Below are 72,089 nucleotides of genomic sequence, written 5' to 3'. Positions count from 1 at the left end.
AAGGCTTACAGAAAAGGTAGAACCCTAGATAGATTTAAACACAGAGATTATAATATCCTTGAGATGATAATATCCAAATTTAGCTTTCATAGATAGGGAAATTTGAAGTACTTCAGACTACAAGGTGGCATTTTGTGCAACTAGTTAAAACTATGTTTGAAAGAGAGCAATTGCATTTTCATTACTGAATAATATTAAGCAACAATGAAAATAAATAGAAATAACCAAGAAATTGTTATATTTAAATCCTCCCTCCTTTTTTGGAAAGAGAAGTATTGATATTTTTAGATTCTAATCAAAACTTCTCCTTTAAAAAAATTGATGATTCTGTGGAGATAGGGAGGGAATAACCTGTGTTTGTTGAACACCTAATATTCCACTTACCCAAATGTCATTTATTCTATATTCTAGTTTTTTTGTTGAGACAGGGTCTTTCTTGCTCTGTTACCCATCCTAGAGTGCAGTGGGGTTGTCACAGCTCACAGATGTATACCACCATGCCTGGCTTATTATTTTATTTTATTTCATTTTATTTTATTTATTTTATTTTATTTTATTTTATTTTGTTTATTTTATTTTATTTTATTTTATTTATTTTATTATTTTATTTTATTTTATTTTATTTTATTTTATTTTATTTTATTTTATTTTATTTTATTTTTGCAGAGACTATGTCTCCCTATATTTCCCAGGCTTGACTTGAACTTCTGGGCTCAAGCGATCCTCCTGCCTTGGCATCCCAAAATGCTGGGATTATAGGCATAAGCCACTGTACTCAGGCAATATTAAAGTCTTGATATTAGAAGTGTCTCAGTGTACTGGAAAGCTTTGTCTAAATTTTGAAAAAATATTAAAAAACACATTGGTTTTATTTGGCCAATACTGATTTCTTTGCTCCATCATTATTTATTGGCATTATTAGCCTGTTGACTTTCAATTTCTTTACATCCCTTTCACTCCATTTCTTTTATTTTGTCCCCCAAATAGAAATTCTTTTTTTTTTTTTTAGATGGATTCTCGCTCTTGGCTCTTGTGACCCAGGCTGGAGTGCAGTGGTGCAGTCTCATCACTGTAATCTTCATCTTCCAGGTTCAGGCAATTCTCCTGCCTCAGCCTCCACAGTAGCCTAGATTACAGGCATGCGCCACTACACCCCGCTAATTTTTTGTATTCTTTCTTTTTTTTTTCTTTGAGATGCAGTTTCGCTCTTGTTGCCCAGGCTGGAGTACAATGGCATGAACTCTGCTCACTGCAAATTCTACCTCCCAGGTTCAAGCGATTCTCCTGCTTCAACCTCCCAAGTAGCTGGGATTAGAGAGTGATCCACCACACCCGACTAATTTTTGTATTTTTAGTAGAGACAGGGATTTGCCATGTTGGACAGGCTGGTCTGGAACACCTGATCTCAAGTCATCTGACTGTCTTGGCCTCCCAAAGTGCTGGGATTACAGGCATGAGCCACTGTGCCCGGCTTTTTTGTATTTTTATATTTATTTATATTTTGATAGAGAGTCTCACTCTGTTGCCCAGGCTGGAGTGCAGTGACACAGTCTTGGCTCACTGCAACCTCTGCCTCCCAGACTGAAGTGATTCTCCTGCCTCTGCCTCCCGAGTAGCTGGTATTACAGGCACCTGCCACCACGCCTGGCTACCTTTTGTATTTTAGTTAGAGACAGGGTTTCACCATGTTGGCCAGGCTGGTCTTGAACTCCTGACCTCAGGTGATCTGCCCACCTTGGCCTCCCAAAGTGGCCTTGCTTGACGCCAGGAGTTTGAGGCCAGCCTGGCCAACATGGTGAAACCTGCTCTCTACCAAAAATACCAAAAAAAATTAGCCGGGTATGGTGGTGTGTGCCTGTATTCCAAGCTACTTTGATGGCTGAGTCACAAAAATCACTTGAACCCAGGAGGCAGAGGTTGCAGTGAGCTGTGATCACCTCACTGCTCTGTAGCCTGGGTAACAGATTGAGACTTGTCTCAAAAAAAAAAAAAAATTCTTGGCAGGACATGGTGGCTCACACCTGTAATCCCAGCACTTTGGGAGGCCAAGGTGGGTTGATCCCCTGAGGTCAGGAGTTTGAGACCAGCCTGACTAACATGGAGAAACTCCATCTCTCCTAAAAATACAAAATTAGCTGGGCGTGGTGGTGCGTGCCTTTAATCCCAGCTACTCGGGAGTATGAGGCAGGAGAATCACATGAACCCAGGAGGCAGAGGTTGCAGTGAGCCGAGATCACACCACTGCACTCCAGCCTGGGCAACAAGAGTGAAACTCCATCTCAAAAAAAGAAAAAAAATCTTTACTTTGGATGAATACTTAGAAATGGAATTTCCAGGTCGGCCTTTAGATATTATTAATGGATTTAATATGAAAAACCTTTACTTGAGGATGTATAAAGCTTTAAAAGACAGGGTCCCTGCTCTTAAGCTATAAATAAAGCAGCATTTGTAAGGTAATATTCAGAAAACATCAGATAATATCCTATAAAGTCCTCCTGTTCATGCTGATGACATTAAATGGCCAGTTAAGGACGACACTTCATTCTTTCCCCTGCAACCACGGTCCTGACATGTCTAAATGATACTGGCCCTATGAGAACACTGTGGATGTGAAATCATTTCCTCAAGTTATCTTTTTGGCCTGCTGGTTTTAATCTAATAATGGGATATCCAAAGTGAATCTAACGGAGTGACATGATTGTGCATTTGTTGGGGTGAATCAGAGACAGCTAGAGCAAGGGCAGACACGTGCTAAATTCATCTGTCTTAAGAGCTGAAGCAAGCAGCAGTGTTGCTAGCAGAGCTACTGCACATCTGTACACGTGGCTCCAATGGCTCTGACCTGTTTTTTTCCTAGTATGAACCTAATACACGAGACAAGTTAAAAAATCAGACTTGGCCAGGCATGGTGGCTCATGCCTGTAATCCTAGTACTTTGGGAGCCAATGTGGGCGGATCACTTGAGGCCACGATTTCGAGACCAGCCTCGGCAACACAGTGAAACCCCATCTCTACTAAAAATACAAAAATTAGGTGGGTGTGGTGGCAGGCACCTGTAATCCCAGCTATGGGAAGCTGAGGTTGCAGTGAGCCAAAATCAGGCCACTGCACTTCAGCCTGGTTGACAGAGCAAGGCTGTCTCAAGAAAAAAAAAAAAAGGGAAAGGAAAGGAAGGAAAATCACAGCTTGTTAGCCACTTGCAGCTAAACACATATGCACAAAAATTATTCAGTAAAAGCAAAACAGTTTTGGTGTAACTTGAGATTTTGTTTTATATCCAAAGGAAGACTATATCTTTCATCTTTGAACTAGTCTTTGGAAAATGCCTTCTATATAACAAATGTTATAGTTTTCTTCTAATTGGGTCTTGAGGTCTCTCAGGAGAATGGCTATAAACTCTACCTCACTCTAATGGGGCTCTAGGGGAGGGGCCTGTGGGTCTTTAGAGTAGCCTTTCACCAGAAATTTCTTTTTGCTGGACCACAGCCTAATGCTCAAGTATCTGACCCATGACCAGGTGTCTCACAGGAAACTTGTTTATACTAGCAGATGGCCTTGTAACTTTTGTCTGACCTGTGTGCAGTTTATTCCTACCATGATACCCACTCTTTTTTTTTTTTTTTTTTGAGACGCAGTCTTGATCTGTTACCAGGCTGGAGTGCAGTGGCACGACCTTGGCTCACTGCAATCTCCACCATCTGGGTTCAAGCAATTCCCCTGCCTCAGCCTCCCAAGCAGCTGGGACTACAGGCGTGCACCACCATGCCCAGCTAATTTTTGTATTTTTAATAGAGTCAGAGTTTCACCATGTAGTCCAGGATGGTTTTGATCCCTTGACCTCATGATCTGTCCTACTCAGCCTCCCAAAGTTCTGGGATTACAGGCATGAGCCACCACACCTGGCCTTTTTTTTTTTTTTTTTTTTTGAGACAGGATCTTGCTCTGGTGCCTAGGCTGGAGTGCAGTGGCAGGATCAGAGCTCACCACAGCCTTAACCTCCTAGGCTCAAGCAATCCTCCCACCTCAGCCTCCCAAGTAGCTGGGACTAGAGGCATGTCCCACTACATCTGGCTAATTTGTATATGACATATGTTTTTGTAGAGGTAGGGTTTTGCCATGTTGCCCAGGTTGATCTTGAACTCCTGAGCTGAAGCAATTCACCTGCCTTGGCCTCCCAAAGTGCTTTGATTACAGGTGTGGGTTACCACACCCAGCCAATGTACATTTAATTATCAAAGTACTATCTATACTATTTTATGGAAGTACTAATTATCAAAGTGCAATAGAGGTTTTGTTGTTGTTGTTTTTCTTTTGAGACAGAGTTTCACTCTTATTGCCCAGGCTGGAGTGCAGTGGTACAATCTCGGCTCACTGCAACCTCCACCTCCCAGGTTCAAGTGATTCTCCTGTCTCAGCCTCCCAAGTAGCTGGGATTACAGACATGTGCCACCACACCCAGCTAATTTTATATTTTTAGTAGAGACTAAAATGGTCTCTCCATGTTGGTCAGTCTGGTCTCGAACTCCTGACCTCAGGCGATCCATCTGCCTTGGCCTACCAAAGTGCTGGGTTTGCAGGTGTGAGCCACTGTGCCCGGCCAATAGAGGTTTTCAAACTTTTTGTAGATATTTTTGAAAGATACAGTCTTCCTTTAAGAAAAGAGACAAGGCTGGGTGTGGTGGCTCATCCCTGTAATCCCAGCACTTTGGGAGGCCAAACAGGTGGATTGCTTGAGCTCAGGAGTTTGAGAGTAGCCTGCCCAAATGGCAAAACCTCGTTTCTACTAAAAATACAAAACAAATTAGCTGGGTATGGTGGCGCATGCCTATAGTCAAAGCTAATACAGAGGCTGAGGTGGGAGGAACACCTGAGCCTGGGAGGTTGAGGCTGCAGTGAGCTGTGATTTTGCCACTGCACTCCAGCCTGGGCAACAGAACGAGACCCTGTCTCAAAGTGAAAACAAAAACAAAAACAAAAAAATGAAACAAGAGAAAAAAAAAACAAGAAAGAAAATGGTAAGGGGGAAGTGCCTATTTATTAAGCTTTTGTTGTAAATAGTAACTTGCATATCAGATGTTTACTGTAATATTCTTGAAGCCTTGCCAGGCCTACAGCTTGCTGTGTGCTTTTCAACTCTATTTCATTTATTTGGGAAATCATATATCAATGTATTTATTCATTCCCAGCTCTAACCATGGAATACTGGGAATGTCCCTTTCTATGAAGGAGGTTTGCTGGCCACAACAGGAATATTCATGAACATGGAGGTACTTTGTTGAAGTTACACTAATTTTTTTACTCTTCCCCACTCTCAGCCTAGCTGGTCTGCTCACTGTATTCTCTCCATCCTTCAGCACCCTTCCATCTCTTCCTTCATCTTAAAAATCTTTCCTTTAATTTCAACAGTGCTGCCTGGGTTTGTCATTTCAGGGGTTGGGCATGTTCCAGGATCTGTCTATAGACTTCTCTCAGGAGGAATGGGAGTGCCTGGACGCTGCTCAGAAGGACTGATACAGAGATGTAATGATGGAGAACTATAGCAGCCTGGTCTCACTAGGTAAGGATGTCTATCCCCAACTAACTCATGAATTTTGGGTGTAGCTTTCACTTGTCTGGGTGACTTTTCACCTGCTGCTTAGGGAATTGTTTTGTGTTTTGTAGATTAATAGATGGGCAGCTCTTTGGGGTCCCTCCATCTTCTCCATGCTTCAGACCTTTACACCTTCCTCTAGTCCTTCGTGACTACTAAGGGACTAACTTTGAATTCAGGAACAGCACGAGTATGTCTTACTTTTCTTTCTTTCTCTCTTTTTCTTTCTTTCTTTCCTTCCTTCCTTCCTTCCTTCCTTTCTTTCTTTCTTTCTTTCTTTCTTTCTTTCTTTCTTTCTTTCTTTCTTTCTTTTTCTTTCTTTCTTTTTTGAGATGAATTCTCACTCTATCACCCAGGCTGGAGTGCAATGGCACGATCTCGGTTCACTGCAACCTTCATCTCAGGTTCAAGCGATTCTCATGTCTCAGCCTCCTGAGTAGCTGGGATTACAGGCACCTGCCACCACACCTGGCCAATTTTTGTGTTTTTAGTAGAGACGGGGTTTCACCATGTTGGTCAGGCTGGTCTTGAACTCCTGACCTCAAGCAATCCACCTGTTTTGGCCTCCCAAAGTGCTGGGATTACAGGAGTGAGCCACTATGCCTGCCTGGCCACCTTACTTCTTTTCTTATAAACAGGTCTCTCTATCCCAAAGCCTGATGTGATTTCCTTACTGGAGCAAGGGAAAGAGCCCTGGATGGTTTCAAGGGACATACCGGGAGGATGGTGCCCAGGTGAGTAAGGACTGAGCAGATGGGGAAGGCACTGCTGTTTAGAACCCAGCCCATCAGGGAGGCAGCGCCGTAAAGGTATTGGTTGGGGAATCTCTTCTGCAAGGTCCCATGTAAGAGTTGTGGCCTAAGACACATGGAGAAAAGTCAAGATACCACCCCCCCACCCACAAACACACTCTTTTTTAAAAATTTTTTTTAATTTGAGAGAGAGTCTTGCTCAGTCACCCAGGCTGGAGAACAGTGATGCGATTTTGGCTCACTGCAACCTCCGCACCCAGGTTGAAGCGATTCTCCTGCCTCAGCCTCTAAAGGAACTGGCATTATAGGCACCTGCCACCATGCCCAGCTAATTTTTGTATTTTTAGTAGAGACGGCATTTCACCATGTTGGCTAGGCTGGCCTTGAACTCCTGACGTCAGGTGATCCACCTGCCTTGGCCTCCGAAAGTGCTGGTATTACAGGTGTGAGCCACTGTGTCTGGCCGAGAACCCCCTTTTACCTCCACCTCTTCAGTCTGTGCTACCCTCTTGTCATAATTTCTTTCCATTTCAAAGAATAACATTCCCTTCTTCAGAAGCCATCCTGTTTCCTCTATCTTGGAGCTACTTCTTTCACTTTAAAATTTAAACCCGTGTTGTTGCTTTAAAAACAAATCTTTTAAAATATATTTATTTTTCATACTGATCCTTGACTTTTTTTTGCCTTGTATTTTCTTGGCTAGTTTTCCTTTAATGCAGCCACTTCATGCATCAATAGATATTCATTCACTATTTTTTTTTTTTTTTTTTTTTTTTTTTTTTGGATACAGAGTCTCACTCTGTAGCCCGGGCTGGAGTGCAGTGCGCGACCTCGTCTCACTGAAAGCCAATAAGAAGAGCTTGGGGATGACCTCCCTACAAGCACAGCAAAACCTTTCCTGCGCATTTCTGCGCTGGAACGCCTACGCGCCTCGCCAAACCAAAACTTTACTACCACCCTTAGTGCCGTTTCCTGCACTTTCTTGGAGAGTTGTACCAGGTGCTGGAGACCCTCCCACCTGGTCCATGCCCGCCTCCCGGTGAGCACCGAGACACAAACTTGTGCACTGCCAGTCTTGTTATCAACAAACAGGCTAGTAAATTATAAAAAATAAAATAAAGGAAATGTAGCTGGGCGTGGTGGCATGCGCCTGTAATCCCAGCTACTCCGGAGGCTGATGCAGGAGAATCGCTTGAACCCAGGAGGTGAAGGTTGCAGTGAGCCGAGATCGCACCACTGCACTCCAGCCTGGATGGCAAGAGCGAAACTCCTTCTCGAAATAATAAATAAAATAAAGGAAATGGGGCCGGGTATGGTGGCTCACGCCTGTAATTCCAGCACTTTTAGTGGCCGAGGCAGGCGGATCACTTGAGGTCAGAAGTTCGAGACCAGTCTGGTCAACATGGTGAAACCCTGTCTCTACTATAAATAAACAATTAACCAGGCATGGTGGTGGGCGCCTGTAATCCCAGCTATTTGTAAGGCGGAGGCACAAGAATCGCTTGAATCCCAGAGGCAGAGGTTGCAGTGAGCCGAGCTCGTGCCACTGCGCTCCAGCCTGGGCGACAGAGCGAGACTCCATCTTAAAATAAAATAGGCCGGCTGAGGGTGCTCATGCCTGTAATCACAGCACTTTGGATGCTGAGGCGGGTGGATTGCCTGAGCTCAAGATTTCAAGGCCATCCTGGCCTACACGGTGAAACCCCATCTCTACTAAAAATGCAAAAATTAGCCGGGCATGGTGGAGCATGCCTGTAATCCTAGCTACTTGGGAGGCTGAGGCATGAGAACCGTTTCAACACAGGAGGCGGAAGTTGCAGTGAGCGGCGACCGCCACATTGCACTCCAGCTTGGGCAAGAGGATTGAAACTCTGTCTCAAAAAAAAAAAAAAAAAAAAAAAAAACAAATAAATAAATATAAAAGAAATAGACAAAGCAAACCTTAATGCATGAACTCAAACAAATGCTTTCACTGCCAGGCTACATCTTTGCAAAACTGAACCTAGGACAATGTGCACGTTTCTAACTAGCAATTCTGGAGGATCAGGGAGGCAGCGTGAGCTTGCTTTTCTGCAATTTAATTGACTGGTCAGTAAAGTCAGTGTTTGCAGGCATTTTCAATGTTCTGTAGTGGGCTTCAGTTCCTATGGCAGTGTGGCAGGCCAGGTTTCCAATAGCAACCAGAACAGTTTCTACTAACCCTTTACTATAATTTTGATGAATGCATAAGTTAACGTTAAAGAAACGGAGAAACTTGTGCCTGAGTATCAGGGATGGAATGTGAAAACAAACCCATTGAGACCCCACCTGGGTTTTCTCAGACCCTAAAGTCTGATCGAATAATGATAGCATTGGTACACATTCACCTCGGCCTGTCTTAAGATTCAGAAACTTTCCAAGACTCTAGAGAAATCTTTCCAGACGCTAGACCCGAGTTAAAGATAAGATGTTGATTGAATGAAACACTCCTACTTGTAGGTGCAATCCCACGTGGAGCTTAAGACGTATATAAGCACTAGAAAAAAAAAACTTGTAACTTTGAGTTGATCTGGTGAATTACCTGGCGCTTCTCCCTGTAAGTGGCTGCAGAAATAAACTTCCTTCTTTCCCAGTCTGTCTGTGTCTTGTTATTGAACAATTGCAATGGACCTGCCCAGCAAAGTCCTCTTTTGTGTGGTTATCTGGGACTCCTTTTGGAGGGAACATTTAAAATTTTCCATTTCAAAGCATTCTGTTGGCACTCTTACACTGTTTTTCTCTGCCTACCCTCGGACCTGAGTTCTCCTGGATGCGAATCTCCAGCCACAGAGCCTAGAAGCCCATTCCTCCACATTCTGTGACTGTTCCCCAAACACAGGGAGAATTTTCAGAAAATAAGCCTAAAAATCTTGCCATTCTTTGCAATAAAACCCCACATTACAAACTGCTGAAAACAGGATTTTAGCCTGAATAGGTTTTTCCTCTATTTGAAACCCTTTACAATTTTGGAGGGAAGTTTCCAAATCAATCAGTAAGTACCCCCCATCCCAGGTTTATCCTTATGTAAAGTGCCCCCTTTGCACATGCAAGATTGAATAAACCTTGAAAATATTATGCTAAGTGAAAGAAGCCGGTCACAAAGGACCACATGTTATGTAATTCCATTTAAATAAAATGTCCAAAATAGACCAATACATAGAAGCAGAAAGTAGATTTGTGGTGGCCCAGGGTTAGGGGAGTTGGGGGGAAATGGAGGGATATGGTGTTTACTTCAGGGTAATGAAAATGATCTAAAATTTATTGTGGTGATGTTTGCATAACAGTGCAAATATACTGAAAAACATTGAATTTTACACTTTAAATCAGTGGCTTCTGTGGTACGTTATCAATATTTCTCAATAAAACTTCCAAAAAAAAAGCGCCTATGTGTCTTTTTGTGTATTATTCCTCCAGAGTCCAGTCCATAGTTTTTACATTTGATGAAGAAATTAAGATTTTGTTTCTTCTTCTTCTATTTTTTTTTTTTTTTGAGACAGAATCTCCCTCTGTTGTCCAGACTGGAGTGCATTGGCACAATCTTGGCTCAGTGCAACCTCCAGGATAATTTTTGTATTTTTAGTAGAGACAGCGTTTCACCATGGTGGCTAGACTGGTCTCAAACTTCTGACCTCAAGTGAGTCCCCCACCTTGGTTCCCAAAATTGCTGGGATTACAGGCGTGAGCCACCGCACCCAGCCCAAGATTTAGTTTCCGTTGTTTTGATGCCCTAGGGCCATCTTATTCTACCTTAATTTCTGACGCATCATCTCAGTGGAAATTTTACATTAGGCCCCAAAGTATTTTCCTCTTTTTAAGATTTTATCAGCTGAGTACAGTGGCTCACACCTGTAATCTCAACACTTTGGGAGGCCAAGGTGGGAGAATGAGTTGAGCCCAGGAGTTCAAGACCAGTCTCTGCAACATAGTGAGACACACATATCTACAAAAAAAATTTTAATTAGGTGGGCATATTGGTGCATGCCTGTGGTCTCAGCTTACTACATAGGCTGAGGGAGGATCACTTGAGCCCAGGAGGCTGAGGTTACAGTGGCCATGATTATACCACTGCACTCCAGTCTGGGTGACAGAGCGATAGCCTGTCTTAAAAAAAAAAATTATTGGAATTTTTTTTTTAGAAAACAAAGTATACACTTAGTGACTTGATACAAATGAATGAATTTGATAATCTACAGAAAAAAACAAATAAATAAATAAAAACTCAATGCCATTCTTCTTATGTGAATCTCTGGTGTCTCTGAATTATAAGAATTGTGAATTATGATTAATAACAAAAATGCATGACAAGGACTCATTAAGGGATAGGCATTAATAAACTGCAATGCACACTTACTGGAGTAAGGCCTTTAAAGATGTACAAGAAAAAGAAAGAAAAGGCATTGAAAAATTGCGTTGCCTACCAAAACGCTAAAGTTTACCTAAGTCCATTAATCGGCACACACAGGCAATGGGTGTGTAAAAGGGTCAACACAGTCTCCTATGAATGTATCCTTTTATTAATAGGTCTGTGGGGGTAAGAGATGAAGTTCTATAGATCCTGGAATCAGGGATGGGGAATCTGTGAGGTCCCTGAGGTGAGAGATGACGATCTGTAGATTAGTGATGGGTGGTCTTTGGGATAGTGATGAGGTCCATGGAATCAATGATTGTGGGTATTTAGGGTCAGTGATGAGGGAATCTGGTGTCAGTGATGGGATGTGTGTGGAATCAATATGTGAAAGCCAGATTTGTGGAGTCATCTCTCAGGCTGACACATCCTGATCTGTGTGTCAGTGGTGGAAATTCTATGGGGTCAGAGTGTGACTGTCAGGTCCCTGACACTGTGTGTTCTGGGTCTGGCCAAGTGCACAGATTCCCTTGCCTTGTCCTGGCTGGGGAGGCCCTTCTCAAGGACTCCTCACATGAAGGGTGGGTTGGTGGTGGGTTTTGTTTTTGTTTTTGTTTTGCAGTGGAGGTGGGGGTGGGTTAGCTTTTTCTTTAGGGTTTAGTTTTGCCTCTTAGAGACCACAGACACATGCAGCTTTTAGGAAGAAATTTTTGTCTGGGTGGTTGCTAGGTCCTTTGGGCCAAGCCATCTAATGGGAGTAAAACTGACCATTCCCTCAGCGAGGTTCAGATCTAGACGGTCATTTTAAGGTGTCCTCAAGGTGGCGTGCAAGTGGGTTGTGGCTTCGAGTGGCAGGTGTGCGGGAAGAAACAACTGAGAAGACCCAGGAGCGCTCCTAGGCTGGATCTGTCACAGCTGGAAGAACAGCCTCCCAAACCCATCAGGCGCCAATGGGAGGTACCTCTGGGCTGTGAGAGGCTGGTGGAGTTGGGACCTCCAGACCTAGAGATTCTGGGTACAGAAGCCTATTACTGCCAGACGCTGAGGCGTTGCCATGGGATCCAAGGGCGTTTCGGGTCAGCTCAGAGCCTTTTTCAGATAATTGTTTCGGTAACTGGGGAGCTGCTGTCCAGCGCACGCCTCTATGAAGGCTTAATGTTCTGTCTCCCGCAGAGTCTTCTTTGGTCTGAGAGCCACTTGTTTCTTACATCCTTGTGCTAATCTCACCATCTGCTCCTACATACCCCAGGCATTTGCCACATGCTGGTCCTCTCTTTCCTGACAGGCGGGCCATCTCTCCAGCTTCTGTGAGGACAGTTCAAATTATGGAGGAGGGGGCAGGTGCAGGGCAGCAGTGCTGAGGGGAGTACCATGCAGTTGGGGGAGCAGGGACTCATTTTTCTTTGTAGCTCAGATTCCTAAGCCTGTGACTTTGAGTATCGGTGTCTTCCTTGCAATGTTTCAATCTGAGGTTATTGGGGAAAGTGCAGAATTGGAGCCCGATGGAAGACTGGTGGGGAGAGGGGTGGGTGGAGGGAACATGGAGAATGTGTCAGGTGGTGTCTATCCCTGACACCTTACTTTGCCTGCTGGAGTTTCCCAGTCTGTTCCAGATGCACTCTCTCGACCCTGAAGGGACCTGATGGAGGATGTTTGTTGCCAGTGTGTGCTCCCCTGGACTCAATTGGAATTGGTCCCACAAAGTGTTTTTATTTATTTATTTATTTATTTATTTATTTGGAGGGAGTCTCGCTCTGTCACCCAGGCTGGAGTGCAGTGTGGCAATCTCAGCTCACTGCAACCTCTGATTCCCAGGTTCAAGTGATTCTCCTGTTTCAGCCTCCCTAGTAGTTGGGACTACAGGTGTCCGCCACCACACCTTGCTAAATTTTTTATTTTTAGTAGAGGCAGGGTTTCACAATATTGGTCAGGCTGGTCTCGAACTCCTGACCAGGTGATCGACCCACCTTGGCCTCTCAAAGTGCTGGGATTACAGGCGGGAGCCATCACACCCCGCCAATCCCACAAATTTAGGCATTATGGTGAATTGCTACTTTTGAATCACTTATTTTTTACTTGTGTTTTTCCCCCTCCTTTTATTGATTGATTGACACAGAGTCTTGCTGTGTCACCCAGGCTGAACCACAGTGTCACAATCTCGGTTCATTGCAACCTCTGCCTCCCAGGTTCAAGCGATTCTCCCACCTCAACCTTCCAAGTAGCTGGGATTACAGGCGCATGCCATCATGCCTGGCTAATTTTTGTATTTTCAGTAGAGACAGGGTTTCACCATGTTGGCTAAACTGGTCTCGAACTTCTGACCCCAAATGATCCGCCTGCTTTGGTCTCCCAAAATGCTGACATAGGCATGAGCCTCCTTGCCCGGACTTCCCTCCTTTTCCTTCAGGGATTTTAAATGTTTTCTTTCCTCCATCTATTTAATTATATGTGATTGCCTTGAGGATTTCAGCTTGAATTAAAATTACATATATTTACCTGTCTTTATTAATATTTAAACATATTAAAATAATACATGTTCATAATGAAAATGAAACATTACAAATAAATACACAGGAAAGGCAGTATTCCCCCTCCAGTTCCACTCTTGAAATAACCAGTTAACAAGATGATGAGCAACTTTCCATGATGTTCTCCAAGATTCATGTAAGTATTGGCCAGCAAACAACAGAATATACAGGCCAGGCGTGGTGGCTCATGCCTGTAACCCCAGCACTTTGGGAGACTGAAGCGGGTGGATCTTTTGAGGTTAGGAGTTCGAGACTAACCTGGCCAACGTGGTGAAACCCCATCACTACAAAAAATACAAAAATTATTTGGGCACGGTGGTGAGGGCCTTAATCCCAGCTACTTGGGAGGCGGAGGCACGAGAATCTCTTGAACCCGGGAGGAGAAGTTTGCAGTGAGCCAATATCGCATTACTGCCCTCCAACCTGGATGACAGACTGAGATTCCATCTCAATAAATAAGTAAATACATAAAATAAAGAGAAAAAAAGAAAAATGAAAGAAAGATAAAGAAAGAAAGAAAGAAGAAAGAAAGAAAGAGAGAAAGAAAGAAAGAGAAAGAAAGGAAGAAAGAAAGAAAAAGAGAGAAGTCGTGTGCTCAGGTTGCTAAGATCGATGGTAAGAACAAATCCTCTAGCGGTGAAAATGTAAGAAGGAAAAAGAAATTTCTGTTAGTCTTGTTTGTTGCACCCCAAGCTCTAAAAAGTACAGCCATATGTGTGATAAGTGCTTAGTTAAGATGAAAAAGGCATTAAATTTGTGAGTGGAAATCAAACAGAAATGTGTTCTGATTGAAAGCAATTGGGTCAATGCTACCCAAGTTTCAGGCATCCACTGCGGGTCTTAAACACATCTCCTGCAGATAAGGGAGGGCTATTATATAACGTTTCTTTCTTTTTTCTTTAATTATAAAGCATTCTCCTTTTTTAATATAAAAATTGGCCACATATATCACTTTAGGTATAAAGATATTAGGATACCTTTATAGTAGATAAAATGCTGACACATTCTTTGTAAGAGTTAAAGTATCTTTCATTATATGAGCATTTAAGATATTAAAGTACTTTTGCCACCAAAAATAGTGCTTCTGTAAATATTCTTTTACTTATAACTTTGTTAGTTTTTACTTCTGCTGAAACAAATTGCATGAGGAAACAAGTGTATGTGTGTAAAGTGTAATATATGTATATATATTTAATATGGGTATATACAACTTAATATATACACATACATACAATAACATATACAATTTTTTTGTTTTGTTTTTTGAGATAGAGTTTTGCTCTCTCATCCAGGCTGGAGTGCAGTGTCATGAGCTCGGCTCACTGCAACTTCCACTGCTTGGTTCTCCTGCCTCAGCCTCCTGAGTAGCTGGGAATACAGGCATCTGCCACCATGTCCAGCTAACTTTGTTTTTTTAGTGGAGATGGGTTTTTACCATGTTGGCCAGGCTGCTCTCGAACTCCTGACCTCAAGTGATCCACCCACCTTGGCCTCCCAAAATGCTGGAATTACAGGTGTGAGCCACCGTGCCCAGTCTAACATATACAATTTAATGTATATACAAATATAGGTTGGGTGCAGTGGCTCTCACTCCTGTAATCCTAGCACTTTGGGGAGCTGAGGTAGGGGATTGTTTGAACCCAGGAGTTTGAAATCAGCCTGGGCAACATGGTGAAACCCTATCTGTACAAAAAACACAAAAATTAGCTGGGTGTACTTGCAGGTGCCTGTGGTCCCAGCTACTCAGGAGACTGAGGTGGGAGGATAGCTGGAGCCTGGGAGGTCGAGGCTGCAGTGAGTTGTGATCATGCCACTGCACCCCAGTGTGGGTGACAGAGTGAGACCCTGTCTCAGACAAAAACAAAAACAAACCAAATATAATGTTTATGTGCTACACACTTGATTTCTTTCCAAAGGGTTATATAACACTGTATTTTCACCAGCAATATATGCAACTACTCATTTCCTACATACTATCACTTGTGTGCAGTCAAGGAAACTTAGTAGGCCTGAATTGCCCAAACCTGGCATACTCCAAAGAATGGTGTGACTCTATCCTAGTTCCCAGGAAATAACCTCTAAGTCCTCGGACTCTCCTGCCTATCTGGGAGTTAACAACGTGATTTATTATGGGGACCTTGGACCATGCAGTCTCAGCTTGACCTTGGGAAGGGTGGAGACGGAGAAACTAATGTCATCCAAATGGGTGCTCTTGTCCATGTGACCAACCTCCAGTAAAATGCTCAACACCAAGGCTCAGGTAAGCTTTTTGTTGGGGAGTATATTCTATACTGTTTGCCAAATATCGCTGGGTGAATTAAGCACTGTCCACACGATGTCACTGGGAGAGGACAACTGGAAGCTTGTGCTTTGTCTCTCCTGGACTCTGCCCTGTGCACCTTTTTCTGCTGCTGATTTTAATCTGTATCTTTTCGTTGTAATAAACTATGAGTAAAACAGCTTCACTCGATTTTGTGAGTCTTTCTAATTAATCACTACACCTTTGGGACCTCAGAACACAATGTTGTTTCTTCTTTAATTGAATTTTCCATGTTATGTAAGAAACCTATGTGCATAAATGAAAAATCACAAACTAAGAAAGAGCTTTCCATGCAGTCTACTCCCCCACCCTGTTTCTCCAATACTCCCAGATCTACTTCCCGAATAATCAAATGTCTAAATTTTCTAAACTATTTCTAATCTATATATCTGAGTGCTTATCTCTATATTATATAATAGGTAGATCCTGCTCCTTCTCAATATATCAACTTGATATATTACCTGATGGCTTCCTGTTCTGATAGCTGATGACTTGGCTGACACTCACCCCTTACCCCAGTGCCTGGACCACTTTTCAAACATGGTGCTCTCACCATTTTCTTTTTCTTTCCTTTTCTTTTCTTTTTTTTTTTTTTTTTTTAGACAGAATATTGCTCTGTCACCCAGGCTAGAGTGCAGTGGCATGATCTGGGCTCACTGCAACCTCTACCTCCCAGATTCAAGTGATTCTCCTGCCTCAGCCTCCGGAGTAGCTGGGATTACAGGGGCACGCCACCACGCCTGGCTAATTTTTGTATTTTTAGTAGAGACGGGGTTTCACCCTCTCAGCCAGGTTGGTCTCGAATGCCTGACCTCATGATCCACCCATCTTGGCCTCCCAAAGTGCTGGGACCGCACCCGGCCACTCTCACTATTTTCAATGGCTCTCTTGGTCACCTTTCACTTGGGGGAGTAGCTGAGGCAGGAGAATCACTTGAACCCGGGAGATGGGGGTTGCAATGAGCTGAGATGGTGCCATTGCACTGCAGCCTGGGCAAAACGGTGAAACTCTGTCTAAAAAATAAATAAATAAATAAATAAATAAATAAATAAATAAATAAATAAAACAGAAAAGGAAAGAAAAGAAGCTCTCCCTCCATATACCTGTAAGGATCATTGTATTAATTTTCTTCATGTCTTAACATGATTCTTGCCTTGTCAGAGATCATCCTATCTGAAATTGAAACTATTTACCACTTCCCTTTTTTTTCCATAGCACTTAAAACTTTTTTTTTTTTTTTTTTTGAGATGGAGTCTCGCTCTGTCACCCAGGCTGGAGTGCATTGGTGTGATCTTGGCTCACTGCAACCTCCGCCCCCCAGGTTCAAGTGATTCTCCTGCCTCAGCCTCCCAAGTAGCTGGGATTACAGGCATCTGCCACCATGCCTGGCTAACATTTTTTTTTGTGTGTGTGTGTTTTAGTAGAGACGGGGCTTCACCATGTTGGCCAGGCTGGTCTTGAACTCCTTACCTCAGGTGATCCAAACCACCTCGGACTCCCAAAGTGTTGGGATTACAGGGGTGAGCCACCACACCCAGCCCTGGCTAATTTTTGTATGTTTAGTGGAGGCAGGTTTTCACCATATTGGCCAGGCTGATCTTGAACCCCTGACCTCAAGTGATCTCCCTGCCTCGGCCTCCCAAAGTGTTGGGATTACAGGCATGAGCCACTGTGCCCGGACTGCTTTTTGACAAATCATCTCTGTTCTTACATTATGTCCACTAGAATGTAAACTTGATGAGAGCAGGAGATATTGTCAATTTTGTTCAATGCTATTTATCCCTAGAGCCTAGAACTGTACCATGCACATGGTAAGGAGACAAATAGTTGTTGAATGAATATATTGAGCAGCTGTTCTCAGACTTTTTGGTTTCAGAAAATCTTTACTCTCTGTTTCTTTACTCCCGACCTCAGGTGATCTGCCCACCTTGGCCTCTCAAAGTGCTAGGATTATAGGAGTGAGCCAAAACACCCACCACCCAAATAATTTTTGTATGGTAGTAGGCACTGGGTTTTGCCATGTTGGCCAGGCTGATCTTGAACCCCCGAACTCAAGCGATCCCCCACCTCAGCCTCCAAAAGTGCTGAGATTACAGGCTGAGCCACTGCACCTGACTAAATAAACCAAAAACTTTAAATAAGTGAATTTGGAGGAAATACTTATAACAGATAAAATGGACAAACAGATAATTCTAATTTACTGTCTCTCCGGCTTAATAAAATATTAGTCAATACCCTAAGAAGAAAGGAACAAAATCTAAAAATTCACCATTCACAAACACAGATAGTCAGAAAACAAAGTCAAAACCTAAGAACTTGTTGACCTTATGTCTCCTCTGAAATCAGCTCTTGAATGTAATGTGTTGAACTAGTATTGACCTCAGATTAGGAAATTTTTAAAATATTTTTTAAAGTTGCACTTTTTGGAATTTAAAATTAATCCAGATTATGTAATATATAACATTTGGAATTTACCAATCAATACTCTATCATTTTATTTTTCACTCTTCAAATAATTTCTTGTTCAAGAGTTTAAAATGCTTTTAAAATTAATAGAATCTGCAGGCTATGGTCTGTAGAGACTGTCTCTACAAAAAATAAAAATATATATTATTTTAAAATATATATAAAATATATATTTATTTAAATGTATATGTTTCAAGTATATAAAATATATTTTTAAAATTTCATTTTTTTGCCGGATCGTATGGTAAGCGTATGTTTAGTCTGGCAGGAACTTGCAAAACTGCCTTCCACAGTGGCTGTCCCACTTTGCATTCTCAGCAGAAATAGAGATGAGTTCCTGTCGCTCCGTATCTTCACCAGCATTTGGTGTTGGTGTTTGCATTCAAGCCAGTCTAAGAGATGTGTAATGGTATCACATCGTTGTTTTAATTTGAATCCCCTAGTGACATACGGTGTTGAGCATCTTTTCAGAGGTCTAAGAAATGTGCTGGGCATGGTGGCACATGCCTGTGGTCCCAGCTACTCAGAAGGCTGAGGTGGGAGGGTTACTTGAGCCCTGGAGGTTGGGGCTGCATTGAGCCATGATTGCACCACTGCACTCCAGCCTGAGTGACAGAGCTAAACCCTGTCTCAAAAAGATAAATAAGGCCAGGCGCAGTGGCTCATGCCTGTAATCCAAGCACTTTGGAAGGCCAAGGCAGGTGGATCATGAGGTCAGCAGATCAAGACCATCCTGGCTGACACAGTGAATCCCCGTCTCAACTAAAAATACAAAAAATTAGCCAGGCGTGGTGGCTGGTGCCTGTAATCCCAACTACTCAGGAGGCTGAGGCAGGAGAATCGCTTGAACCTGGGAGGCAGAGGTTGCCATGAGCCGAGATCGGGCCATTGTACTCCAGCCTGGGTGACAGAGTGAGACTCCATCTCAATAAAAATAAATAAATAAATAAATAAATAAATAAATAAATAAATAACTGACTTAATTTTTAGAACAGTTGTAGGTATACACAAAAATAGAGCAGAAGGTATATTGAGCTCTAATATCCACCTCACACCATAGTACACACACTTCCTCTATTATCATCTTGTTAGTGTGGTAATTTGTTATGCTTGATGAGCCAATATTGATATTATTAAGTTCATGGCTAATATTAAGATTCACTCTCTGTGTTCTACCATTTATGGGCTTTGACAAATGCTTAAGAACATATATCCACAATTATAGGGTCACACAGAAAAGTTTCACTGCCCTAAAAATCTTCTGTGCTCCACCTATTCATCCTTCCCTCTGCTCAAGCCTCTGGCAACCACTGAACTTTTTATAATTCCATCTGCCTAGTTTTCCCTTTTCTAGTATTCCATATAATTGGAACTCTATACTATGTGGCCTTTTTGTATTGGCTTCTTTCACTTAGAAATACATGTTTAAGATTCCTCCATGTCTTTTCATGCCTTGGTAGTTCATCTCTTTTTATTCCTGAAGAATATTCCATTGTATGAATGTTTCAGAGTTAGTTTATCCACTTCTCTATTGCAGGATATCTTGGTTACTTCCAATCTTTGTCAGTTGTGTATAAGCTGCTATAACATTCATGTGCAGGATTTGAGTGGATATAAGTTTTCAAATATTTGGGTATATACCAAAGAATGCAATTGCCAGATCGTATTTAAACATACAAGGATGCAGGTGTCATGCACACAAATATGTATGTATATGTCATGCTCATATACAATTTTAAATGCATATATGTGTTCTATGGATATGTAAGTATTTCTCTATTTTCACAGAAATGTCACTCTAAATCAGTACCTAGGGAGGGTCATCATTTTCTTTATCTACAAATCAAGACACAGTATGAGTGGCTGCACCCAATTTGGTAAGTCCTCTATTATTGAGGATGTTTTCCTGTTTCCTTTGTCATTGTTGTTGCTGTTTTGTTTTGAGACAGAGTTTCACTCTTTTGAGTCAAGTGATGTGATCTCAGCTCACTGTAGCCTCCCGAGTAGCTGGGATTATAGGTGCCCACCACCACGCCTAGCTAATTTTTGTATTTTTAGTAGAGATGAGGTTTTAGCATGTTGGCCAGGCTGGTCTTAGCTCCTGACCGCAGGTGATCCATCTGCCTCAGCCTCCCAAAATGCTGAGATTACAGGCGTGAGCCACCATGCTTGGCTGCTTTCGTCATTTCAGACTGAGCTTGGAGAAGAACCTGAGGAAAAACATGACTTTAAAATTTTGATGAATGGAGAAATCTCTTTCCATTCACCTTCCTTTCCTCTATTTCATTCTTATTTTAAAATATGCAAACAAAGGTATGGATACATCAATTATTAAATAAACATCTGTGTGATATCTATCCAGGTGAAGAAATAGAGCACTATCACCACCGAGAAGTCCTCTGTATGCCCCTAACTGATCCTAAAGTCTTCCTTCCCCTTATTAGTAACAGATATAACAGATATCCACATTACCTGTGGATATCTGCCATCCTCTCCTTGGTTCTCTTTATAATTTTATTATGTATTTTATATATTTTTTTCTGTTTTGGAGATGGAGCCTTACTCTGTTGCCCAGGCTGGAGTGTAGTGGCAAGATCTTGACTCACTGCAACCTCCGCCTCCCAGATTCAAGCGATTCTCATGACTCAACGTCCCAAGTAGCTGGGATTACAGGCATGGGCCATGTGCCTCCATGCCTGGATAATTTTTGTATTTGTAGTAGAGATGGGGTTTTGCATGTTGGTCAGGCTGGTTTGGAACTCCTGAGCTCAATGCCTGGCCTTATTATGCATTTTTTATATGCCTAAAGTAAAGTCTGATTTTGCCTGGTTTTTCTCTTACATAATTGGAGTAAAAGTCTGTATCCTGGTGCATCTGGCACCTTTTACTCAATATTAAGTACTTAAGATTCACACTTAGCATTGTTTCTGCATTCTATTAAAACAGTACACCAGCCAGGCATGATGGCTCACGCCTATAATCCCAGCACTTTGGGAGGCCGAGGCAGGCAGATCACTTGAGGTCAGGAGTTCCAGACCACCCTAGCCAACATGGTGAAACTCCATCTCTATTAAAACTACAACAATTAGGCCACGTGGTGGCTAATGACTGTAATCTCAGCACTTTGGGAGGCCAAGGCAGGTGGATCACAAGGTCAGGAGATGGAGACAATCCTGGCAAACACGGTGAAACCACATCTCTACTAAAAATAGAAAAAATTAGCCAAGTGTGGTGGCACATGCCTGTAGTCTCAGCTACTCAGGAGGCTGAGGCTGGAGAATCACTTGAATCTGGGAGGCAGAGGTTGCAGTGAGCCAAGTTTTCACCACTGCACTCCAGCCTGGGTGACAGAATTAGACTCTGTTAAAAAAAAAAAAATTAGCCAGGTGTGGTGGTGTGTGCCTGTAATCCCAATTATTTGAGAGGCTAAGGCAGGAGAATCAGTTGAACCTGGGAGGTGATGGAGGTCGCAGTGAGCCAAGATCGTGCCCTGTACTCCAACCTGGGCAATAGAGTGATAGTCTCAAAAAAAAAAAAAAAAAAAGCCCAAGCGCAGTGCCTGCCACCTGTAATCCCAGCACTTTGGGAGTCCGAGATAGGTGGATCACCTCAGAACAGGAGTTTCAGACCAGCCTTACCAACAAGGTGAAACCCCATCTCTACTAGAAATACAACAATTTACCAGGAGTGGCGGCACATGCCTGTAATCCCACTTACTGGGGAGGCTGAGACAGGAGAATTGCTTGAACCCAGGGGGCGGAGGTTGCAGTGAGCCGAGATCGCACCACTGCACTCCGACCTGGGTGACTAAGCAAGACTCTGTCTCAAAAAATATATATAAATTTATATTTATATACATAAAATAAATAAAAAAATAAAAATAAATAAAACTACAGTACACCAGTGTGTATCCCTTCATTGTTGGTGGACATGTGGGTTGTGTTCATTTTTGTCAGTTACAAATGATGCTGTTGTGAACATGTTTGTATTTCTATTTGGTTACCATTAGTGTGTATTTATGTACAGTATAAACCAAGAGGTGAAATCACAGGTTACAGGGTAAACGTATCTTCAGTTTTACCAGTTATTATGGGTTTCATCCCAATGTTAACACACCAACTGACAGTCTTACAATGTCTGATAATTCCCAAATCTCTCCATTCTTCTTGACACTTAATTTCGTCAAAATTTTAATCTGAGTCTTTTGGTGGGTATGTGGCAATGATTGTGATATTAATTTACTGGGCCTTTTCTTCTCTATAACAGGCCCTGTCAAGATATATGTGTGGTGTGGCAGGGGTAGGAGCCCCTAGAGGTAGCATGGACTCTGGAATCCTTAATCATCCTATGTGAAAAAGTTGGTGGGGCAGTGATTTTTTTTTTTTTTTGAGACAGAATTTCACTGTTGTTGCCCAGGCTGGAGTGCAATGAAACTATCTCAGCTCACTGCAACCTCCACCTCCCAAGTTCAAGTGATTCTCCTGCCTCAGCCTCCCAAGTAGCTGGGATTAGAAGCATGTGCCACCACACCCAGCTAATTTTTTGTATTTAGTAGAGATGGGGTTTCACCACGTTTGTCAGGCTGGTCTTGAACTCCTGACCTCAGGTGATCCACCTGCCTCAGCCTCCTAAAGTGCTGGGATTACAGGCATGCACCCCTGCACCCTAATATTTCCTATGTGCAATGGTGTAGCCAGGGTGCAAAGCCAGTTCTTAATGATTCTGTCATCCAAATATTATACCTTCTCGATTCCCCTTGAGATATGCTCATTCCTCCATACAATTAAACAATCTCAATTACTCTTGAAGGAGCATAAAATCCTCCCTGTCTAATCATGGGTCTTTCCAAATTATTTGTTGGCTTGTGTTTAAAATATAAAAAAGAGAATGTAGATTTTGTTTTCTTCTTCCTGCTTAACCTGAACAAAATGTCATAGTTACCTCCTAGCCTGTTGCTAGACCAAGGAGAGTCACTTGAATAATGAACAAGACTGGAGGGAAACCACATGGATAATTTATCATTACACTATCATCACATACATGGAACTCATCAATGAAGCTTACGAAAAAAATTGAGTCATTTGTGGAAAAGTGTAAAGAGAATATAGGAGATGCCTCAAGTGAAGAGAAAAAAGCTGCAGAAAATAATTACAAAAAAAGAGTGTTAAGATGTAAACACAAATTCAGAGATTCAGGAGCACAAAGGATTAAGTTAAGGGAAAAAAGAGTTATCAGTATTTTCTTATTCATTATGGAGAGCAGGATGAATTCTTAAAAGGTCAAATAATTGTGAGTCTGATATATCTGACAATAATTTGTATTTTGTATTTCTAATGTTGTAAATGGTTGTTAATTCACAGTCATTATTCCTATTTTCTTTAGACTAGTGACCATGAGTTTGACTGACAAAAACCCATTGGGTTAGTATTGTTATCTATGTGTGTTCATCATGCTAAGTGTTAAAATAAGTCCATCAATTTTTGTCTTGTGTTTGTTTTCATTTCATTTTAGTTTAGTTTCTTTGGGACAGGGTCTCACTGTGTCACCCAGGCTGGAAGTGCAGTGGCATGATCACAGCTCATTGCAGCCTCTACATCTCCAGGCTCAGGTGATCCTCCTACCTCAGCCTCCCAAGTAGCAGGGACTACAGGCATGAGCCACCACACCTGGCTAATTTTTGTATTTTTTGTAGAGACGGGGTTTTGATATGTTGCTCAGGCTTGTCTCAAACTCTTGGACTCAAGTGATCTGTCCACCTTGGCCTCCCAAATTGCTGGGATGACTGGCATGCACCACTGTCCTGGCCTGTTTTCATTTTATTAATTGGCTGATTCATTCAGAAACATAATTATCAAGTCAAATCTCACTCTTTCCTTAGCATTTCCCTTCCGTTTAGCTGAGAAAATCTATTCCTATTTTAAAACATATACGATTATTCGAGTGTGGTGGCACATGCCTGTAATCCCAGCTACTCAGGAGGCTGAGGCAGGAGTATCACTTCAACCCTGGAGTGATATAGTGATTATATATAATATATAACTATATAGTGATTATAGTTTATAATTTTAACTATATCATGTCTCCTGCCTCATAAGTACCACTGGACTAGTTCCCTTTTATGAACTCAGCTGCTGTCAGAGGTAAATGTATTTTGAAGTGGAGAACAAAGATAAGTGCAAAATTGGCATGGAGAACTAAGGTAATTATGAAAGTTCCAGATACAAAGAGAGAGGGCTCAATATGCCAGCAGTTCTCTTCCAATCCATCCTAGCGGCCTTCTGTTAGGATTGCCTAAATAATGCAGGAGATGGGTGCAAGACACACAAGTGTTCCAGAAGCATGTAAACAAGGTACAGAGAAGAGGATAAGATAAAATAAGATGAGATAAGAATATTAGGAATGCCTTGTTCAGAAGATTGCCTACAGAGGCAAAAGGGACAGTTTCATTTTGCTGAGGGAAACAGGGTGGTAAGAACCCTCCTGGGGAAGATCCCCACTTACCCTGATACAGAAAGAAGGTGTAAAATTTCATAATGGGAGAGCATTAGGCTGAGATAGCTCCCATGGCCAGGGTTCCTGCATAGACAAAATGAAACAAGCTTAGCCCACCCACAGGTGGCCTGCCGAGTATTAGCTGGGTAATGAGAGACCTACCACCAGGATAGTTCAAATAATGCAACTGCCCACATTTTTGCCAATCAAATAATTTCTCTACTTTACTTCTATATTCACCCTGTAAAAGCCTTCCTTACAAACACCTCCAGTAGATCCTCCAACCACTTTCAGTTTGGAGCTGCCTGATCCATGAATCTCTGTTTGCTTAAATAAACTCTTTAAAATTTTAATATGTTTAAGTTTATCTATTTTTTTCTCATTTTAAAAAATTGAGATGGGATCTTCCTATGTTGTCCAGGCTGGTCTTAAACTCCTGAACTCAAGGGATCCTCCTGCCTCAGCCTCCTGAGTAGCTGGAATTATAGACGTGTGCCTCCACACCCAGCTTACATTTATCTTTAAACAAAGGTTTGACGTCTTTCTGAAATATATTTCTGTGAAGACCTGTACCCTCAGTGATATGGCAGGCTCATTTTAGACCACTGAGCACTTTTGTCTCTGGACTACAATTTGCCCTTTGTGACCTGCTCTACTAAAAAATTCAAGTGTAATTCAAGTTAGTTTACCCTCTGCTGATCAGGGGAGATTGCTCTCGGTGCAAGTTCAAAACAGGCACTCACACTTTCATTCATACCCCAAATCTCAGCATCACACAATACACCCATGTAATAAACCTGCAAAGGTACCCTCCGAAATCTAAAATGAAAGTTGAAATTCATTAAAATTTTAATTTCATCTTATTACAAAACAAAGATAAATTTACTGCTTTCCAATTTTGATATATATATTATACTGACATACACACTGTATTCTATGGTGAATTATGTTGATTGAATTTCACATTTTAAACTAACACTGAGTTACTTTGAAAAACTCTATTGGGTGATAATGTATTATGTTTTTAATATATTTTAATACAATTTGAAAATATTCTGTTTTAAAATTATGTTCCATAAATAAATAAATATGTAAAAATAATAAATGTTTGTATTATTCAAGTGAAGATTATAGCAATATTTTTGAATATCTACTTAATCTCAACTAGTTTTAATTCAGAAGTAGCAACTCCATAGAAATTCAGCTTATTACTACCTTATTACTCATACTTGTCTCCTTGAAGAAGCTTCATTGCTATCATCCAGTTTAGACTGGGATGTCATAAATCTCTAGACTGAGTAGTATAATATCCACTGTACAAATAAAATCAAATTATTATTATAATGTTATGACACCTCCAAATACAAAAAGCAAGCCCATGGATGTCAGGTTAAGGTATAGAGACAAATATTCCTACTTACTATCTTTTAGGGCAGACATATCCCAGCCAATCTGATTGCAAAATGAAATGGAAACCATATGGTGGAAGGGGACTTGAGACTCACACAGATTGGATTTTCATTCCAAACCTTACATACACAAGCTGCATGACTCTGGGTAGATTGCATATTCTCTTAGACTTTCAATTTCCTCATCTGTGCAATGGCAGTTAATGCTTATGGGCTATGGCTGATGTGGGGATAAAAGAACCAACATGGATGCATGGGCAGGGCCTGGTCCATGGAGCAGCTGGCATCAATAAATGGAAGCCCCTTCCCATCTTGTCTTTGCGTGCACCACAAAATCCGGAATATGTGGGTATAAAAAGTACTCTTAAAAGAGACATAATTGGAAACTTTTGCAAAAAGAGATTGGAAAGGTGTCACATCTTGTGGCATGAGGAGCTGTGGGCATACACTTGAACTTTGTGCTGTGAGATATCCACAGAACTTCAGTAGCTGAAGAGAACAGTTTAGATGTCATCTTATTCATCTACCATAGAACTTCCTCTTCTTCTCTGAGATTTCTAGACAATAACTTTTACAGCTCTAATAATGCAGTTGTCTCCCAATTGTTTGGACTATTCTAATAGATACAAAGCAGTATTTCACCAGCAGATGCTACTGCAGTTTGTATGATGATTTCAAACTGAGAATCTATTTAAAGTTATGCAATACTTTTTTTTGGAAATAGGGTGAAAGTAGTTTAAGTTTAAAATCCTATAAAATAGGTTTACAGTAAATAATTACTTGTTGCAATATCTATCATACTATCTTATATTCACACATGTGTTGGTGTCCTAATACATATGTATGAGAGTGAAAGTTACCTGAGGTCAGAGACTGTGCCATATGTTCCCTGCACCACTGGTGCCTATCTCAGCACATGATATACAGTAGATGCTCAATAAATACTTTCACTTAAAAAATGCACTGAGAATAAATCTTATTAGACATCAAAATACATATGAGCACAATCTAGGGACATGGTCAGGAGCTCAAAATTCAATCTTATTTATTTTTTATTTGGAGACAGAATCTCACTCTGTTGCCCAGGCTGGAGTTCAGTGGCATGATCTCAGCTTACTGCAACCTTCCTCTCCTGGGTTCAAGTGATTCTCCTGCCTCACCCTCCAGAGTAGCTGGGATTACAGGTGCACACCAACACACCTGGCTAATTTTTTTGTATTTTTAGTAGGCACAGGGTTTCACCATGTTGGCCAGGTTGGTCTCAAACTCCTGAGCTCAGGCAATCTGCCCACCTTGGTTTCCCATAATGCTGGGATTACAGGTGCCAGCCACCACGCACAGCCACAAAATGTTTTAAAGTAGCTTCAAAACCCATTTGCAAATAGAGGTATTCATAACAAGCTGCAAACAAGAAAACATTGAGCTTCATATAATAGAAGGGTTCTGCCTGGATTTGCATGTGGCCCCATCATTTGTTTGCTGTTGGGCCATAGTCAGGTTACGTAGCTGCTCTCTGCCTCCACATAGGCTTTATGCCTGTGTATCCCTCATCTACAAAATGGGAATAATAAGAATATCTAACAGTTAGAAGTGGAGAAAATATATGTAAAGACCTTTGAAAAGGGCTTGTGAAAGCTCAATAATTGTCCTCAATAATTGCTCTCAATAATTGCCAGCTATCATTCAATAATAATCATAATCATGAAAATGTATGACTCAAAGAAAGATTCTGACTTCATATCCAGCTTCCCAAAAGAATCAGACACTGGACCTGTGAAAAGAATGACATTGAGATGTATTTTCACATTGCTAAGTTGGTTTTTTCTTTGCCATTCAATTTCTGCAGTCCCTACTCTAAGCCCATGGTCCACCTTTTTATTTTTCCTCCTAAGATGTCTTCCCTTCTTGTAAGATTTACTTTTCCTTAAAAAGGGCCCTTTTCATCCACCCACTCTTTTGCCCTTCCCAGAAGTTGGTTAATGGACACAAAAATACAGTTAGATGGAAGGAACAGAAAAATTTTTAGTGTTCAATAGCACGTAGGGTGATGATCATTAACAATAACTTATATATTTCAAAATGACTAGAGGAAAGATGTAGAATGTTCTCAACACAAATGATAAATGTTTGAGGTGATGGATATGCAAATTATCCTGATTTGATCACTACACATTGTATGCATGTATCAAAATATAACATGTACCCTACAAATATGTATAATTGTCATGTATCAATAAAAATAAAAAGGCCTATTTCTCTTTCCTTCCTCCCCGCATTCCCTCCTGTCCCAGATGTGTGTTGTTCCTGGTGCTCTCCTGCCCCCCATTCAGCCAGCACTGAGCCAGCAGGAAGGATCTCACAGGTCATATCCTGAGATCAACCCTCCACCACTTCAGGTAATAATCCTCCTGCTTTTAGTCATTTATATCCTTTGGTTCATACATATTTTGAGTCAAGTACCTTCTAACTACTGATCTACATAATATTCCTTGGTTTTTAAAGATAATACAAAGTGGATTTTAGTAACAATCTTGAGTCACCACAGAAGCTAATGAAGTTGGGGATTCCACAAAGCCATCCAAGCATATAAAGCCCATTTCCTTGGGTCCCTTTTCCTTAGCTCAAGGCCACAAAAAATCAGAACGTAAATTCCAGCCCACATTTGCATTATGTCTAAATAATTATGAGTTATAAATGAAGCTAACAAATAGTTAAATATGTTCTATTCTCCTATTTCGATAAATATACTGCCATAATAACCCACAAGGTCAAAGTTGAGTGTAGAATTCTCTGATTTCTTGGTGCTCTGCACAGGAATGTGGTAGTAAAGGGAGAGCCGATCATCAGCCCCAGGCTAAACTTTTTTCTTTCATCGTAGGTAGCCCTGTCCTCACTTGAGAAGCTTTGCATACCCTTGTGTGGGGAACTCCCTAGGCCCCATGCAAGCTGCATCCACAATTCTCACCCCTTCAGAAAGCAGATCCTTGGGCACCATTTGGACAAGCACAGTTTGCACTTTGAAATGGACCCAGGGAAGAGGCCATGCAGGCTCAGGCACATTTCGCCAGGTCCCTGAGTGCCCAGCGTGTGCCCTAGAAGAGATGGTGAAGCTCTGAGTGGGCCAGGGTACAGTCAGTGGAGGGCCAGAGAGGCACCTTCTCAAGTGCAGGATTCAGGGCAGGGGTCCTCTTGCCCAGATCGATGGCTATGATTGCTTAGTGCAATGGCGCCTGCGTCATGTTTTCTCAGCTCACCTTTCATTCAGTCTCAGCCACCGTGAGAAGTTCCATGGAAGCACAGGCTTCTCTTGTGCTGCCAGCAAACTCAAGGTACACTTTCTGCCCTAGGGAATCTCCATTATTGTAGGATTTTGCCTGAGCACAAATACAGCCCAGAAACACTTGCAGGTTAACAGCCTCAGGGGAAGACCTCAACCAGTGTGGGACAGGTGGACAAATGCTCCAGGCTCATGTTTCAGGTGGACATTTCCGGATAACTTTCCGGAGCCTCTCGGAAGGTCCTGCAGAAAAAACTGCATGGCAGGAGCCTCAATAGCATGCCATTATTTTGGCTTTTCTTTCTTGCCTGGCTCACTCTTCCCACTTCTGACTCTTGCTTCTTGGAATCACTTTCCAAATAAACCACCCACACCGAAGTCCTTATTCCAGCTCTGCTTCTAGGGATACAGGCACACCTTGGAGATATTGCAGGTTTGGTTCTAGGTAACACAATAAGGTGAATGTCACAACAGTGCAAGTCACACGAAATTTTTTGCTTTCTGGTGCATATAAATGTTATGTTGCCAGGCATGGTGGCTTACGCCTGTAATCCCAGCACACTGGGAGGCCGAGGTGGGTGCATCACCTGAGGTCAGAAGTTCAAGACCAGCCTGGCCAACATGGCGAAACCCTGTGTCTACCGGAAATACAAAAATGGTGGTGCGCACCTGTAGTCCCAGCTACTCAGGAGGCTGAGGCAGGAGAATTGTTTGAACCTAGGAGGCAGAGTTTGCAATGAGCCAAGATTGCACCACGGCACTCCAACCTGGGCAACAGAGCCAGACTCCATCTCAAAAAAAAAAGTTATGTTTAAGTTACTGTAGTCAATTAAGTGTGCAATAGCATTATGTCTAAAATATAATGTATATACCTTACTTTGAAAATACGTGATTGCCAAAAAATGCTAACCATCATCTGGGCCTTCAGTAAGTCATCATCATTTTGCTGCTGGATGGTCTTGTCTCAATGTTGATAGCTAGTGACTGATCGAGGTGGTGGTTGCTGAGGGCTGGAGAGGGAGTGGCAATTTCTTAAAATAAGATGACAATGAAGTTTACCACATTGACTGACTCTTCCTTTCACAAAAGATTTCACTGTAGCATGCTACGCAGTTTGGTAGCATTTTACCTACAGTAGAATTTATATCAAAATTGGAACCAATTCTCTCAAACCCTGCCACTCTTTTATCAACTAAGTTTATGGGATATTCTAAGTCCTTTGTTGTTCTTTCCACAATGTTCACAGCATTTTCACCAGGAGTAGATTCCGTCGCAAGAAACCACTTTCTTTCCTCATTCATAACAAGCAACAATAATATATTATTTTATATATATTATATATGTATTATTATATAATATAAATTATATATTATATAACATTATATAATAATATATAATATATATTGTATATTATATTAATTATATTATATAATATTATATATTGTATATTATTATATTAATTATATTATATTATATATTTTATCATAATATAATATGTATTATAATATTATATATTATATAAGCAGAAATGATATCCCTTGGTTTTTAAAGATAATACAAAGTGGATTTTAGTAACAATCTTGAGTTGTCACAGAAGCTAAGGAAGTTGGGGATTCCATGAAGCCATGCAAGCATATAAAGCCCATTTCCCTGGGTCCCTTTTCCTTAGCTCAAGGCCACAAAAAATCAGAACATGAATTCCAGCCCACATTTGCATTATGTCTAAATAATTATGAGTTATAAATGAAGCTAACAAATAGTTAAATATGTTCTATTCTCCTACTTTGATAAATATTCACAGTATATTATGATAAATATATTGCCATAATAACCCACAAGGTCAAAGTCGAGTGTAGAATTCTCTGATTCCTTGGTGCGCTGCACGCGAATGTCGTAGTAAAGGGAGAGCTGATCCTGAGCCCCAGACTAAACTTTTTTCCATCTAATTCCATTTATTTCCATTAAGATTGCAGCAATTTGGCCGGGTGCGGTGGTTCATGCCTGTAATCCCAGCACTTTGGGAGGCTGAGGCAGATGGATTATCTGCAGTTGGGAGTTTGAGACCACCCTAACCAACATGGTGAAACTCCTTGTCTACTAAAAATACAAAATTAGCCAGATGCAGTGGCACATGCCTATAATGCCAGCTACTCAGGAGGCTGAGGCAGGAGAATCAATTGGACCCAGGAGGCGGAGGTTGCGGTGAGCCGAGATTGCGCCATTGCACTCCAGCCTGGGCAACAAAGCAAAACTCCATCTCAAAAAAAAAAAAAAAAAAGATTGCAGCAATTCACTCACATCTTCAGGCTCCACTTGTAATTCTAGTTTTCTTGCTATCTTCACCACAACTGTGGTTACTTCCTCTGCTAAGGTCTTGAACCCCTCAAAGTCATTTATGAGGGTCAGAATCAACTTCTTCCAGACTCCTATTAATGCTGCTATTTTTACCTCCTCTGGTGAATCATGAATGTTCTTAGTGGCATCTATCATAATGAATCCTTTCCAGAAGGTTTCGAATTGACTTTGCCCAGATCCATCAAAGGAATCATGACCTGTGGCAGTAACAGCCTTATGAAATATATTTCTCAAATAATAAGACTTGAAAGTCAAAATGATGCCTCAATCCATGGACTACAGAATAGATGTTGTGTTGGCAGGCATGAAACCAGCATGCATTTCCCTGTACATCTCCATTAGAGCTTTTTAGTCACCAGGTACACTGTCAAAAAGCTGAAGTATTTGAAATCAATCTTTTTTTCTGAACTGTAGGTCTCAACAGTGGGATTAAAATACTCAGTAACCCATGCGGTAAACAGCTCTGATATCATCCAAGTGTTGTTGTTCCATTTATAGAGCTTGGGTAGTGTAGATTTAGCATAATTCTTAAGAGGTGCCCTAGGATTTATGGAATAGCAAATGAGCATTGGCTTGTAACAAGAAAGTCAGCCTGTCCTTTAAATCTTTTTCTTTTTCTTGATATAAGGTCTCACTCCATTACCCAGGCTGGATTGCAGTGGCATGATCTTGGCCCACTCCATACTTGACCTCCTTGGCCCCACAATCCTCCCACCTCAGCCTCCTGAGTAGCTGGGACTAGTAGCATGCACCACCATACATGGCTTATTTTTATTTATTTATTTATTTATTGTTAGAGACAGGGTTTCACCATGTTGCCCAGGCTGGTCTGAAGCTCCTAAGCTCAAGCCATTCCCCCACTTCAGCCTCACAGAGTGCTGGGATTACAGGCGTGATCCACCCTGTCTGGCCTCTAAATTCGTGTTATGGAGACTCATTTTCATGGTTAAAATGTCCTGAATTGACTGTGGCCTGTTGGGAGGCGGGATGGAGGAAACTACTTATGGAAAATGAAGAAGAAAGGGAAGCACACCAGAAGCAAGAAAGTGTCATCAATTTTTACATCAAGGACTCCATGATAAAGAGAAAGTACAGGTGGCCTGTTATCAAGGCTGACCATTGGACTGTGGACTGCACCTGCATCTACCAGGTTCTTCTGGATAGTCCCAGTTTTAAATTTTTGACCTGACATTCATGAACACAGTGCTACTGGTCAGACCTTTGTCCAGGTTTAAGCTTCAGAACATAATGTCTTCATGCAGTGGGAGGCCTGATTATGGTTATGATTCTGCCCTGGGGCATCTGCCCCTTCTTACCTGGAGGTAAACTTGGCATCTACTACTTACCTCTACACTTGAACAGCCAAGGATGGGCTGAGCACAGAGGCTCACATCTGTAACTCCAGCACTTTGGGAGGCCAAGGAAGGAGGATCGCTTAAGGCCAGGAGTTCAAGACCAGCCTGGGCAATATAGTGAGACCTCGTCTCTGTAAAAACAAACAAACAAAACCGAGGATGGGTGGGTGACAGGGAGCAGTTCAACATCGGAAACCATAAATCTGAGAGGTGGAAGGACCCTTAGACCAGCCCCACATTAACAGATGAGACTCTGCCCTGAGATTATAGCCTAAGGTAATGCATTGAGCTTTTCTAGAGATTTGAAAATAATCAATCCTAAAACCCCCAAGCATACTGCTACTGTTTGCTATTGAATAATGTTTTCTAGTCTGGGTGTGGTGGCTCCTGCCTGTAATTCCAACACTTTGGAAGGTCGATGCAAGTGGATCACCTAAGGTCAGGAGTTCGAGACCAGCCTGGCCAACATGGTGAATCCCTGTCTCTACATAAATACAAAAAATTAGCAGGCCATCGTGGTGTGCACTGGTAATCCCAGCTGCTTGGGAGGCTGAGGCAGGAGAATCCTTTGAACCTGGGAGGCAGAGGTTGCAGTGAGCTGAGATCACACCATCGCACTCCAGCCTGGGCTACAAAAGTCAAATTCCATCTCAAAAATAATAATGATAATAATAATGTTTTCTACAAGCAAGGAGTTACTTTGTACTGTGAACTGGTGTGAAGGGATCTGCCATGTGTAAGCTTTTGGATTGATGACAGTTATTTCTAATTTTAAAAATAGCAACCCAACAGAAAATTGGGAAAATGCATTAATAGGGATTTCACAAAAGAGAAAGCCTGCAAAACATAAAAATTTTCTCAACCTCATTAGTAATCAGGGAAATGCACAAGATACTACACATCTATTCTCTCCACAAATATTAAGAAGTTTGACAATACAAAATGTATTAGTCCATATTCACACTGCTGATAAAGACATAACCGAGACAGGGAAGAAAAAGAGGCTTAATTGCATTAAGGGTTCCACATGGCTGAGGAGGCCTCAGAGTTATGGTGGTGGATGAACAGCACTTCTTACATGGCAGTGGCAAGAGAATACGAGAAGGAGGCAAAAGAAGCAAAAGACAAAACCACTGATAAACCCATCAGATCTTGTGAGATTTATTCACTATCACGAGAATAGCATGGGAAAGACCGGCTCTAAAGATTCAACTACCTCCCCCTGGTTCCCTCCCCGAACACATGGGAATCCTGAGCAATACAATTGAAGTTGAGATGTGGGTAGGGACATAGTCAAACCATATTATTCTGCTCCTGGCCCCTCCAAATCTCATGTCCTCACACTTCAAAACCGATCATGCCTTCCCAACAGTCCCCCAAAGTCTTAACTCATTTCAGTATTAACCCAAATGTCCACTGTCCAAAGTCTCATCTGAGACAAGGCAAGTCTCTTCTGCCTATGACCCTGTAAAATCCAAATCAAGCTAGTTACTTCCTAGATACAATGGGGGTACAGGTCATTGAGTAAATACAGCCGTTCCAAATGGGAGAAATTTGCCAAAACAAAGGGGTTACAGGCCCCATGCAAGTCCAAAATCCAGCAAGGTAGTCAAATTTTAAAGTTCCGAAATGATCTCCTTTGACTCCATGTTTCACATCAAGGTCATGCTGATCCAAGAGGTGGGCTCCCACAGCCTTGGGCAGTTCTGCCTCTGTGGCTTTGCAGGGTATAGCCCACCTCGTGGCTGTTTTCATGGGCTGACGTTGAGTGTCCACAGCTTTTCCAGGCTCATGGTGCAAGCTGTCAGTGAATCTACAATTCTGGGGTCTGGAGGAGAGTGGCCCTCTCCTCACAGCTCCACTAGGAAGTGCCCCAGTAAGGACTCTGTATAGGGGCTCTGACCCCACATTTCTCTTCTGCACAGCCTTAGCAGAGGTTCTCCATCAGAGCACCACCCCTGCAGCAAACTTCTGCTTGGACATCCAGGTGTTTTCAAACATCCTCTGAAATCTAGGTGGAGGTTTCCAAACTTCAGTTCTTGACTTCTATGCATGTGCAGGCTGAACACAACATGGAAGCTGCCAAGGCTTGGTGCTTGCACTCTCAAGGCCGTGGCCTGAGTTCTATGTTTTCCTCTTTCAGCCATGGTTGGAGGGGCTGAAACGCAGAGAAACAAGGCCCTAGGCTACACACAGCACAGTCAACCTGGCCCAGCACAGAAATCCATTTTATCCTCCTAGGTCCCAGGCTTGTGATGGGAAGGGCTGCTGTGATGACCTATGACATGTCCTGTAGACATTTTCCCCATTGTTTTTGGGATTAACATTCAGCTTCTTGTTACTTATGCAAATTTCTGCAGACAGCTTGAATTTATCCTCAGAAAATGGGATTTTCTTCTCTATCACATTGTCAGGCTGCAAATTTTCCAAAACTGTATGCTCTGCTTCCTTTATAAAACCAAAGGCCTTTAACATCACCCAAGTCACCTCTTGAATGCTTTACTGCTTAGAAATTTCTTCCAGCAGATACCCTAAATTATCACTCTCAAGTTCAAAGTTCTACAAATCTCTAGGACAGGGGCAAAATGCTGCCATTCTCTTTGCTAAAACATAACGAGAGTTACCTTTGCTCCAGTTCACAACAAGTTCCTCATCTCCATCTGAGACCACCTCTGCCTGGACCTTATTGTTCAAAACACTATCAGCATTTTTGTCAAAGTCATTCAGCAAGTCTCTAGGAGGTTCCAAATTTTCCCACATTTTCCAGTGTTCTTCTGAGCCCTCCAAACTGTTCCAACCTCTGCCTGTTACCAAGTTTCAAAGTTGCTTGCACATTTTTGGGTATCTTTTCAGGAGCACCCCACTCCACTGGTATCAATTTACTGTATTAGTCTGTTTTCACACTGCTGATAAAGACATACCCAAGTCTGAGAAGAAAAAGAGGTGTAAAGAAAAAGAACTGTAATTGGATTTACAGTCCCACATGGTGGGGGAGGCCTCAGAGTCATGGCAGGAGGTAAAAGGCACTTCTTACATGGCAGCAGCAAGAGAAAATGAGGAGGAAGCCAAAGCAGAAACTCCTGATAAACCCATCAGATCTCATGAGACTTATTCACTATCATGAGAATAGCACAGGAAAGACTGGCCTCCGTGATTCAATTACCTCACCCTGGGTCCCTCCCATAACATGTGGGAATTCTGGGAGATAGAATTCAAGCTGCGATTTGGGTGTGGACACAGCCAAACCATATCACCATATATGGAGAGACTGTGGATCAACAAGATCATCTCGAACTAATACAGGAGGTGAGCGTTTAAATTAGAACAACCACTTTGGAAAGCAATTTGGATTATCTTATAAATTTGAGCATTCTCATATGTTATGGCAAAGTAATTTCTCTACCATAGGCCCTGGAGAAACTCTTGCCCATATGTACAAGATGTAGTAAAAAAAAAAAAAATGCTCACGTAATGCCATTCATAATAGGAAAAATCTGGAAATAAGCCAAATGTTCATTAATAGGAGAATGGGTAAATTAATAGGAGAATGGGTAAATAAATTATACCCTTAAAAACTAAGTAACATGTCATTTAGGGTAATCATATGTATGCAATAAAACAATGTGTTTTTTTTAAAGGAAGAGAATCCTAAACATAAATTCAGGGTAGTAGTTACCCTCGGGCTGAAGGGTGAAAATCAGGAAAAAGGACAGAGGAGGAGCAGATGTTAGGGTCAGAACCCTAGTTCTTTGGTTGTGTTGTAAGTTGACAAGTGATTACCATATTGTTCAAATACATTTACACAGAGGCCCAGGCACAGACAAGGGTGAAATAGGAGCCAAGGTGTACTATGAGCCAAGGATTATGATTAATCCAATTTTGTGCACTTAAGCCATTTGAAAAACAGAAAAGCAAAACAACAAAATAATTTTTAAGAAATTGAATATAGGGTGCTATGCTCTGAATGTGTCCCCCTAAAATTAATCACCAATGTCATAGGATTAGGAAGTAGGGCTTTTAGGTAGTGATTCAGTCATGAAGGGAGAGTCTTCACAAATGGGTGTAGGATCCTTACACAAGGACTGGAGGGAGTGGGCTTCCCCTGTTTTGCCCTTCCGCCTTCTGCCATGTGAGGACACAGTGCCTCTCCTCCTGAAGACACAGTGCACAAGGTACCATCTTGGATGCAGAGACCAGGCCCTCACCAGACACCAATCCTGCTGGCACCTTGATCTTGGACTTCTAGCTTATGGAACTGTGAGAAATACATTTCTGTTCTTCAGAAATTACCCAGCCTAGTGTATTTTCTTATATAGAAGCACAAACTCATTAAGGCACAATGCCTCTTGTCATTTTCTTCTACAATTTTCTTTGTGGCCTCTTTAGCACTGGGTCATTTTATATTTGCTCCTTCATAATATCTCTTACTTTCGGTTTTTCACATTTCTGTTCCAAGTGTATTCTTAGATACATATTTTCCACTATTAGTTAACCTCAGGGGTTGCCTGGGATGTGTGTTTCTGTGCCACCACTGTAGGACTGTGTGTGTGTGTGTGTCTCCCATTCTCTCTTCTCTCTCTGTCTCTCACCCTCTGTGTGTTTCTTTCCCTCTCTCTGTTGGTCTGTGTGTGTGTGTGTGTGTGTGTGTTTGTGTGTGTATGCCTGTGTGTGTGTGTGTCTTTGGACGAATGTGCTCTGTTTGCCAAAATGCGATTTTTTGCATGTCGGCCAGTCTTTGTTGAGCCTCTTTCTGTGTCTCTGTCTGGGTCCCGTGGCCGGTTGTCCATCGTTTTCACGGCGGTTCCACTTTGGGTTTGTGAAGTCCTCGATCACGTGAGGAGATGCGTCGGTCCCGGAGCAATCGAAGTCTCATCCCCATCCTGAGCGGCCTCTTTTCTAGGATCAAGAGGACCACACTCCAACCCAGGACAAAACCCCACAGCAGCTCATTGTCCGGCAGGAGAGGAGCAGACACACCTCCAAGAAGATGGTTGTACCCCTGCACGGCTCTTCTCTGAGCAATGAAGCCACACCACGATACAATTCTGAAGAGGAAGCCGGGAATGGAAGACGGCAACAATCCCTGTCCCTGGAATGCTGGCCTCTCTGGACAAGTCATGCGTTTCGCACCCCTCCCCTTATGCCTGTGGCGGTGGCAAGGTTCTGTAACCTGCCTGGGCTCTGGCCTGTGCTCTGTCCTCCCTCTTGCTCTGTCTCCCCTGTTTCTGAGGGGCCTAGTTGCCTCTTGGTCTGGCTGAATAACTTCTACGAAGATCGCTTCCCAGTCCATCAGGGAGACACTTTCTGGAGATCCGCGACATGACTCTTTCTCTCTCCAAACCTGTTTCTGCTGGATTGGGCAGGTCTGATAAGCCTGGAACACTTGGCTTCCATGCGTGTCTCAGACAGGGAAGCTTCTTTGGTCTCCTTGTTTCACCTCATCGGTGGGTGGATTGCCTAGAATGAGCGCTAGGTGATCATGACTGGCCTTGTCTTCTAAGACAGGTGGTGTCCCATTTCCTTTGCACGTCCTGTCTCACAAATGAGGGATATCCTCTCCTCTGCTCATAGGTGGACTGATTCCCTGAATCTTTTGTCTGTAACGAATGTCAGGAAACCAAAGGAACTGGGCTGGGCCTGGGGATGGGGTTGGGGCCGGGTGCAGGGAAGTTGCGTCAGGGCTACCTGGGCGGTGGAGGCTTCGGGGTGGGGTGAATGTTGCAGAAACCTCTGTGCTCCTCTGGCAGGCATTTCAAAATGTGGCTTGGACTGAGGCAAAGGCCCCGTCCAGGTTCCCAGGTCTTCTTTGAGTTCCCTTGGCACTCAGGGAAAGGCCACTTGTTCCCCCTTTCCACCGGGCACATGCCTGGACACCATTGTTGGTTTTGCCATCACCCCATATGCCTCCGGTGACACACATTCACACCATCTGCTGTGGGATACGCCAGTGCCACGCGTGATCGCATTGTCTCCACCTCGGCTTCGCACCATCCCTGTTTGCACCTGTCCTGGAAAGCGGTGTCCGCTTGCAGGAGCCCCAGGGCTTTTAGAAGTGGGGCACGCCACTGCTCTTTCAACGGAGGAGGGAGGCAGAGGGCTCACAGATCAGTGAACTTTCAGCTGACACCACGCCTTGAGGGCCATGGGATCATTCCGTGCTGCAGCGACGACCTGCCTGCCTCACCAGATGTGCTGAGCCCATCCTTTCTAACCCGGAGGGGTCAAAACTAGGATCTGAAGAGGAGTCCTGAGAACCCAGCAGGCACCCTGAAGATCCCCCTCCATCGGCGGAAGTCGGCTCAAGGAGGTCTTGAAGATTGGACTCCTGGGGGTTTGGCCCTGGGACAGGATACTCAAGGACTCCTCTCCCACCCCGCCCCAAACTGGACCTCAGCCCCCATGCCACAGCCCCCACTTTCTCCCCAGAGCTGAGGGACAGACAGAGAATTGCGACTAGAAATTCGATCGATTGGTACGAGGGACCACGTGGCCAGGGGCTGGCCAATGACCAGGCCGCCCGGGATGAGCTAATAATGGAAGCAATTTGTAACTTTCAGTAGCTCTCTAGGCCTGGGTACCGGAGGGAGGGAGGCGGGCAGAGGAGGGGAGATGGGCACCCCCAGTCTTTCCATCCTCCTCATTCGTCTAGGGGCACCCGAATCCCCTATTCCTTATTTCCCCTATCACTCAGGCACTGGCAGGGTCCTTTGCCCACTCCTGTTGGCCGCTGCGGCTCCAAAGCGAGGTAAGCTGGTCCTCTACCCCTCAAACTCTTCACAACCCTCATCCCGTTTACTAGCACCTGCAAACCACAGCCTCCCTTCTTGTCCCATTAGTGAATTTAAATCGGATTTTGTTTTTCCTCTTAGTTGAAAGAAAAATAATCTTTTTGTATTCTTTTGCGTAACCTATCTCGGATTTGGAGAAAATTTTAATTCAAATTAATACGCTTATATTGGGGGGGTGAGTGGTACTTTCCTCCTTTTCAATAAATTTCTATACTTGCTACTTTATGGAGAGTTTACTTTTCTTTGGGGATGAGTTACACCTTATGTTTTCACATGTGTTACTTCTTTAATGATAAGTTCAACTCTTTTCTCCATTCCATCCTCCAATTTTGCTATTTATAAATATCACCTAATGGATTTAGAGTTTATTCATTTTTCTCCTCCCTCACTAGTTTTTCAGCTGTTACAGAATCACCACAATTTATTTTTCTCTGTATGTGGATGAGGTTTTGTGTTGATTCCTATTTTGTTTTGTAAATGAATTTATTGTTTGGGAAACTCTTGGGGGATGTGTGTGTAACAAAGGTCTCTTGATTAATTCCAACCTCTCCTCTTCTGAAGAACAATTTGCTTGAAATGTTTTGAGTATTTTCCTCATTTTTATTATGTCTAAAATTGAGGTATTTTACCTTCTTTAAAACCTGGCCTCTTTTTAAAATTTAACCTTTTGCATGTTAAACCATTTTTAAGGTTTTTATTTTATAAACTGCAATGATTAGTAGATTTACTTGCCTTTCCCTGACCTCCTTCACACGCCTGCCTCCTCCATCTCAAAACTCCCATCCCCAGCTTCCACAATTCTCAGCTTCCAATGGACTCATCCTCCCCTCTCCTCCCAGCCAAGGAGGGATGCCTGGGAAGTAGACAGTGTCCTTCTTGGGTCAGAACCTATGCTCTGGTTCTAGTTCAGGACACCTCCAGTCTGACCTCCAAGCCGGCAAAACGAGTGAGAGAAGAATTTCTGCTCAACTTTTTCATTTGGGACTAAGTTCTTTCCACTTGGCTGTATTCTGGAGAACTCTGATACATGAAATTGAATTTTAAATTCTCCTTTTTTCCCTAAATTCTAAGAAAAGTGCAGGCAGATTGTTTTTCTTCCTTAAATGTAAGCTGTTAGCTTAGGGGTCAGCCCTTTGGGTCTTTTATCTCCTGAGGGAGACTTCTCAGAGAGACACACAGTGTTGATTCTTCCTTTTAGTTTTGGGTAAGGTAGAAGGGGCAGGGAGTGGGGAAGCCCATATTGATCTCTGGCTCTAGCTCTGAACAAAGAAGGGTAGAGAGCTGGCCTGGGGACTTGTCCCTTTGGTCAGTAAGGTTTGGCTTAGGAGAGAGTTTGAAGTAAATCCCAGCTCTGAGGAAATTCTTCTTTTTAGCATTACTGTGAAAATAAACTCTTAAAATGGTGTGACTTGGCGTCAAACTATTCAGATTCCTTGAAGTAACAAAAATAAACTTACAAGAGTAATTTATGTTTCCCAAAGATCCGCCTCCAGTGACTGTCCATTTCTCTCAGGGAAACAGAACCCAACTGGGCAGAAGTAAAACTGCCACCCTTCCCCTTTCAGTTCCCCAGTCACATTGACATTCTGGGCACATTTGGCCCAGCCCTCGTCCCTGCTTCTCCCAAGTATGAATCTAAATTACTATTAATAAGGGGCCGCTCCAAGTTAATTGGCATTAAAAGAATTCATTTCAATTTGTTAATATTAAATGAATGCTCTGCACTTTAGCTCCCTTCTTCGCCCTGGATTCCCAGATGAGTGATGGGAAGAAGGGGCAGGGAAGTAGAATGAGGATTTTATTTCTGGCTCTCCAGCTTAGCCACTGTGGTGCCTCCCCTGGGGGTGTGCAATCAGGCACAGTGGGGGCCTGCTTGGGGAAGGTCTGATGGTCTTTTTTGGTGAAATTCATCTGTTTTAGCAGGAGTTGTGGGGGAGGGTGGGTGGGGAGCAGAGGGAGAGGGACAGAATGGTTTGGGGGACTTTGTGGGGAGCAGAGGGTCTAGAGAGAAAGTGGGAAGGGAAAGGGACAGAGGTCAACAGGAGTTTTGGAGAACAAGGGTTGTAGGCTGTGGGGGGTAAAGCCGATTTGTGAAGAACTGGTGATAGGAACTAAACAACCCACCTAGAAGGGGAGGGGCTTTGAGCAGGGGTGGGGAGGTGGGATTTGAGGCAAAACAGCTAGGAGTTCTGAAACTATTAATATCTAGCTGTGTGACTCAGGGCAAGTTGCTTAACTTTTCTCTCTGCCTTAGTTTCTTGACCTGTAAAACAGGGATACTAATAATAGAACTTATCTCAGGGGGTTATTTGGAATTAGAGGAAATACATGCCATGTGTTTTCCACAGTGCTTGACACATAGAACCTGCCAGTAAATGTTAGCTCTTTTTATGGCAGAGTGGTTAACAGGATGGATTCTGGAGCTAGACGGCCTGGTTTTGAATCTCAGTCATGCCTTATGTGAGTTGTATGACCTAGGCAAGTTACTTAACCCCTTGTGCTTTAGTTTCCTTGTCTGTAAAATGGGGTTAATAGTACCTAGCTCAAAGGCTGCTGTCAGGATTAAATGAGTTATATGTACGAAGAGCCTGGAACAATGCCCATCCCATAGGAAACACTATGTAAGCATTAGTTGTCACTGATATTGTTGCTCTTCTGATCTAGGAAGGTTGAAAATAGAGGCACAGGTGAGCTACTACTTACAGGCTAAGACTGGAATCAGATCAACTCTTTCACTCCTATCCCTGAAGCTAGTCCTGCAACTGGGGCTGCATATGAGGGCTTGGGGAGAGATCCTATAACCCTGGAATCTGGGATATCCAAGTCCTTCCTCTGCTCTAGCTCTTGGGTTGGTGGTCCCTCCAAGACCCATAGACTCGAAGTCACTTCTTTTTCCCTCAGCAGGGTTGGGGTGGGGCTGGTAATGGGAGAATTACTTTCTTGGTCTAATAACTCCCTTTAGTAGAGAGTTAGTCCTGGGAGTGTGAGTTGGGGGAGGTTGGGTAGAGCAGAGGAGATTAAATATCCTTTATGTACCAGCCCACACACACTTGACCTCACCAGAGGGTTGGGAAGACAGAGATTCAAAGAGGGGAAGTGATCTGACAAAGTCCTAAAGCTAGAACTTGGCAGAGTTGGCATCTGAACTCTGATCTGCTTGATGGCAAACTTAAAGCCCTTCCATTGTTGCATGCTTTTTGAAGGGAGAAATGGGACACGTGTAAACTTGGGCCAGGACCATGGGGTAGATGGAAGATGGGCGAAGATAGAGTATTGGAGTGGGAAGTGGCCAAGCAGGAATGTTTCAATCATGGAAGATTTCCTGAGAAAAGGGATTCCACATCAGGGTTCAGATGGTAGGGGAATGAGGATAGGAAGTAAAGAAGAGGGAGGGAGCCATGCATTGACAAGGAAGGAGAAGAAAAAACAATTTATGCAAAGGCTGGGTCAGAGTAATGGACATGAGTTCAATTTGCCTTGGGTTTGCCTTACCATTTATTGAAGGCATACTATGTACTAGGTACATACATGATCACATTTGATGTTCACAACAGCCCTGACAAGTGGGTTTCTTATCCCTATTTCCAAAAGAGTTCATTGAAGTTCTGAGAGCTTAATCCCCGCTTTAGGTTACACAGTAGTAGCTGGATTTCCTGGCATCAGAACCCTCACCTACGCTGCCTCTGAGCATGGCTTCTGTGCCCCAGTCTCAATTTCCATGACTGTTTCAAGTCCTCCTGTTCCCCCGCATTTGTAGTCATTCTTGGTGACTGGGAACGAAGGGCTAGAGCGTGAGCTGAAACTGAGACAGGGAGTGGCAGGCAGGCAGTGGGGACAGAAACTTTTCTCAAATCCACCCATGTGAAGAAGATGGACAGAAGGGTGGTCTTTCTGGAGAGAGGCTTCCAAGCCACTTTCCCAAGAAAGACAGCTGATCTTGGGATGAATGGCAGGGACCTGATTGGGTAGGGGATGGCTGGTCACATTGTTTTCTGGGCTGTAGACTTTATTTCCCTTCCTTTGGGAAGAGAAGAGGAAGAGGACAGCTCAGGCGTGGGTTTGAGCCCTGGATTAAGACTGCCCATTGTCCACTAAAATCTCTTCTTTCCTTGCTGCACGAGGGTGGAGGGACACCCAGCTGGACACTCCATTTCCCAGCTGCTCTTATTGCCAGGTGTAGACACAGGGGAATGTGAGGTGAGCATGTCCTCAAAGCCTGACAGATTGGGTAAATTCTCCCTTGTGTTCTCTCTTTCATGAGCTGGGCAGATGTGCCTGACACAGGTTTGACCAGGCAACTGAAAAGACATCTCTAAGAGAAGACAAAGCAAAGGTATGAAAGGAACACACGTCCCTGACTGACTAGGAGGAACAGAGCTGCCTGCTATCTGGAACAACTTCCTCCCAGACTAAGTGAGAAATAAACTTCTGTTTTCTATATGCTACTGTGTTTGGGGGCCTTTGTGTTATAGAAGTTTTGCTGTCATCCTTTCCAATTCACCTTCTCACACCAGATATTTCAAATTAAAAAGATTATATCAGGCCAGGTGCGATGGCTCATGCCTGTAATCCCAGCACTGTGTGGGGCTGAGGCAGGTGGATCACTTGAGGCCAGGAGTTCGAGACCAGTCTGGCCAACATGGTAAAACCCCATCTCTACTAAAAAATACAAAAATTAGCTGGACACAGTGGCACACTCCTGTAATCCCAGCTACTTGGGAGGCTGAGACAGGAGAATTGCTTGAACCCAGGAGGCGGAGGTTGCAGTGACCCGAGATCATGCCACTGTGCACCAGTCTGGGCTACAAAATGAGATTCTGTCTCAAAATAAAAAACTGATTACATCAGATCACGGAATAACTATAATAATATTTATTGGGCCAGATAGTATGCAAAGGACTCTATGCACATTATTTAGTGTAATCTATGTGACAATCCTCTGAGATATGTGTTACTATTCCAATTTAAACAAGAGGAAACAGGTTCAAGGAAGGTAAGTTATGTGCTGAGGGACACACAAGAGGGAGTGGAGCTGGATTTCAAGCCCACTGGGTGTACAGAACTGAGCCTCTTCACCATGGGGGCAAATCCCTCCTGAGGACAGGGCTGGAAAGGCCATGGAGATCATCTTGTGCTTGGACAAGCCTCTCACCAGTCACCACAGGGCCCTGACTCCCATTCCTACCTTCAAGAAGCTCAGCAGGCTACTACTCGTGTTCATGTTGGGTCACTACATACGGTTTTATTTGAAGGAAGGACCCCAGAGTTAAACTCATTTGAAAACCCCTGATAAATTCAGTCCCCTCCCTCTTTTTACAGGTGAGGCCCGGAGAGAAGATATGACTTGCTTAAGGTCACACACTTAGTTTCTCTGTCAATCTTTCTAAATCGAGGACGAGTTCTCTTCCCACTGTATCAGGCTGCCTCAACAAACAGGGAAGTACAAAAATAGCCAAATCCAGGAAGGAGGGCAGTGGTCTGTGTGTCCTCCAATTATTTCATGGGACAGCCAAGCCTATTTTCTTGATTTCCCTTGTGCCCCTCCTGTCGGATATCTGCTTTGGGACCCATCTCTTTTGGGCTTGCAGAGAGAACGGGCTGCACCAGCTCTCTGCCCTCTGCATCACCCAGATGGTCAAACATGCAAAGGGAAAGGAGAGCTGGGGCCAGAGTCAAGGCAGGCAAAGAGACTCCTCGACCCCCTCCAGTCTTTCCACATTTATATTTTTGGAATTTCAGGCTCCCTCCTCCCCCGGGACCTTTCCTAGTAGCCCACCAGGGAGAAGAAGAGGGAAAACTGTCATAAATTTCTCCTATTTATACAAGATGACAGAGTTTCTTGTGCCAGAAAAAACACAGAAAGGGAGCTGTCAGGGGAGAAGGGACCCAGCCCTATACCTTCTGGGGTCAATTTATCTTTCTGAATCATGGCTTGGGGGCTACCCTAACATTACCTGTATGAAATGCAGGCTTTGACTTGGGGCAGCCAGGCCAGACAGCCCCTGAGCTTTGTTTCTGATCACAGTTTTCCTGCTTCATCTCAACTTCCCCCTACCCCTTATGCTGTCTTTTTAAAAAACAACCTTCTTGAGGTATAATTCATGTGTCATACAATTCACCATTTGAAATGTACAATTCAATGGTTTTAGTATATTCACAGGTATGCCAAACCATCACCATAGTTAATTTTAGAACATTTTCATCACCTTAAAAAGAAATCTTGTAACCTTTAGCTATCACCTCCCTATCCTCCCATATTCCTTCTTGCCCTTAACAATACTAATGTACTTTCAGTCTCTGTAGATTTCCCTATTCCGGACTTTCATATGAATGGCATCATATAATAAGAGACCTACTGTGACTAGCTTCTTTCATTGAGCATAGTGTTTTCAAGGTTCATCCATGTTGTGGCATTTATCAGTACTTCATTCCTTTTCAAGGCTGACTAATATTCCATTGTATGGATATATCACACTTTGTTTATCCGTTCATCTATTGGTGAACATTTGGGTTTTTTCCACCTTTTGGATATTATGATTCTCTCTTTCCTCTTATTCTCTAGACATCTTGGATAGTATCCAGTGAGGCCTGTGGGCAAGAATGGGTGTTTCTTATATTTGGGAACACCTAATATCCATGAAAGCAGGGTCTTGGCACATGTCTGCTTTCATATTAAGTACACGTACTAGCTGGAATTTTCCTCCCTCTGTTGTTACTGAGTTGGGGCTGCTCCCTCCTTTATCAATTCTCCCTTTTTATCATGATTGCTATGTTGGAAACTTGCTGACTCTTCAGACTAGGGGATTCAGATCCTTCTCTTGGGGCTTCAGAGACATGGAGTGGATGAATGTCTTCCCATGAGGGAGAAGTTCCCTGAGTCTGGTCTCAAGTGATTATCCAGTGCCTCACAGTGGAAGGAAGGTCTGTGAAGACTCCAGGGTCGAGGGAAAGTTATGTTCTTGGAGGTATGACTGAGCCCAGAATCCAGGCCTCCAGTGTCCATCTCCTTGCCTGGCCCATTTCAGTCTTCAGACATGCTTTGAGGTCAATCCAGTCACTCACCCAGCAACAGACACTGCCTCTGCCCTCATGGACCTTGCAGTTCTAGTGGTGAGAGTAAGATGAATACAAGTGAACAAAATGATGGCAAGTTGTTCAAGCTTGTTCAAACTTCTAAACACTGTTCAATGAATGAATGAACCAACAAGAACTTACTATGTGCTCTGGAAAGAAAATGTGAAAAATGTCGAGTTGTAAATCACTTTCTGCTACCGCTACCTTTCCTAGTCTGGAAGTCAGCATTACTTCTCCATCCCTTGGAGGAGATAGTGGGCAGATATTACAAAATGTTAGCTAAAAAGAGCTACCATTTATTGGACCAGACATACACCAAGGGGTTTCTATAGTTCATTAATTTTCACCCTTTGAATTAGGCATCAATATTTCCATTTTGAAGATGAGAAAAACCGAAACTCAGGGTTTAAGTAGCTATCTGAAATCACACCCATAGCAGTAAGTGGCAGAACATTTGCTCTGGACACTGGGATAAGTATGTGTGTATGGGTTTTTTTGTTGTTTTTTGTTTTCTGTTTTTGTTGTTGTTGTTGTTTGTTTGTTTTTGGGATGGAGTTTTGCTCTTGTTGCCAAGGCTGGAGTGCAATGGCATGATTTCAGCTCAATGCAACCTCCACCTCCTGGGTTCAAGTGATTCTCCTGCCTCAGCCTCCTGAGTAGCTGGGATTACAGGTGCCCACCACCACTCCTGGCTAATTTTTGCATTTTTAGTAGAGACGGGGTTTCGCCATGTTGGCCAGGCTGGTCCCAAACTCTTGACCTTGTGATCTTCCCGCCCCGACCTCCCAAAGTGCTGGGATTACAGGCGTGAGCCACTGCACCCGGCCATGTATGTGTTTTTATGCCTAGCACTTCATAACAAATGCCAACATCTCTTTCTGCGGCCCTACCACAGAGGGAGCTGATCAGTTTCCCCTCCTGCCCAAAGGCAAAGCAGCCACAGTGGAAGTGCCTGAGTCCTCCCTCACAGCCTTCTGTCTAGTGGTTATTCCCGCTTCAAGGCTAAGGAAGGGAAGGACCCGTTTTGCCTTCAAAGGCTTTTTCCTTCCAGCCCTTGCTGTGCAGCCCGTTGTGTGTGGGAGGAACCATGAGAGGCCTGGATATTGTCAACAAAAGACTTGAACAAGCCAAAGAGCTGATTATGTTGACAAGAAGGGGACCTTAACAAGGCAGATAATCAAAAGCTGATGACTGACAGCCCCTTTCGCATCCCTTCACCCTCTACTAAATCAGGTCTCTTACATGATCTTGATGACAAATAATAAAAATTATAAACACATTACAGTTTTCACATGCATTTGTTCACTTCTCACAGCAAATATGAGAGGTATCTAAGGCTGAGCAGCTTATTACAGAAAAAAGTTTATGGGACTAGAACCTTAATTTTATGTAACAAAATTTATATAGAGCTTACCATGGATCATGTACTCTCCTAAATAGTTCAAAACTTTCATTTTTAGAGAGATGGGTGTCTTGCAGCCAGGCGCAGTGGCTCACACCTGTAATCCCAGCACTTTGGGACACCGAGGTGGACAGATCACCTGAGGTCAGGAGTTCGAGACCAGCCTGACCAACATGGTGAAACCCCATCTCTACTAAAAATGCAAAACACAAAAATTAGCTGGGTGTGGTGGTTCATCCCTGGAATCCGGAGACTGAGGCAAGAGAATCACTTGAATCCAGGAGGTGGAGGTTGCAGTGAGCTGAGATCATGCCATTGCACTCCAGCCTGGGCAACAAGAGTGAAACTCCATCTCAAAATAAAAAGGGGGGGAGCAGTCTTGCTATGTTACCCAGGCTGGTCTTGAACTCCTGGGTTCAAGCAATCCTTCCACCTCAGCCTTCTGAGTAGCAGGACTATGGGCCCATGCCACCAGGCCTGGCTGTATCTCATAACTATTAACTCATCTACTTTTTCACCACCATGTGAAGTAGGCATTACTGTTATTCACATTTTTTAAGATGCAGAAACGAGGCATGGTAATCAAGTATCTTACCCAAGGTTGTACAGCCAGCAGGTGGTAGAACAGGCATCTTGAGCCCAGCCCCAGCATCTGTAACCACTTCGCAAGGTGGGCATCGCATGGGGACTACACTTGAAACTCTAGTTTGTTAGTCTGGTGACCCTGCTTCCGCCTGCCTCCCTCAGTCTTTATGGCCCATTGGAAAAAGTAAGCCAGAGCTGTGGCTCCCAGGGTGACGATCCTTCAGCTGCATCCTTGACACTGTCATTCCCTCCTCCCATCTCCCACCAAGGGCTACAGCCGAGAATACCACAGACGGTTTGCCATGGATCAAGATTTCTCTCAAGAAAGAGCTCACAGAAAGGCTGCTGTGAGAAAGGAAGTCACTTGCTACTCCCCTTATTCCTCCATCAGGAGGAGCTAGATGAGGTCACTGCACATTTGAGTGGGTGCTATCAAAGCACAGCCTCTGGCCAGCGTGGAGACAAACGTGGGCTGTGTGGCCCGTGACTCAGTGGCTTAAAGGAAACCTGAGGTGGTAGGTGATGGAACTGATTGAAATAAAACTTCTGTAGGAATGCTGCATGCCATTCATTCAACAGTGCTCCCTGACCAGGTCCCAGGGCTGTGCATATGAGCTGCAAATGGGTTTGTTCATTCATTTACGTATCTATTTGCTTATTTATTCAATAAATTCTGATTATGCCCCTAAGAGGCACTGTGCTAGATATCAAGGAAGAACAAGACAAAATCCCTTCCCCACAAGGGCTCCCGGTCTAGAGAGGGGAGGAGGAAGGGAGATCCACAGTGATTTGTATCATATGCTGAGGAAAGAGAGTCATTTACTATCACCGTTTGACATCCTCACCCCCAGTGCGGTCCTTCTCTTTGTCTCTCCATGCTGGGAGTGGGCAGTCCCTGCTATGCTGCCCTTCAGACACAGCCCTCTTCCCTCAAGCTGCCCTCTGCCTGGATCCCACCTTCCTTGTGAGCTGGAGTATTTGCTTGAGGGAGTCTTGACTCTCCTTCCCTGTCAGTCACTGTTTGGCTGCAGGCAGTGACAGTGGTGGCAATAAAGCAGCAGAGAGGAGGCTTTGGTATCAGAGCAGGGACTCACGGGTGGGATGGGACGGGGATGGTTTTATGTTTGCCCCGCTGTGTTCTCTGTGCTGCTCTGCCCAGGGAGGCTGACCTCTGCAGACTGTGTCACATGGGCCCCCTGATCTCTCGGCCAATAGAGTTCCCGGCTGAGAAGGGGGAGAGAGGAGTCAGGGTATTTGTTTCCTCCATTCCCTGTCAGCCCCCCTTTTTGCCTGCTTGAAGCTCTGGTGGTGGTTGTGTTTCCTCCTTGGTCACAGCTTTGCTGAGTGGCCTCTCTCCTGTGTCCCGTGAGCCCAGTTGGCATTGGGCTTTGGTAGAGATATTTCTATCCTGGTGCCACACTAGCCCTTATTAGTTTTCTTCATCTGATCTATGCCTTTAGAAACTGCCACATCACTAAACCCTTCAGTGAAACCCTCTCGAATGTGTCATTTATTTTCTGTTGCCACCCTGACTGGCTCACCTGGGTGCAGAGGAGGTGGGGACAGAGCAGGTTGGGGCTCCAGTTCAGCTTTGTTATCCCTCTTTTTCAGGGTTTCCCAGAGGAAGAGAGAGAATTTGGACAAATGAATGAGGAACAATGCTCTCCTGAGAGTTTCTTTAAGGGGCGAGGGTCACTGCCACTAGCTCCTTTGAAAGCAGAATTAAGAGGCAGTGCAGGAAGGCACAGCAGGAAGGCTTATGGTTAGACTACAGAGAAGGAAACAGCCACTGCTGGGGACCTACCCTGTGCTGGTCACTGACAAGCTGTCTCATGAAACCTTCCCAGACCCTCAACCCCTCCTAGTATCTTATCCTCATTTTACAGATGAGAAGACTGTGGCCCAGAGAGGTAAAGATCTGGGGAGCAGGATGGGAGCTTCACTTTGTCTCAGTTGCTCTGGCAAAGAGAAGCCTCACCTTGTGATCAAGGGATTGGGAGGGTGACAGATAAATTTTGGCTTAAGTGTCAGCATAGCACTGGGAATCTGGAGCTAGATGGCACTGGCTTGACTCCTTGGATCTGCCTCTTACTGGCTGTGTGATACTGGGCATGCCTCTGTTTCCCCATCTATAAAAATGGGGCTAATGATAATAACACCTGCCTTACAGGTTGTGTAGAAGGTTGAATTTGTAGTTGTGAGGTGCCCAGGAACAGTGCTGGCACACAGTGAGCACCATACACAAGTGTTAAAGAATGGAGCCTCCTGCTCTCTCCTTATTTTCCACCCCCTGCCCTCTTCTCATTGCCCACCTCCCCTGCCTTCTCCTCACCATCCTGAAAAAGGGTGAACAGCCACCCAGGAGCCCCTGAACGGGCATGTTGGTCCCAGGCCCTTTGTGAGCATGCTTTTCCCTGCCCTGCCCCCTGTCATCACCATTCTGGATGGAGCAGCAAGGACGGAGACACTTAGTTGGGCTGTCCACTCCAGGTCCAATGCCAGTGGGATCAGCTTTGATGGGATGCACACAGACTGACCTCTTCTCCCCAGCCTCTTCAACTTCCCAGAGCTGCAGGGGGCCTGGGAGTTCTTGGTAACAGCACATTAAACCTCTGTTTGTGGGAACTTTAATTTAAACACAAATTAGAGATGGCAAATGACTCTGGCAGCCAGATAAGCCATCCCGGGAGAGCAAGGAGAAAGCCAAGAGAATCAGCCCAGATAAGGCCTGACTTTAAACTACTGGTGATACCCAGAAGCCTGGGACAGATGAAATCTAGGGGTCCTGAATGAAGAACCCCAGAAGCTCCACACCCCAGTTGTCCTTGCTCTGGGCTCTATGCCAGCTCCCTCTCCTGTGTTCTCTATATTTCTATCTTTTTGCAAAATTCTAACCTGATTCTTTGGCTCCATCCCTCCCACCCCCACCCCACTGTTTTAGAGAATGCACTTTCTTTACTTTGCTTCTCATCTTCTTCTGTGACCTACTATTCTGAGAAAGTTCTACTTGTTACCTAACCTCCATCTATGCTACTACATTTAGAGTCTAATACATCCTGCTTAGTGGTAGCTCTGGGAGTTTCTGTTCATGTGGCAAATGTGGTGTAGTAAAAACAACCTGAAAAAGACCTGGGTGAACTTCTCTGCATCTCAGTTTCCTCATCTGTATGATGAGTGTGTGAGAAAGAATCTCTAAGGACTTGTAAACTCTGACTTCTCACAGAGAATCTGAGGACAAGGACATCCCAGGAAATCTCTATTGTTCTGGAACCCATGAATTTTCCACTGTTCTACTGTTTGGGAGTGAGCGTGGGGAGAGCAGTCAAGCCTGTTGATTCCTTTCTGGAAGGGGTCTACAGGCTTTGCTTCCACCCCTCCGCCCACAACCCAGGCTTAGGCCAGGCCCAGGCCCAGGAGAGAGGATGCCTTTTCAGTTCTGTCAAGGCCTGCTGAGCCCAGCTCTGTGGGGCTGTGGCTGCTAAGATGTTGTCTCCATCCTCTGGGGTAGGAGCAACATATGTTCCCTCTGTCACAGCACCTGTGAGGGTGGCAGAGGGATGGCAACCCCCAAGAGGGCAGAGTTCCATCTCTCCAACTGACTTTGAAGCATCTTTTTATCCTGCTTTTCTGGGAGGCTTAAAGTGAAGGCGGAGGGAGATATCACACAGTCCCAAAGCCCCCACTAAATGGGGAGCTACCGTCTTTCATCTTTCATGCAGGGTAAAAGAAGACACCTTGGCTACAGCAAGAGGAAAGAAGGTCAAACCACAGGCAGAACTTTCAGGTTGAATGTTAGAGCAGACTGTGATCCCAAGAGATCATCCAAGACCCTTGGTCTCAGAGGATGCCTATGAGGCCCTGGTCCCTGGCTGGGGTGGGAACAATAATCTCAACAGCCCCATGCTAGACTGACTTGGGAGTCAGAAGGTCCCTGGGACTAGAATAGAAGGACTTTGGCATTTTCCCTGGCCTAGGGCCCTTAGACAGAAGTGGGCAGCTGCCATCAGGAGCCTGGGGCCCAGCTGTGTCCACACCTTGCCCGCCTCCCCCCTCCTGAGTGCCTGGCTGCCCCTGGAGCCCCAGGCTTGCCTGCCATCTGGGCAGCTCAGAGGAGAGCCCACTGCCAAGGGAGTGCCAGCGTTGATTTATGGCCCACAACCTTGGCAGGCTCAGGCTGTGTGCCCGAACTGCCTTTGCTCAGGGAAGAGATGCTCCTCTTAAAGGGACAGTGCAGAGGAATGCAGGAAAGTCCAGGACGAAAGCTTGGCAGGGGGCTGGCAAAAAAGACCTCCACCCATCAGCACTCTGGGTGACTGTCACTCCCTAGGGAAACTTCTCCCTAGGGAACCACCCATCATACATGTTATCATACCCTATCCTTTGTAGACTTGGCCCAACTGTAACATATTAATATGTTTACTGTCAGTCTCTCCCACTGGACTGTAATCTCTAGGAGGGTAGGAACCAGACCCATTGTGCTCATTCCTGAATATTCAGCACCAAACACAGTGCCTGGCGCCTAATAAGATCTCAGTAAGAATTTGTCAAGTGTAGGAAAGAATGAATAAATGAAGGTCCTTGTCCATGAGGTGGAGGGAAGCCCACGTGTCTTCTTAGTGCCTGCCATGGTTTCCGAGACCCTGCGGCATCTGCTGCTACCCCCAGGATCTCTCCCTCCAGGACCCTTCCTCACCCCTGTCATATCAACCCAGGACCAATGGGGCCAATCTTATCTGGATACCCTTGCCTTCCCACTTTCCTTGAGTCACCTTTCTTAAGTCCTTCACACAATGTTCTTTTCCTCCCATTTTCCTTCCTCCAAGATACTTTCTCAGATTACCTACAGCCTCAGTCCTGGATTCAGATACTCTTTCAGATAATCTTTTATTTTTTTATTTTTATTTTTATTTTTTATTTTTCTTGAGACAGAGGCTCCCTCTGTCACCCAGGTGGAAGTGCAGTGGCAGTCTTGGATCACTGCCACCTGTGTCTCCCAGGTTCAAGTGATTCTCCTGCCTCAGCCTCCAGAGTAGCTGGGATTACAGGCTTGTGCCACCATGCCCAGCTAATTTTTGTATTTTTAGTAGAGACGAGGTTTCATCACATTGGCCAGGCTGGTCTCGAACTCCCGACCTCAAATGATCTGCCCCCCTCAGCCTCCCAAAGTGGTGGGATTACAGGCATGAGCCACTGTGACTGGCCTATCCAGCAATATTTACTGAGTATCTACTATGCACTGGGCACAGGTTGCCAAGAATTCATGAATAAATGGAACAGGCATAATCCCTGAACTCAAGGACCATACATTTCAGAGAGTGAAACAGACAAAAAAATAAGTAAGCAAGTTAGCAAATAGATACATGCAATTTTGAGACCTGTTGTGAAGTGGGTAATCACAGACAGGGTGGAGCAGCGACCCTTTAAATTGGGTGGTCAGCTAGGCATGGTGGCTCACACCTGTAATCCCAGCACTTTGGAAGGCTGGGGTGGGCGGATCACCTGAAGTCAGGAGTTTGAGACCAGCCTCACCAACATGGAGAAACCCTGTCTCTACTAAAAATACAAAAATTAGCCAGACGTGGTGGCGCATGCCTATAATCCCAGCTACTTGGGAGGCTGAGGCAGGAGAATCGCTTGAACCCGGGAGGCGGAGATTGCCATGAGCTGAGATCGTGCCATTGCACTCCAGCCTGGGCAATAAGAGCAAAACTCCGTCTCAAAAAAACAAAATAAATAAAATAAAATAAAATAAAATAAAATAAAATAAAATAAAATAAAATAAATTGGGTGGTCAGAGAAAGTTTCTCTGAGGAAGTGACACTTGGGCTGAGGTTTGAAGAATGAGAGGGAGCCATGTAAAGAGTGAGGTAACAGCATTCTAGAAACAGTTCAGTCACTTGGGTGTGCACAGCAGCATTTGGGGGATGGGAGTGGGAGAGGAGCTTTCCCAAACTGCACTCTCCTATCTCTTTTACATTTTGAAAGCCCCTGCCCTTCTAATGTGGGAGGACCACTGCTTAAAATCTTTGGAGAAGCAGCCCTGGCCTTACCTGGAAGCTGGTTAGAAAACAGAGCTCAGGTGCCACCCCAGATCTACTGAGTCAGAATCTGCATTTTAACCAGGTCCCAGGTCATTTGTATGCACAGTGGTGTTTGAGAAGCAGTGTTTCAGGAAATACCTCACAGGAGGGATGGAGTGTGAGGACATCAGATGATGTGAGGTGGGTGGGGTTGGGGGGTTGGTTGCTGAAGAGTGGATTTGAATCAGAGATGGGGGTCTGAGTGTGTATATGTGCCTCTGTGTGTGTGTTCCTCCAGCCCTAATGACTGTGGGCTATATGAGGATGTGCATCTCCAAGCGCTTTTCCTTCCATGGGTGTGGAGTACCAGGGGATACATCTTTATCCCACTGTGACAATGCCCCCACTTCCACCTACAGCTGTGAGTCAAACAGAATCTGCCAACCTCTGGGCGGTGGGAGCATCTCGGAAGCAAGGCAAGGCAAGGAGAGCCCTTGTTCCTGACCTCCGGCAATCCATTTTATTTGACCCGAGTCTCATAAAGGAGTCCTGATGAGCCCAATCGCTTGCTAATGGTTATGAGCCGAGACCTGGGGATTTATGGCTGAGGCCTCCGTGGCCACGAACAGGAGTAGGGCTACGCAAAGGAGGCCAGGCTGTGCATGGCTTCAGTTCATGGAGGCCTGTACCCAGAACCACCGCGGAGACTACCACACCCCCACCTCCAAATCTGGGGCAAAGAACATTGCCCTGGGTGGGGGAAGCTGGGCTAAGGAGAAAAAAGACCTCTGGCTGGAGATGTCCAGGGATGAAGGGTGAGTGTCTGGGAAACTGGTCTGACTTGGCTGGGTGGGGTGTAGGGGGAGATACTGGAGAAGTGAGTGGAAAGGGCACGGGAATTGGAGCCAGTCAAACTGGGGTTCAAATCCTGGATCTGTTTTGCACCCGTGTATGACACTGGACAAATCATGGCTCTCCCTGAGCCTCATTTTTCTCATCTGTAGATGGGAATTGTGACGCTATCTCATAGGTTTGTGAGAATTAAGTGAGGCCAGGTACGGTGGCTCATGCCTGTAATCTCAGCACTCTGGGAGGCCAAGGTAGGAGGATTTCTTGAGTCCAGGAGTTCAAGACCAGCCTGGGCAACATGCTGAAATCCTGTCTCTACAAAAATACAAAAATTAGCCAGGTGTGGTGGCATGTGCCTGAGGCTGATGTGGGAGCATTGCTTGAGCCCAGGAGCTTGAGACTGCAGTGGGCCATGATCATGTCACTGCACTCCAGCCTGGGTGACACAGTGAGATCCTATCGAGAGAGAGAGAATTAAATGAGATAATGTTTGTGAAAAGCACTTCGAATACCAATTGTATATATTTAAGTGGGTCAAGAGATTGGGATTCTAATTCCAACTCCACCACTAACTTTCTGGGATTCTAGCACTGGTTTTGTTACAAATGGCTTTTTTTTTTTTTTCCTGAGACAGGGTCGCACTCTGTCGCCCAGAATGGAGTGCAGTGGTATGATCTCAGCTTGCTGCAACCTCTGCCTCCCAGGCTCAAGCAATTCCCCTGCCTCAGCCTCCTGAGTAACTGGGATTACAGGCATGCTCCACTACTGCCCGCTAATTTTTGTATTTTTAGTAGAGACAGGGTTTCGCCACGTTGGCCAGGCTGGTCTCGAACTCCTGACCTCAAATGATCCACCCGCCTTGGCCTCCCAAAGTGCTAGGATTTCAAGCGTGAGCCACCCCGCCCGCCCAGTTACCAATGGCTTTGTGACCTGGGGCACATCACAGACCCTTTCTAAGTCTTAGTTGCCCCACAGATACTAAGAGGGGACACAGTGCTCTTTTGGTTGCCTCCAGCTCTGATGTTTTGTAGTTCTAACGAGGAGTCCTTATTTGGAAATGGAACTTTGGAATGGTTTGGATCTCATTCTGGCCATAGAGAGGGCATCATTGCAACTGTGGCTTCAGGGCCAATGTGCGGTTAGGGGGGCTGAGTCAGAACAGCCCCCTCTTCCTCAATAGTGCCATCCTGTGAGTATAACCCCTGTATGGGTGTTGGACACAGTGTTGGGGAAGACTGTGCAACAGGGGTAAGTAGGAAAGGCCCTGTGGTAGGGGGTTAGCTGGGTATCCATGGAAATGCCTGAACTACTCATGCCTTTTGCACAAGTAGGTCTTCAAATAATCTCTTCTGCTTCCCTCTTTCCCACTCTTTCCCTGTCTAAGGTGTGTGGTGGTGGTGGTGGTGGTGGTGGTGTGTGTGTGTGTGTGTGTGTGTGTGTCTAACCTGATTGGGAGAGTAAGCCAAATGGAGTGAAGTGGAGAAACATCCCCAAAAGTCCCAGGTAGAGACCTAAGGATTCCTAAATCACAGTGCAGAACAGGGTCCTCTACCCTTTTCCCATTCTGGGAACATCCTGAAGCCAGTCATTGTGGGAGAGAGACATGATCCCCAACCCAGCCTCACAGACCCCACCCTTCTTCCACGCTTTGCCCTACCCTCCTTTCTTGTGCTTGTATCCTAACCTTAAGCCCTAGAGACTTCTAGGTACCCAGAGAGCAGCCTATTCAGTGATGTTTACTGAGCGCATGTTATGTGCCTTGCACTGGGCCTGGAGCAAGGGCTAAGGAGTGAAATTAGACCTGATCCCTGTCCTGAAGATGTCACAGCTGAGTAGGCAGAAAGACTTTAAACAGATAATGGCAACACGATGTGCTAAGGAACATCAATGTACAAGATAACAGGTAGTCTGTATTTATGGGAGAGGGAGGCATAAAAGAAGATGCTTCAGCTGCTTTCTAAACATGTTTGTCGTGGAACATTGAAAACATATGAAAACAGAGCAGTATAGTGTCCTCATCATGCAACTGCAACAATGGTCACACCAGGATCTTGGCGTGTCTATACTCCCACCCACGTTCCATACCCCACTGCACCATTACTTGGGGTGGAACTGGGTTGGTTTTGAAAGAGGAACAGCAATTCCCCAAGTAGAAAGTGCTGGAGGGAAAAGTTTGCAGGCAGAGGGGATGCTGTGCTCAGAAGCTTGAGCAGTGCCTGATGCTGGTACATCAAACCGAAGCTGAAGGAGTGGGACAAGATGCTTTGGCCCCCGTGCATTCTGGCCCTAATGCATCTGTCACACAGCATGCCCTGTGGCTCCTTTTGGAACTCGGGTCTTCAGGCAAGTCTTCGGAAGAGCCAGGTTAGCGCAGAGCCAGCCCTTTGAGTGCAGGGAGTGAGGAGGCACCGCTAAGACGGCGGGCCTTGGCTGGGCGTCCGCGGGGCTTTGGTGGGCCTAGAGCGCTAGGGACTGGCACGCACCAGCACTGAGGGGCAAAGCGGGCGCAGTCAGGCCCTCCACCCCGCGTCGGCACGCGGTCTTAAATATTACCCCGGAGTTTTCAATTATCTCTCCTTAATGGATTTGCAGGGGCTCTTTCATCAAGCGCGGGGTGGCTGGATGTGGGGGTGCGGGGAGCGCGCGGCGAGGGCTGGAGCTGGGAAAATGGCCCATATTTCAATATTAAAGCCCTTTACGATCGTCAGCAGCATGAAAGATGCTGCAAATTAAACGGAGCCGCCCGCGCCAGCCTCTCCATCTCGCAAGTTTTAATTAACGCTGAGGGGGAGGCGGCTGACGGGCGGGTCGGAGCCGGGCCAGCGGCGGATCTGGGAGCCTGCGGATCCCAGATTCCGAACTGGAGCGTCAGGGATCTCGCGGGCCAGGCCAGGCGGAGGCGGAGGGTGGTGGGCTCCGAGTCCCGGGCGAGGGCGCGGAAGATGCCCGTGGAGATGGGCAAGGCTGAGGGGTGGGGGACAGGTTGGAAGGTCTCTGAGCATCTGACCGGGAAACAAAACTCTGCAACTGAATGCAGGAAGCTTTGTTCTTAAAGGTGAGGGGGCTTGTGGCCAAATCATCGAGCTCTTCATCCCCAGGCTCCTTCAGCGCGCGTCCTTCTGCCTCTCTTCTTTCGACCAGCACTTCCCCCAAACGCTCCCCCGCGTTGATTCCCGGTCCCCTCCCACCTCATCCTGTGGCTCCTTGTTTCGGGACGCAGTTGTGCTTCTGTGACCCCGCGGCTCCTGTTCTGGGACGTCTGCTTTCTCCATCACTCCCTGGCTTCCCGGGCGGGCCCCATCCTCCTGAGCGGAGGGGAGCAGCGCGCACAGAAGCGCCACTGTTCTGCCTTGGCAGGGCCTGGCCCGACAGCTTGTGCCTGCGCAGCAGACCCATCCGTCAGGCGGGAAGGATGGAGCGACGTCCGGCTGCCCGCTCTGAGGACTCCCCAAGGGAGACACATCTGGCCTTGGCCCAGACTCCTCTCTTCCCTTCTCCCAACCCGCCAACCCTTCCCCCAACTACCAGCTCAGTATATACTTCTGTCTCTCCTGCTTTCCTTGCTTCTCCTCCTCCCTCCCATACACATGCAGCCTGGGGCCTGGGGCCCAGGAGAGCTACTCCTCTCATGGGTCACACTGAGAAGTCCTTCCTCCACCTGCATCCACATGGCAGGGCATAACTCTAAAGCTTAAAAAGATCCAGCGATCTCAGTGGACCACAATCCAAAGCTAAGTCAGCCAATCAACACTCAAGGGCTTAAATCAAGGACTTTGGGCAAACCCTATAGAGTGGAGGAATTAGAAAAATAATACAAATAAAAGACATGGTCATTATTCCTGGGTATTTACAGATACTTCTTTGTGCTTCCTGAAATGTTTTGCAGAAATCACATTCTCCTCTCATTGTGCTACACAGCTTGTAAGCACCAAGACAAGAAATTCTATGATAAAGCAAAAAGAAAAGAAAAGAAAAAAATCCTCTTCTACTTTCTTCTTGGTGTGTATTTTTTCTTGTCAATTTCTGATAATCTATCAAGCCTACTTAAAATAGTGCCTGCTTATGCAGTATGGTTAGGATGATGAACACACTTAAACAGGATAGGGAATAAGTACAAACTACAAGTGCTGTGGGGATGCAGAGTAATAGGACAAGTGGTGAAAATTAAAACATTTTTGGCTTAATCAAGGAGTACTTCCTGGAAGAGGGGAGACCTGATTTGGAAGGAGAGGTGATATAAACTTGAAAAGAAAGTTCCAGATGTGGAAACACTGGTTTTATTCTTTATTTTTATTTTGAGACAGGATCGTACTCTGTCATCCAAGTTGGAGTGCAGTGGCACGATCTTGGCTCACTGCAACCTCCACTTCCCGGGATCAAATGATCCTCTGCCTCAGCCTCCTGAGTAGCTGGGACTACAGGTGTGTGCCACCACACCCAGCTAATTTTTTTGCTTTTTTTGTAGAGATGGAGTTTTGCCATATTGCTCCAGCTGGTCTTGAACTCCTGGACTCAGGCGATTCCCCTGCTGCCTTGGCCTTCTAAAATGCTGGGATTATAGGCATGAGCCACCACACCTGGCTAACACCGGTTCTAAAATTAGGCAGAATCTATATTTTACTTCAGGTTGAGGAGCAGATAATCTTGGCTATATTTTCCCTGACAATACAGTAAGATGAAAGAAGCCTTGTGCAATAGCAGGAAGAATTCAGGGTAGACAGTGGGATCTTGGCTAATGCTGGAGACTAAAGTGAATGGAGAGAGACCCTGAAGCACCCTTCTCCCATACTTGGCTATGGGCTATGGGAGGGATGCCTGGACTCTGAGACTTGGCCACCATGTTTTGTTTTGCCATTAGAAGATTTGGACATGAAGTTGAATAAGGCAGGAACGACCTCACAGCATCAACCACAACCCCCAATGTGGCTGGAGAAGGAGGGAGAGAGGGCAAAGAATATCTTCCTCTTACTCAGATTGTAAGTGGAGAAACTGAAGTCCATTCACTCAAATCCATAAGTGTCTACTGAGCACCTCCTATGTGGCAAGCACTATATAGGCCCTAAGGATCCAGAGATGATCAGGGCATGGTCCCTGTCAACATGGTGCTCACAGTCTAGTGGGAAATAGAGTTCACTCGTCATTCTATCATTCAATCAAAAACAAAAAGTATTGAGCACTTACTCTGAGCCAGGCAGAGTTGCAGGTGCTGGAGATGCAACTGTGAACAAGACAGACCCAATCCCTGCCCCATCAGAGAGTACTACCTGGTGCAGAAGACACATACATAAACAGGCAGCTATAATTCAGGGTGATGTATGCTATGAAGGGGAAAGGACAGTTGCCATGGGGTGGCATATCCATAGATATGCCATAGATCCATAGGTTCCCATGAGGGGATCTATCCGAGTCTGTGAAAGGGGATGTGAGGATGATGTGGAAGAAGCAACACCAAATCTGATCTGCTCACAAGGTGCGCAGAAGTCAAGTGTGGGATGGCATGGGGAGGGTGTCCTGGGCCGAGAGTTTGTGTTCCTTTTCAGCATCTTACTAGGAGCTTGTGGCCAAATCAGGCCCAGGCAGAGCTTCTTCCCTCTAGTCACAGGATAGCACTGGCCTGCACCAACACAGCTCTTCCAACACCAGCAGGGGAAACCAGATGATAATCCTAACAGAGCCAGACCAAGGAATGAGGTTATCAGTTTTCCTTTTTCTGCTGGGAAGTTTCTGCCTTGGGGCTAGGCTATGTAGGGGGAGGCTGGGAGGTGGGAGGGCACTGTGGAGGATCTTACTCGTTCCACCCTCCTCTCACTGATCCTAGTTTTGAACAAGAAACAGGTGATCTGTTTCTCTAGTTGCAGCTGAATAGAAACCAGGACAAGAAAGTGTTGTCCTCCCCAGACACGTTTCTGTCTCCTGGGTCCTAACCAGCTGCCTACTTGAGCCATCTGACTTCAATCCACAGGGCCTCCCAGGAGCTGAATCCAGAAGGGCAAGAACAAAGTAGCAAAGCAGGAAAGGGCATTCAGAAGAGAACAGCATGGGCAAAGGTCCCAAGGCCAGAGGACTTGGAAACTGCAAGTCCCTCAGTGTAGAGATGAGTCTGTAGAGGAGGTTGACACAAGCTTGTGAAAGACCCAGTATGCCAGGCTAAGGGGGTGGGAACAGTGAGGGACACTGAGGGTTTTATGGCTTAAATTTTGACAAGTGTATCTACATATAGACAACTAATGTAACACTCATTTTTTTTTTTTTTTTTTTTTTTTTTTAGAGATGGAGTCTCACTCTGTCGCCCAGGCTAGAGTGCAGTGGTGAGATCTTGGCTCACTGCAACCTGCGCTTCCTGGGTTCAAGTGATTCTCCTGCCTTAGCCTCCTGAGTGGCTGGGACTACAGACTGATCCCACCACAGCTGGCTAATTTTTTGTATTTTTGGTGGAGACAGGGCTTCGCCATGTTGGCCAGGCCGGTCTCGAACTCCTGAGCTCAAGTGATCCACCTGCCTCAGCCTCCCAAAGTGCTGGGATTACAGGCAACACTTTTTTTATTTTCTTTTTTGAGACAGAGTCTTGCTTTATCATCCAGGTTAGAGTGAAGTGGCTCAGTCATAGCTCACTGCAGCCTTGACCTCCCGTACTCAAGCAATCCTTCTTCCTCAGCCTCCTGAGTTGCTGTCAATTTTTTTTTTTTTTTGAAGAGACAGGGTCTCACTATGCGGCCTAGGCTAGTCTCAAACTTCAAGAGACCAAGGTGGGAGGATGGCTGGGCTCAAGAGATCCTCCTGCCTTGGCTTCTCAAAGTGCTGGGATTGTAGGCATGAGTCACTGCCTGTCCATATAAAGTAACACTCTTGAACTCACTATCCAGACTTGAGGTTTTGTTAAGTTACTGTTAAAATTTTGTCAATTTTGCTCTTGAGTTTTCAAAATAAACAGGTCATTACAGATAAAGTTGAAGTTCCCTTTGTCCCTTCCCCAGTACCATTCCCCTCCCTTTCAGAAGCACCACCATCATATATTTTTTCTATTTTTATCATAGATATATATCCATGGATAACATTATAAGGCTTCAGTGCATTTTAAAAAGAGGTCCAATGGTTATGATATAATTTATAACTTTAGTTTTCCATCGCACATTTTTAAAAAAGTCTTTATTTGAGGTTTTCGGCAAAGTGCTGACAAGGGTAAAACTAGCGTTAGAAGATCATGCTGGTTACCAAGTGGAGTATTCCAGGTGACAGAGGAGGACCAAGGATGGTGACAGTGGGAAGGAGGAGACAGAGGTAAAAGGAGACTCCACACCACAGGTCACTGGTGATCGCCCTGTGAGGGCAGGGTTGTTTTATACATGCTGTTCTTCAGCACCATGAACAGGGCCTGGCTGTTGGAGATGCCCAGTAAATATCTGTTGACAGAGAAAGGTTGACAGGGGCAGATGGATCCAGGATGACTCCCAAATTCCTAACCCAGTGCAAAAGCCTGGATGATGATCCCAGTCTCCATTATGAGGGCCCCAGGAGGAGAAGCTGGATTGCAGGGAAAGATGAATCCAGAAGCCATCTCTCTGATCTAGAGGAAACGAGGCTGTGCTGTGTGGAAGGGATTAATGTTAGGAAGCAGACCAGACTTCCATTCTTAGGACAGAAAAAAATCTTGTAGCGGGTAGTTCAAGGCTATAAAAGATCTGAAGGGACCCAGAGATGGTAAGAGTGGAAAGGTTCAGTCCTGCTGGGGGCAAAGGGATAGTTGAAAAACAAGCCAAAAACAATAATCACTTTCCTCAGAAGGCCAGGAGGGCAGGGCCCAGCTTCTCCATCAGCCACAGTGAGTGTCTTATAGCCCTCTGTGCGGTGGGTACCCACAGCCCATTAGCCAAGGCAGAGGAGGAGGAGGAAGGTATAGTAAGTGCATCTAGGATCATAAAGACCTTGTCAGATGCCCACACTCAACTTTGCTCCCACTCCATATTCATCAACAAGATGGAAAAGTGGGGTGCTCACAACTGCTTCTTAGGACTTATTCTTGACCAAATTCAATTTCTCTGTTCAGGGAAGGATGTGAAATATAACCTGCTTTCCAACTCTTAAGACCTAGAGCTCTGGCTCTTCACCTCAAAAAGCTACCTTCTGCAAGAGCTCCCTCAAAGTCACTGCCACCCCCACTTCCTCACCCCACCACCCCTGCCCCAGGCACAGCCACCACCCACCCTCTGCTGCTAATTCACCTATAAATGGTCTCCTGCCTTGAGTCTCCACTCAGTTTTGTTCTTTCTCTAACAGGTTCCACTCCCCTGAAAGCCCACCCGATCCTTCCTGTTACCCTAGCGCTGACTTCCTAAATGAAGTGCGGTGGCTTACAGTTCTGTCCTTCTCTGTTTTTGTCACTCTTTCCACTCACAATTCTTTGGGTCCTGGCTATGGTTAAGTGGCATTTCTCTACTTCATCCCTGGGTGCAGGGACAGAAATGCTTTTACCATCCCCAGTGCCCCTCTCTGGGGGTAGCAGAGAAGTCACTTTAGTTTTGTTTGGTCTGGTGGAGTAAGGCACGCCCTTCTTTCAGAGAGGGAGCTGTCATGGATCTAAGCCAGTCCCTGTCCTAGGAGTACTTGCAATTTAGACTTGCTCTTTAGTCAAGGAATTTTAAATATTGTAAAGCAATGCCGTAGCTGGAGGGGGAGAATCTTGGAATCCCCTTTCCATGAGTCTGCTATTTGAAGGTGTGGTGGGATCCCTTGGAAGTGTGGGCCCCTTGTACTCTGGATCTAATCCTTAGAGTCACCAAAGGGCCAACATAATGATTCTCAAACCAATCTGTGATCGGTCCCCTCATACCTTGAACTTGGGCAGGCTGCTAATTTTTATCAGAGCAATACACCCTGTAGATACCACCTCCCTGAACTCTAAACTGAGCAGAGCTCTAAACCATCAAAGAATCAGGCTATATAGACTTCCACCTTAAATGGGTGTAGATTCAACATGATTCCGAAAGTCACATGACTTGCCTCGCTAACCAGGGTTCTTCCTCAGTGGGGAAACTACTTGGGCCATTTTTCCTTCTCCTTTTCACCTACCTGAATTATTACATTTATTTATAATTAACATATATTGCATGTAATATTAAAAAAAATAAAACTTAGAAAGACTTGGTGGTGGGTGCTGCTGAATTAGGTATCAGAGCCCCAGTTAGGTGGGTGTCCTGTGGAGTTTCTGATGAATCAAAAGCCGTTGTTGGGCACTTTAAAAACATGGACGCCTTGAGCCCTGGGCAGCCCCAAGGCTGTGACTACCGAGGGCACCCACAGAGGATTAGAACTGGGGCACTGGAATGAGAGGACCATCAGAAGCAAGGCCTGGATGCTCAAATTCCCACCACAGTCATAAAACTTAAGAGCATCTAAGTCGCAAGCAGCTTTTAGTTTCTTTCTTAAGAATCCAACTAATCTTGTGTTCCGCCTTGTAGCCTTCTATAAAGTGTGACCATTCACTTGGTTGATGATTAATGATTCAGCTAGTAATTATTAAACAGAAAGGAACCAGAAATAAGAATCACAAATTTACACAAAACATTTTGTGTTCTTAATGCTAAACTTGAAGGTAAAACACTAGGAAGGTAGAAAACACACTGTTGCTATTTGTTTTGTTCTTTTAAAGAATGAAGAAGTCAGATTTCCTGGTCCTTGTGTAGGCTCTCTTCCTGACAGGGTTTCTCAAACTTTTCTGCCAAAGTCCCTTTGTTATTAGAGGCAGGAGGGTAAACTTGGACCCCAGCAGTCTGGGGGATTGCCCTGAAGGGCCATTAGCAAGGACCAATTATTTCTTTTTTTTTTTAAAAAAAGACATGTTTAATTAAATAATAGGTTACTTCATCTTCATTATTTGCATTATATAAAAATAGGATTTTTTATTAATAAGAAAATAGCAGATTCTTTTGTGGCCTTAAGTTTTAGCTCTAAAATGATGCAAAGTTTGCATTTTATAACGTAGTATATTTTATACAACTTAATATAAAAATGATGTTTTAAACCATCTGCCATCAAAAAACCTCTGTGGCCCTCAGAGAGGCTTCTTATATATCCGGGGAAACCCTCAGCGAGCAGCTACTGCAGTGTGGCCTGGGGAACTTGCACCCAGGTGAGAGGTGCTACGGGGTGTGGTGGTTTGTTAAACTAGCTGCCACTGTCCCAGGTTGTATCTTTAATGACTACCATTTAGTGAGCACTACTATGTGCCAGACTCTACGCCAAATGCTTTTATATGCTTACGCCATTTAAATTCTCACAACCACCTGCCTAAGGCCACACAGCTGTAAGGTGGCAGAGTGGGGATTCAAACACCTGTCTGCTTGGTTTCAAAGCCAACTGTGACCCCCTGCTGACTCTTAGAGGCCAAGGCTGAAGCCCCTGGCTGAGTGAGTGGTGGTGACCTGGGGAAAGGACTGTTGTGGTGCATCTGGAAAGAGTGTCGGGGGTGTTCCGAAGGTAGTGCCTTATCTCAATTGATTGTTCACAGTCAGTTACAGATCAAACTCCTTGTTCTGCTCCTTCCACCTTCTCACTACTGCACTTGACCAGTCTTTAAAAAAAAATACATACAATGCAGGTCTAATACGAGAAGGGTCAGAAAAGCTAGGCTTAGGTCTAGCTCTGCCTTTGACTAGCTATAGGTTCTTTAGGGAGGCCCTCAGCCCCGTCTATAAATGGGACTATAAAGGTCTGTGAAAGGGGCAATGGAAAAAAGATGAATGTTGAGCCACATCTCAGGCTCCTTTCTTGCTCCACTGCTTATCAGCTGTGTCATCTTAGGCACATCACTACGACTCTAAGCCTGTTTCCTCACTTCTAAAATGTGAAGAACAATACCCACCTCACAGGGCTGCTGTGGGGATGAAAAATAATACACATGAAACACCTGGAACAGAGTTTACATATAGTAGTTGCACAATAAATGCTTCCCAATAGTAGTTATCCTTGTAATAGTGGTATTAGCGATACTACTAAAGTATTATTATATAAAGTAGTATTAGCGATGCTACTAAAGTATTCATATTTTAAAACTGTGATTATTAAAGTGAGAAAAATGTATGAAAGGAATACTACAAATTAAGGTAATCCACTAAAAATAAGGAGCTGGAGGCTAGGCATGGTGGCCCACACCTGTAATCCCAGCACTTTGGGAGGCCAAGGTGGGTGGATTACCTGAGGTCAGGAGTTCGAGACCAGCCTGACCAACATGGAGCAACCCCGTCTCTACTAAAAACACAAAAAATTAGCCAGGTGTGGTGGCGGGCACCTATAGTCCCAGCTACTCGGCAGGCTGAGGCAGGAGAATGGCATGAACCTGGGAGGCAGAGCTTGCAGAGAGTGGAGATTTTGTCACTGCACTCCAGCCTGGGCGACAGAGCGAGGCTCCATCTAAAAAAAAAAAAAAAAAAAAAAGAGGAGCTGGAGGAGGCCCACCTTAATGTATGCCAAAATAGTTCTGCTGGTTGAAGGCCTGGAGTTCCCTGCAATGGGTGGGGAAGGGGATTAGCCTGGGGAAATAATGCCTGGGTCAAGTTAGGGAAGATCCAGGTCCCTCTGCTGAGGGACAGTTTGGAGGACAGAGCCTGACCCTCCATGAAGAGAGACTCTCAAGGTCTCTTTTAGCTTTAACATTGGCTAAGTGTGATTCTATGACTCAACCAGTCTGCCCTAATTCCTCAGTGTGGGCAGGACATGAAAGACAACCCACCAGTATCTCAGTGAGTTTGTGTGGCGCCCACCTTGGCAGTCACACACAGACACTTCCCAGAGTCTCAGTGATGACGATTCTCTCTAAGGGGAACCCAAGCCTTAACCAAAGACCACCTCTCCATCTTCCTGCTGGGGCCTTGCAGGTCAGCCTAGAGGGAGTTTTCCAGAGCAGGTGGCTTCCTGAGTGGCCAAGATCATGTGAGCAGGATAAGTTCTCTTCTCGCTGGGCCTTTCCTCCCTAAGCTGGTGTCCCAGGCACCTCTCTCTGTTTGGAAATCAGATTCTTTATGGTTTATTTTTGACACCAGATAATCGCTGCCCAAGTTTCATCAATTTGTCACTGTTTTTATTGTCAGCAATTGCCCATAACTGGAGCACGTTTAAAATGTCATTGATCTTGGTATTACAGTGTCATAATCTGACAGTAATATGTGTAGCCAGCACAGGAAGCCCAGGCTCTGAGATTGATGGGGCACAGCACACCAATTATATTCTGTCCATCTAAGTGATAAAAGAGTACGTAGGAGGCCTTCAATAGATAAATTAGATATCACTCCCAATTATGTCCTTTATTTTATGGAGTCATATGCTCCCCTTAGAACTTTTTTTCTTCATTTGGCTTGTAAAGGGGAATTACTTGACCCCCCTAAAGACTGGGACTGCCTCCCCTGCCTGTCCCAACTTGGGTTCTACCCTGATCCCTTCCGACAGGCTCATAGTCTTTCACCTGGGCTTTCTCTGGGACTCACCTAGGAGTTCCCCAGTGTGGTAGGTCCACAGGTGTAAAGGGAAGGAGGCAGAGGTGCTTCACCATTTGGGAAGGAGTTGGGTCAGGCCTTTGGGAAGGACTAGGAAGTCTGACAATGCCTTTAATGTGACACTGCCCAAATAAATGAGACCGGGAGAGGGGCTGGAAAATGGGTAAAAATCCTCCAGTCCAGACAACAGAGCCTTCAAATTAGGACAACTAGTAATTGGCTATGGCTGGGGAGGAAGAGGATGGTAAAAAGGTTTTCAGTCCTTAAGAAGTGAATTCATCCATCCCTCTACCTCCACTCCAGACTGGGTGGGGCCAATTCAAGCCCTTCCTCGGAAGAACTCCCAGAATCTTCTACATCCCCATTCTGATCCATATCAGATGACTTCCTCAGCTCAAGTCCTAGCTATGTCACTGTGGTAGGGACATAATACCAGCTTTCCTGGGGGAGGCAGAGGGCTCCTGTTTGAGAAAAAGCCCCAAGAATGGTTCATTTCCAAGAAGAGAGCTCACCTGAGGCAGGGAAGTGCCTGGCCAAGGAATAGAGGTACAGTGAAGGCATAACTTTATTGGAGGCCTGGCTTATAAGCATCATAAACTCTGAGGACAGCCTTGACCTGGTCCAGACCCCTGTTTCCCCATCCCCCAAAGCCAGCAGGAAACATGGCAGAGGCCGAGACACCAAGTAGTAAACAGTGATCTAGGTCCATTGATCGAGCTTTCAAAGAGAAAGTGTCCATGGGTTGGGCTGCTCTCCATTGCCCTGTTGCCATCTCAATGTTATAAATAATTCTGGCACTAAGTGCCCTGTCACACCGAGTGGAAGTAGTTCTTATAGAGTGAAACCTGAGAATATGGGTCATGGGAGGAGGGGTGACTGGGGGCAGGGGTAGAGATGGGGAGCGATCACCCCAAGGCTCCTCAACTATACCTCTAGGCTGGTGATAGATGAATTTCTGGAGCAGAGGATGGCATTTCAAATGAAATGGTTATAGGAAATGAGTGTGATTTAAACAACGTCTTGGCTGATAAGCACCAGCCAGCTGGGGGGAGATGGCAGGCTAGAAGTGGAGGAATCAAAAGCCCAGAGGCCCCCAGTGTTAAGTAGCTGTCTGAAGCTCCGCTCAAACACACACACCAGCTTTGGTCTCAACATGTTTTTAAGAGCTGGTTATGATTTCCTTGAGGGCGGCTCAGATTAAGACTAGAGTGGAGCCCCCAGCTAAGCACCTTCAATAACTGTCCATCACATCCTCTTTAGAAACAGCAGCCTCTTCCCCTTGGCTCAGGGACCCTGTAATTGGGGAGGGCTGTGAAGCTGCGTGGCTTGTCAGCCTGTTCCCAAGCAGCACGGGGCCTGTCTCTCCTTTGCCTGGGGTCCTGCCCTGGATCCCAGGAACAGAGATTGAGCCCCACCCACAGAGAGCTCTCAGTCTTCAAGAAGAGAGAAAACATACAACCTAGAAAAGAAGAGAGGAAGCAAAGAGAGCAAAAGGATGGAAGCCAAGGAAGAGGAAACTGTCACCAAATCCAGAATTTGGGCCTTTCTCACCACATGCACTGCTGCCATCCTGGTCCAAGCCACACATTTCTCACTTGGATTAGTGCAATGACCTTTCAACAAGTCTCCCTGCATCTTCCCTTGGCCCCCTGTGATCTATTCTCAACACAAAAGACAAAAAGACTATTTAAAAACTGAAGTCCAGGCCAGGTGCAGTGGCTCACGACTGTAATCCCAGCACTTTGGGAGGCCAAGGTGGGTGGATCACGAGGTCAGGAGTTCAAGACCAGCCTGGCCAAGATGGTGAAACCCCGTCTCTACTAAAACTACAAAAATTAGCTGGGCATGGTGGCAGGTGCCTGTAATCCCAGCTACTTGGGAGGCTGAGGCATAAGAATCACTTGAACCTGGGTGGCAGAAGTTGTAGTGAGTGAAGATTGTGCCACTGCACTCTAGCTTGGGTGACAGAGTGAGACTGTCTCTCAAAACAAAACAAGACCCTGAAGTCCAATCATGTCTTTCCTCTCTACTTCACTCAGAATAAAAAGCAAAGTCCTTAAGTTGACTTACGAGGCCGAACATCATCTGTTCCCTCCTTACCTCTCTGATGCCATCTCCTCCCACTCTTGCTCACTCCCACAGACTTGCCAGGCATGTTCCTGCCTCAGGGCCTTAGCACCAGCCACTCCCTCTACTTGGAATACTCTTGCCAAGATGTCTATGGGGCTAACTTCCTCTCTCACCTCTAAGTCTTTGTTCAAATACCATATTCGCAGTGAGCTCTCCTTGACAACCATATTAAAAACCTCAGATTTCCCCTCCATGCTGATCCTTCTGTACGTGATCTATTCCTTTTCTGTAACAATTATCATTTTCTAATATATGATATAATTTACTTATTTAGTAAGAATATTGTTCATTATCTGTCTTTCTCTGCTAGAATGTAAACTCCACACAGGTGGGGGGTCTTTCTCTGTTTTGATCACCAATGTATTCTAAGAACTTGGAATAGTACTCAATAATAATTGCTTAGTGAGTAAATGCAAAGGATGAGGTTCACCAGGGGAGGGTTTGGAGAAGAGAACAGAGGGGAGGCCATCCCAGGCTTGGGATGAACTTGTGCCTTATCTCACAACAGGCCATGTGTGAGGATCTGAGAGTCCGAGTGTTGGGCACAAGTTCAAGAGTCGGGCTAGGGCATCACCCAAAATGGAGAGATTCAGTTATCAAAGAGACTAGGCTGGATTTACCTCTGGAATCTGGTGGAGGACTTGGCTTTAGGTTGGGATTTTACCATCATCATGACCAAAGAATACTTGGGGATAATAATGCCAAAGGGATGTGCAGGGCAAGAATGAGGTGGTTGGGAATGGAGGCAGACTGGGAATTCAGGTGGGGGAGGGTAGCTGAAAGAACAGGCATGTGTCTTCTAAGTCTGGAAAAAAGATTGAGGTGGAATTAGAGGGCCTGAAGGAAAATTGTGTATGCAAGTGGGAGGAAGAGCCTGGGTCACTGGAAGCTATCATCTCCAAGAGCATGTTCCATCTCCACTGAGGGCAGAATCAAAAGCCATGGGCTGCACCTAAAGTCGAAGGAACTAGAGTGAGACATCAAGAAAGGCCTCCCAACAATGTGACAGGTGGTGGAGGGGAAGCACTGGGCCTTTTTCTCTGGAAAACTTGAGCAGGACCTAACTGGGTGCATACCTGAGCCAGGCTAACCCAGAGGGCACTGTGAGGCTCTGGGGTGGGAGTGTGGTACTAGAGCCCTGGAGAGGGTTCCTGCCTCTGCCTGGCTCCCAACTCCATCCTCTCACCTGCGAGGCTTCTGAGCTTCTAAGCACGCAGAAATGTCCTCTCTCCTGACCTCAAGTTTCTGCATCTTTTCAGAGTGGAAACTGAGAGTATTTAGTATTCCAAGGCCCCACCAGTCCAGGGGCCAAAACATGTTTACCACATCTCCTCAGAATATCAGTGCTCAACTCGGTTTTATGGTGGCCTCAGGGTACGAGCCAGGAGAAGCAGAAAATACCTTTGGAGGTTATACAATTCAGTGGTTACTGCAGTTCTAACGGAGTGAGGACATGGGTGGCCTGGGAGTTCTGAGGTTCCGGGGAGACTTACTTGTCACTGTATAACTTTTGGTGCCTTTTGAGTTTTGAACCATGTACGTGTATTTCTTATTCAAAAAACATAAAACAATTAAAATCAGATGAAAGCAACAACAATAATAACAACAAAGAATAGGTCTAGGGAAGTGGGAACTTGATGCCTCCAATTGCTACCCTGAAGGCAATGACCTGCCTCCTCTTGCCCATGTGTACCCTCCTCCACGTCTGGCATCTCCATTCTCTAGAGGCTCAGAGAGGGGTGTGGAAGGCCTGATGTCACCCAGCATTTAAGACTAGCAAAATTCTGGGGCTTAGCTGTCCAGACTCTCAGTGTTGTCTTTCTTTTCTGATCCTCAATGACCCCGTCTA

At 44.8% G+C, this 72,089-nt stretch overlaps 2 long non-coding RNA genes across 6 annotated transcripts; one reads left to right on the top strand and one right to left on the bottom strand.

Moving 5' to 3' along the window:
- Positions 1-13,480: 13,480 nt before the first annotated feature.
- On the bottom strand, positions 13,481-39,443 carry LOC107987000 (uncharacterized). Of its 5 annotated transcripts, none has more exons than XR_002956846.1 (3): positions 30,075-30,426; positions 24,521-27,691; positions 13,481-13,517 (listed from the first exon to the last, which is right to left on the bottom strand). It is a non-coding gene; the product is annotated as an uncharacterized LOC107987000 (long non-coding RNA). The 5 variants fall into 5 exon arrangements; XR_001746476.1 differs by lacking the exon at positions 13,481-13,517 and adding an exon at positions 20,130-20,229; XR_007061521.1 differs by lacking the exon at positions 13,481-13,517 and adding exons at positions 32,899-33,038; positions 38,593-39,443 and having other exon boundaries at positions 22,608-30,207.
- Positions 39,444-39,490: 47 nt separating this feature from the next.
- FAM242F (family with sequence similarity 242 member F) lies at positions 39,491-44,135 on the top strand. The gene is made up of 2 exons (NR_135136.1): positions 39,491-39,652; positions 43,957-44,135. It is a non-coding gene; the product is annotated as a family with sequence similarity 242 member F (long non-coding RNA).
- The last annotated feature ends 27,954 nt before the right edge of the window (positions 44,136-72,089 follow it).

Source organism: Homo sapiens, chromosome 9 (genome assembly GCF_000001405.40).
Source record: "Homo sapiens chromosome 9, GRCh38.p14 Primary Assembly".
NCBI classification, from domain to species: Eukaryota; Metazoa; Chordata; class Mammalia; order Primates; family Hominidae; genus Homo; species Homo sapiens.
Note: the sequence above shows the minus strand (reverse complement) of the source record. Positions and strands in the feature narration are given on the sequence as shown.